Here is a 72,089-nt window from a genome sequence, read left to right as displayed (position 1 = left end):
TATGACCTAATCAGATAACACGTTCCTGTGCCGTAGTGTGACTGCGTCAGATATCGGTATCTGCATCATGGGGGTTTTCTGCCTCATGGGCTGACTGTTAGTTAACTTGTTAGTTTGTTTAACCAGAATAGGGTCAGGAATAGGGGGATCGATTCAGAACCTATAGGAATACATCACACAAGAAGATCTCGCGGATATATCAATCCCTGATCATCCACTGCGCGCCTACGCTTGAGAAGCGTTGGGGGGTATGGGAGGAGGACATGGGCACGCTCGAGGAGGAGGACTGGAGGGAGGCCGTAGCAGCCCCCCGGGGGCGGCCTTATCCAATTTAAGTACCTCCATGGGGTCTATTTTACTCGAGTATGATTGTGGCGGGCGGGTTTGATTGCCTCCCTGGGGTGCCTCCGGTGTGGCACGGAGGAGGGCACATTTTTGCACACCGTCTGGCGATGCCCATCACTCGATTGTTTTTGGAGGGGGGTATTCTCCTGTTTATCGGAGGTTCTGGGGTGGTTGCTTCCAAGCACACCACAGTTCGCCCTACTACATGTGATGGAAGGGATTAGGGCCAATGTGTACAAAATGCATCTCATGCTGCTGGGGCTCATATTGGCGAAACGTGATATAGCCAGGATGTGGAAAGATGCTCGGACTCCTTTATTGGCCGCCTGGAAAAATGGCCTTGATTTCTCTATGGGGCTCGAACAGCCGATCTTTGTTGCCCGGGAATGCCCGGTAAGCTCTATAAAATATGGAAGCAGTGGACAGCTTATAGGGGATTGTGGCGGGAGCCTCCAAATGAGGTGGATGATATTCCAGTGGAATGAGGGCTGGTACGGGTTTGCTGGGTGTGGTACGGGGGAGGTCGGGGGGTGGCTTGGGGTGTGTATGAAGACTGGGATTTTCTGTTGCACCTTCTTTTCTTTCTTTGCCTTTGCTGTGTTTCCCAGTCTGGTGGTTCATGGGTATGGACTGATCTCAGTGGACGTTGCACAACTCTGGGGAGGGGTAAAGGAGAAGGGGGTTAAGTTGAGGAGGGGGATTTAAATCCTATGAATATTTCGAGCCATCTATTGTGGTTGCATTGTTCTGATGTAAAGGAAGTCGGATGTTGTCTGGTATGTGCATAAATTGACACTGCCGTGACCTCTGGGGTTCAGAGCCCTGCAACTCTTGTACAATCTGAAAATAAAATATGTAAAAAAAAAAAAAACAATGACTAGAAGTAGTGGTCCATTCTCAAGAAGAACAAAGAAATCAATAGCAATTCTCTCCCTAGCATGATGTGGCATATCTGACATGTGCATAGTGTGCTTAATGACTTGAGATGAACGAAAGTTGCAGATATGACAAGTCTTTAATACTTTTTTACCCTTTCGCAAAGATACGGAAACCAGATCAGTCATGGAGAGCTCTTGTGGTGGCAACTATTCCTCGAAGTCCCTCATGGGCATTGATTACTTGTTATCGTAGACTCTCAGGAATAACCCTTTGTGTACCTCGCAGAGTGAGGCCTTCTTGAGGGTGCACAGACATAATATCGACTCCAAAATATCGTTTGGACAGAATATCGAGTTTAAAATATCGTTTGGACAAAATATCGACAGGACAGAATATAGACAGCCAAAATATCGTTTTTAAGGTAAGTGAAGTAATATCGACTGTAAATAATATAGAAAGTGAAAAATATGTAAGTATATAATATAGATAGTAAAAAAATTCGTTTTTATTTTTAGGGTTCAGGGTCAGTTTTGGGTTTTTGGGTAAAGGGGTATTTTTAGGGTTCAGGGTCAGTTTTCAGTTTTTGGGTAAAGGGGTATTTTTAGGGTTCAGGGTCAGTTTTCAGTTTTTGGGTAAAGGGGTATTTTTAGGGTTCAGGGTCAGTTTTCAGTTTTTGGGTAAAGGGGTATTTTTAGGGTTCAGGGTCAGTTTTGGGTTTTTGGGTAAAGGGGTATTTTTAGGGTTCAGGGTCAGTTTTCAGTTTTTGGGTAAAGGGGTATTTTTAGGGTTCAGGGTCAGTTTTCAGTTTTTGGGTAAAGGGGTATTTTTAGGGTTCAGGGTCAGTTTTCAGTTTTTGGGTAAAGGGGTATTTTTAGGGTTCAGGGTCAGTTGTGGGTTTTTGGGTAAAGGGGTATTTTTAGGGTTCAGGGTCAGTTTTCAGTTTTTGGGTATTATTTTATTATATTTTGTTACTATATATATATGTTTTAATAAATATGAAATAAAAAAATATTTATTTAACTTTCATTAATTATTTAATTATTATAAGTTAATTTAAGTAATTTTAAGTATATTTTAGTAATTAATTATTAATATTAATTTAATTTAACACTGTTTTTAGTAAATACGATATTTTTTACAACTATATTTTTGTAAACGATATTTTTAACTCGATATTTTTGTACTTACCTGTTTGTAGATAGAAACTCGATATTTTGTCTCTCGATATTTTGTCAACAATATTTTTGATGGTCGATATTCTGTCCCTCGATATTATTTCAGTGATCCCTTCTTGAGTCACTGAAAGCTCATCACTTACATGCTCTGGTTCCTTGATTGCTAAGCAATAATATCTTTTAATCTTGACATGTCATTATCTTGTCACATGGCATTGACAATTTGTTCTCAAGACATGGTAGCTGGTGTGCTTGATTGTACAATAACATTGATGTAGGCCTCTGCTGTCTTAGATAGATTACTAGGGCATTGTAATGGCACTCTTGAAAAATGATTAGCCAGATTCCGATCTTTCCCTGGACGATTAATAATTGTGTAGTTGTATTCTTGTAACTTCAAACACAAACTTTCAGTTCAAGGAGACATTTTGGATTTTGGTTTACCAAATATAGTCTACAGTGCTTGATGATCCATCACTACAGTGGAAGGCTTTCCGTACAAGAAAACATGGAAATATTCACAAGCCCAGATCACTGCCAAACTTTCTTTCTCAGGTTGCGAAAAGCATGTTCTGTTTGTGACAGACTCTTACTGGTGAATGCCACAATATGTTTATTTTATTTTATTTTGTTAAGTGCACAGTTAATTTAAAACCTTTGCACCAAGTGCAAATGGTTAAGAATAAGATCAAAAAGTAAGTTTTAAAAAGAGGCAATACAATACAGTGCTAAGATGTTGAGTGCTTGCAAGACCTCAATTAAAAACTTCAATTAAAACCATGTGATTTGTAAGGAAGAACATTTCAAGAGACTGATATAAAAAATAAGAATTATGCAACAAATGACATGTTAAGAAACTGCATAGATAGTGGTCTGAAAGTTGTATCTCCTTTCTGTGGAACTCAGTTACAGTCTCTTATGTTTTTTGTGACGACTGATGGTCGCTTTTACGTCTGTTGTGCTGGGCGATCATTCTGTAATGGTGCTGTCTGTGATGGTCTGGACACCTGCAGTACTTGAGATTATCTGGTCAAGTTTACCCATATATTTTGCAAGCCTGCAGCTGAGCTGCATGTCTTCACCGTTAAAGCAAGCTAAAATTGAAGGCCTGCTGTTGCGAAGGCTTTTCTGATTCCAAATGCATCATAGCATGCTTTTCCGGTTTTCCAGGTTGCATTTGCAGATACATTCTAGTGGATCAATGTCTCAGGAGCTGACACACAGAGCTAGCAAAGCCCAGTCATTTGTATGCGCTTTCATGCGAATGTGTCAGCAGGCAACCCATTCAGTATTTCATGACGGCTATTTTAAGTTGAGTTTTTAATGGCTATGCCTAAGTGTGGCTGGGGTGTTATATCTGTGTAAGACAACAGTGTAGGCCAAGCGTTCCCTCTTTTAGCAAAGAGTCCCTTGTCTACGGCGATGAGTGAGTCTTTACTCATTTGTTGATCTTGCTTTGCTTTGGTGGTAGGTGCTAAAGGAATCCCATTTGCCTGCTAGAGCTAGTGATGTCAGGGAGCTGTCAAGGTGTAAACGGGCTGAAGAGTGGGCCTTCCATTCATTTCTTTCCAGAGGAGGCAGCTAAATGTACCCAAAGGACCCTTTGGTTTATAACAAAGCTTGATAAAAGAGCCCACCCTTGTTGGTGAATGTTTGACTAGGCCAAGCTTGAGGCATAGCTGGGCAGGAGATGTATGCACTGGTAGAGAAAACAGTGATTGGAAGAGTCTACAAAAGACTTAGACCAGATAGGTGCCGCGTCTGCCCCTCAAAATTTCAGTCCATATACAATGGTGGGAATCAGTTTTGCCTCAATCATTTTCAGAAAATGTAGGTAGGTGGAAGATCCAGTGGAGACTTTGATGCACTTAAATACAGCTGTGAGGGAGATGAACATCTGTCATATCAGCTCTAAATGTGGTTTCTACATGCCTTTACTGTCCAGAAGCACACCCAAATATTTGCATTCCTGTTCATCCTCGATTTTGTCATTTCCCTAGTGCCACTGATTTGAGTGCCGCAGAGACTGTTTGAGCGACATTGTTTTTGACTTTTTCAAGTTGATGGTCATGGTGTTGGCAGCAGAATATTGTGCTATAGTATCTTTTTGATTTTTGTTTAGCTGAGTAGTGTGAGGTTGTCAGCATATATCAGACATGGTAGTTTGGCATTCCCTAGTTTTGGGGCGTAGGAGTTTACTTGTGCTAAACTAGTTAGTAAATCAGCTATAAAGAGAATAAACACTGTTGGGGCTAGCACGCACCCTTGTCACAGCCCTAGATAGGTTGGAATCTCTCCTGATAGGTTAGCACATCCCAGAGCTTAATCCTTACCCAAGTGTTATTGTGAAGAAGGATTATTGGTCTTAGCAGGTGGTTGGGTATATCCCAGCTGGCTCCATAATCTGCCTCTATCTACTCGGTCTAAAGCGGTCTTGCAGTCTATAAATGAAAGGTATAGAGGTTGCTTAGTGGTCCTCGGGTGGTCAAACAAAAGGAATATGGCCAGCAGGTTGGCAGAAGTTCCTGCTCCTTTGGAGAACCCTGTTTCATTAAATAGGATTAGGCTGTTATCTGACGACACAGGCTTCTAATTCCTCCAGGAGACAGACAGCAAAGTACTTCAATTCGACGTTCATGAGGGCTATAAGCTGATTGCTAGCTGGATCATTTGCCATACCCCCTTTGTAGATCTGTGCGATAACTGAGCCTTTCCATGAGTTGAGGATGGAGTTGGATATTGTTATGCTTTTATATGCTGCTTCCAAGTGAACTGCCCAGAACGATCTATCTTAATTAAAAGAGACACTGGTTTCCCATTTGAGCCTGGGGCCTCTTCTCCAGCTTTTCATTATCCGCTACTTTATTGTCGCTGCTTGGATTAGTAACAGGCGTGTTGTTACTGCTCTAGCTGGACTAGTTATGGCTGTCAAGTTGGTAAGTCTTATCTCTGGCTGGGTATACAGTTGAAGTGCTGGGCAAGGAACGGATACCAAGTCCCTTCAGAGAATTTGACTGAGGTTCTTGTTCGCATTAAGTAGTACAAGTTGTTCACCTGCTTCCAAAATCGTGGCGTGTCTCTTTTCCTTAAGATCGTACAGGAGCTTGTTTGAAAATTGGCAGAAGCTTCTCTTTCCAGATCCCACAGGTGTTGCCTGTATGCATACCTGAACTTGGTCAGGGATTCTCTCAATGTGTCATTCCTGAGGCCTCTTAGATGCAATCGTAGGATATGATTTAGTTTCCCTTCAAATTTCTTGTTTTTTTTGTTTACTGGTGGACGAAAGATGTTGCTGTCATTTCTGGGTTTGCCCCCTTGACGTGTGGTTGGCCACGAAATCTTCCACAAATTGCTCCCATGCCATATGGATTGTGCTTGCTCCATCTAACTGTGTTGTCCTCGTGCCTTTTGCCTCCTCAGATAGGTTGGTGATAGTACCTGATGACCAATTAAGTTTCTTACTGTTCATTATGTGGGTACTGCCTTGAATGCATCAATCGGTTTGAGGCAGTCCATGATCAGGGCAAGAAGTAATTCTTTATGTAAGTGGTCTCTTTTGCTTCTTGGTGATTTGGAAGCTGGAGACCCGGTGGAACAAGGGGTTCAAAAGCGTAGTACAGTCTATTAGCATGCTCGCCTTGTGATTGCGAAAGGAGAATGAGGCTGGCTGATTAGAGTGGAAACAGCCGTTGATAACTCGCAGTTCCATTGAATCTAGTTTGTTAATCAATGTTCTACCATGTTTATCCTGTTTGAAAATCCTGGGCAGGGATTTGCCAGAAGGTGTTCTGAGCAGCCTGACATCTTCACCCTCACCTGTACCCAGCAGGTTCTTATTAAAATCCCGGAGAGTATTATTTCAAAGGGAGGAGAACCAACTTGCAGCTCTGTAATTTCCTTAGGTGTTCTACTGCTGCCAGTTTTTGTTCCTTTTTTGGTAGAATGTACATATTCATAACCAGCTTGAGACTCTGAGGACCCCTGAGGATCACAGTTCTGGGTGAGTAGGACTGTGTGTAAGCTGTTCCAAACAGTAGGTCGTGCAACAGAATTTGGAGCTATTTTGGCCCATGTTTCCTGCAGCATTATTATTTGAAAAGAAAGTAAGTAATTTAGTGTCTCATGATCTACCAGTTTGTCAAGCAAGCCATTGATGTTCCAGAAACAGATGTGAAACTTCCCGATGAAGGCAGGTGGTGCTGGAGTTAATATGCTCATTCATAAACATCTGGTTGGTTGCATCAAAGTGCCTTGGACCCAACTCCTACTGTTGATGTGAAATGGACCCCTATTTCACCACGGCAGATGTGAGGCACCTTGTGGGGTCGCGGTCGGTGCGAATTTGCTTTGTGCACTTCTTAAGATTGAAATGGGAACATTGTTAGGAGAAGTAAGCACCTTGATAGCTGTTTGCGTGAGTAGTATATGCGGGTAGGCCACTTCTATATTTGATGAAACCTGGTTACCTCTGCTTTCTAAAAAATCTGTGATTCCCACAACCTGACTTGTGGCTGTGCTGGAAGTCCAGGTCACCTTAAATGGTTTCATTTATGTGACCTGGGATGGATGGAAGATCTCAACCGAAGCAATGTCAGCTGTAGACAAGTTCGCAGTACCCAGTATATGACTCAGTAGGCGAAGGATGTTGCAAAGGATGTTGCCTCAGTTGAGTACAACAAAGGGACCTCTTGATTTGTATACTGAATACATTAGGACAGTCCTATTGCCGTCAGTGCTGAGAGAGGGGTTGTTATGAGCTCAGTTGAAGCGCAGCCCATGACCTGAGGTGACTCAACATCAGTGGTGTAGGAGGAAGTCCTTGGTGCTTGTCTGGCCGATGTTGTTCTATCTTTTTTGTACGTTTCCTGAGACACTGAGTATGCAAGGCCAATTCGTCTGAGTGCAGTGCAGATCTTATTGTGCGTGTTATTTTTATGTGATCAGTTTCTGAAACTGAAACTGAACCTGCGCCCCCCTCTGCCTGTCGAAAAGTTTGCGGCTTGAAAGATGAGCCTAACCTTTCAAGTGTCAATGCTGGCCAGACTGATTGCTCTGAAGTTCTCTGAGGCTCCTGGTAGCTATGCAAGAGTGTCATCATTTTGGGATCCCGTCTGGGTTGTCTACTGGGGCTGAATGAGCCCGTGCTGGCCAGACTGATTGCTCTGGTGTTCTCTGAGGTTCCCGGTGGTAGTGCTACAGTGTCATTGTTTTGAGATCTTGTCTGGGTTACCCTTTGGGACAGCTCTGTGCCTTTGTCTGTGTCATTCTGAGGTAAAGTGGATCCCGGAAGATTGGTAGTACAGGGCTCTATGGGGTTGGCATTTTCTGGTCCTGTTTCTTGCCCCGATGTATTTCCCATGCTGTGTAGTTTGGAATTGTTGCTCCGGTTGCTGAAGAGGAATAAATGGTTTTCCCTAGTTTGATTTTGTCCCTCTATTTCCGCCCTTTGTAATGATTCTTATTTGTTTGCCCTTCTGACTGTTGACCCTGATCATGATGCGTGCCCTACTGGTGGCATTAGGGCCACTTTAAGGGCCAGAAGCTGAGCTGGTCTTGGAGTCGTGTAACAGCAGCACTTCCTCAGTGGTTCCTACCAATGGCTGTGTTGGTGTTGGTGGTAATGGGGCCTCATGAGTGAGTGTTGACTAACCCTGGGAGAGATTGTTGTGTATGTAGATACCAAGTGCGACGCAGGGTGTGAAGGACTGTTGATGCAGCCAATGGAGGACCGTTTGAAGTAGTTTGGGGGACAGGCGCAAGGACCGGCCTGCTCCAAGACTTCTGCCACCTTTTGATTATTAGATTATCGAGGTGTGCAACTTTTGCATCAATCCCTGACGTGAAGATGACCAGTGTGTTTAGCAGTTTAATCTGAGTGTCTATTTTCATGCACTGGTAGTTGAAGACTTCTACTGTTAGTTGCAGGGTACTTAGTAGGACACCTCATGCGTATTTGTGGGGGGTCCTGAAATTGTTGTTTGTGGCACTGTTGGCCCCTCAGTTGGACCCGTGAAGACTGCATCTGGGGACAGCAGAGTGGAATTTGAGCAGTTCAGCTGATCCTCATCGTACATGGCTATATTAGATTCCCACTCTGTGGAGGTGAGCGAGGAGGGGTTCTGTGGAGGCCTGGTCTCCGGTCTGGGCTCCGGGTGTTCCTAATATTGGTGAGGTTTAATATTGTCATATTTGTTGTTGATTTGTTTCCCGTCAGTGTGGCAGGGGGCAAATGCCTGTGGCTGCTGTTGGGGTGAGCTAGAAGATATTGGTTACTGTATGGTCAAGTGTCATACCTGAGTTCCAGTAGTTTCTATTAAAATGACCGAGTTATCATCATCGCCTTTGTCTCTACACTCGCACAGGCTGGGTAGGCTCTCATTTTTGTCAGCGCTCAGATGAACTTGTGCAGGAATGATGAGTACGGACCGGGATGTGTCGTCATTTTGGCTCAGGTCGCTGGGCGGTGCAAAATGGTTTCACCGGGCCCACAAAGTTTTCCAGGTGCTTTGGGTGGATTCCTTTGCCCTGGTGCTGATGTTGGAGCTAGCAGATTGACTGGCGTTGGCTGCAGAGCCAGTAGCTATCTCAACTCCAAGGGTTTTTGGGCACCTGAGGTGGCTCCATTCAGCATGGCCTGTGAAGAGTCTGTGCCATGTGGGACGTACTGTGATACACCTTGAGAGAGACCATGGGCTGCTAATTGGTTAAGTTGGTTCGAAAGGGTAAGACAGGCCTGGGATGTCTGAGTTCGAGGCAAAAATAGCAGCTGCTTGATTTTTAAGGAAAAAGAATTTGGTGTGGGTTTTAGATTGGCATTATTTCATTGAGATTTCCTCATGGATAGATGCGGCTTTTGTTGAGCAAGACTTAGCTGGGTCCGCAAAAGTTGTGGTGCTGCCTGCTACTGTGGTTGACCCAGAGAATGGTGACGTAGTGAGGGCCACTGCAATTGACTCTACAGGGCCAGAACCTTTGATCAGAGCCACTTTCATTTTTGAGCTTATTGTAGGGGGGCCACTTGTCTTACCAAATCGCATGTTAGGATTGCGATGGGGAAAGAGTTACAACTAGTTAAAGCTAAATTGCTCAGGGGGCAAAAAGAGCCATTGTGGATCAAAAGATGGAGCGGAGTTGGAGCAAAGAGGGTGGTCTGCTGCAGCTTCCTGCAGTAGAGTGCAACTTCTGAGAGGTTGTGGAAGGGTTGAAAAAGGGCTACCTAGGCTCTCATGAGGATGGGGATGTAATGCTGTCCCTGATTTGGTGTTCTATTGCTTTGATCCTCCCAAAACAAGGGGAGGGGCATCCTTATCCGAGCACTAGGGGCAGGAGCACTACCCTAGCAACACCTGGCCTAGCTGGTCCATTTCCACAATCAGGGGGCTCAACCTAATGAGGTGAAACTAATCTCTGACCGTGCTCCTCTGAGTTCCCTGTTCTCCTTGAGCCTGCAATTGCCTGGCTGGGCTGGCCAAACTCCGATGTAAAGCAGCTCGTAAAGCCCCCATAAAAGCCCCCTGCTGAGCTCCCCGCCTAAAGCTCTGGCAGAGCTAAGAGCAGGAGAGACGGGAGGGTGAAGTAAGCAGTAACAAGTGCAGCCGGCACTGAGAGTGTAGAAAGCCCAAGGGTGGCTCCAGCTTCCAAAGGCCTGAGCTGACCGAGCCTGAGTCGGCCATCTAATCCCGGCGGGGGTAGGGACGAAGGACACACTCGGTCTGCTCTACCTCGCTCAGCCTCGCTTGCCACGTCCTCGCTGTCTTGGCTCTGGCTGCTTTAGACTATTAAGTCAAATAGGAAATTCCTGTTAGGCTTCTGTATAAGAACTCAATCATACCCCACACTTTTGTTTCAATCTCATTCCATACTTGACATTCACTCCCGATGACATCAAGGTTCAACACCACACCTATTTGTTTTTTTATGTAAAAAATAATTATTCTCTTTTGTTCCTTTGAACATCTGTCAGATCTCATCTGAGAACCAGTAGTTAGATTATATGTTAAAACCCTGATAGTACACAACCAAAGCCTTAATAATTAAAACACATTAAAACATTTAAGAATCCACCATTATGTACTCCTTTCTAGCAGAAGGGAGGAGCTCTATTCTATAGTACAAGGCAACTCAGTACACAAATGTATAGATATATACAAAGGGAGTACAGTAGACAGTCAAATGTGTCTTTACAATCACCAATCTTTCTAGACCGTATTTCGGGTCACAGAGTATCATCAGATCATTAATATCTACTGTGTCCTTCAATGTCTTCCAGATTTGGTGTTAAAATATGTATAGATGTGTTTCGGTGGGTACCCTGTGTTCAAGGTCAGTTTCTTCAGGATAAACACATTTCTCCCATAGTCTAATAAGAAACAGATTCACCTGTATAAAGAAACATAGAAACGAATAAAAACCTAATATATTCCTACATCCACCAACCACTAGGGAGTCTAATAGTTCAATATGGTGCCCTGTCCCTTTGGGTAAATGGGGCTCCTCGCTGCTTTCTTTGAACTAACATGTAAAACCCTGGTGTTTACTGACCACACTTTAAAGAAGGGGGAACCACCGATAATACTGTGGATGAAATGGATCCCTTTAAAACCTATGGATTTATCGAGGACCAGAATAATAGAATTATTAATACAAGGACAAAAAGCGGCAATAGATTCACGATGATATCAGGTAATAGTGAAAAATGGGGTACGCTTTTGAACGTGAAGAAAACGTTAATAAGAACAGAACTACATGCTGTTTTTTAAATATAATATTTAAAATCAGGCATCATCCTGATTGGCTTACAAATAAGGAATGAACTGGGATTCTTCATAGAAAATAAAACATTCGTAGAGACTTGGCTAATAGGGGCAGTAGAGACTGGATGCTCCTCATATTAGAAACAGCACACAAGATAATTGTGATTGAGAAGAAAGCAATAGAAAAACTAGATGCTAGTCTCAAGGAAATACCACACTAGATGAGGCAAATAAAAAAATAGAGGAGATCAATCAAACTGTAGAGGGCACTAGAGAGTACCTTACACATAAGAAAATGATAAAACTCGAAAAGGACATTAATAAGTTCAGTTATGAATTGATGCACGCCTTCCTAAAAGAGAATTATTAGCAAGCGAGGATGGAGCAGGGGTGGGACAGACTAGCTAAACACAGACCCATTCACTCAAGAGGAGGCAAAAAACAGGTTACCTTTTCCGATACCTCAGGCTCGAGCAGCAAAGAAGAGAAGTCCAGCAGAGAAGAAAGTACCAGTATTGGAACAAATACTGAATATGTGTTTTTTTTTTGTTGTTGCAGAAACCAAGAAGAGGTCAGAGGTACAACCCGAATCGAGGAGGGGTCAATTTATATGGAACCAACCCCCACAAGAATACATAGACATGAGAAACCAAAGATATTGGCGATCAACAAAGCACAATTGATAACTGCATCAAGGAAGGTGCTGAACAGGGTTGAAAAAGAAATTAAAAAGAGGTTTTTGCTTTGTCCCCACCACTTCTGTCAATAAATTTGAATTGGAATGAGATTTGAATTCATTCCTTAGAAAAATCAGGCATAAGAGATTTTTTGAGGAACCCCCCCACCCAGACAATCCATGAATGTATCAAAATTAAAACCCAAGTCCACATTTACACTATTGATATCCCAAGCAGGTAAGAATGTTGAAGTATTCGAGAAGATGGTGGAGAATGGGGTACAAACGATCCTGGAAGAATCACAATTTTTATTCCAATAACTTGATCAAATGTCATTGAGCAACAATTGAGTCTCCAAAAGGCGACTTAAATGTAACTATAAAGCCCACCAATAAGGAGGAGGGGGGTAGTAGTGTTTGATACAGTGGACTAGGAGTGTTGTGCCATAAAACTTTTATCTGTGGTAGATTTGAAAGTTCCCAATAGTAGACTAGGGAACCTGAAGAGAGAATGGCTGCCACTATTAATGGAAGCAAGAGATAACAAATGGATATGTGATGAGGAATTTAAATTCCTCAACAATACTGACCCTAAAACACCTGCTTTTTTTAGGACTCCCTAAACTCCATAAAAATACAAGAAGATCCACTCCTAAAACCCATAGTGAGCTGTCTGGGATCACTACTAGAACCATTAAGTAAACATGCTGCCTGCTTTCTGAGGCCCTCTAGTCAGTAGATTAGCTTGTTACTCTGTGCATATCATTTCCGTGCTAGAAAATAAGAGTTTTAATAAGGAAACACAATGCCTGGTGGCACTAGACATCGAGGCGTTGTACACAAATATTCCCTAGGACGCCCCAATAGAAGTTGTTAGCAGAGGACTAGAGGATGTAGACCTAGGGGAAGCTAATACAGAGTTTGTTCTGAAATGTGTGACAGTGGTCCTTAAGAATAATGTCTTCCTCTTTGGGGACCAGTTGTTTCTCCAGTGTAAGGGCACACGCATGGGAGCCACATGTGCTCCTCATCTGGCTTGTCTCTACCTTGGAGAATTTGAAAAGAAACATATCTATAATGAGATGGCCCCCTTTTATGAAAACATTGGAGAGTGGTACTGTTTCATCGATGATATATTTTTTATATTGGAGGAACCAGAGGATAAACTAGAAGAGTTTTTAACCTGGCTCAACCTGAGAGATCAGAATTTAAAATTTACATCGCATCAGAATAAATATAGAGTTGACTTTTCGGACATCTCCATAAAAGAAAATATGGGCAGATTGGAGATGGAACTATACAGTAAACCAACAGATAAAAACATCCATCTCCACTACTCAAGTTTTCACCCCAAGTCCCAGAGAGATAATATCCATTTTGGAAAATGTCTCCATTTACGGACGAAATGATCCACATTAGAAGTATCATGCAGATGCTTTAAAACATAAGTTACTGGACAGAGGTACCCTAAGAAACTTATTACCCACTCATTCAATTGGGCCAGATTTTACAACAGAGACGCAATGTGTGACAGAACCAACAAAAAGAAAGAGATGACCAAAATAGTGTTTGTGAGTCGCTTCTTGAAGATCAGTAACTGAGTAAAAAATGTCATCAACAGGAATGGGGTATTCTAAATGATGAAGCAAATGTATAATTGGAGAAGGCATTATTTGCTTTTAAACGTAATAAGAACCTCAGGAATAACTTAGGTGAAACCTACAGGGATGACAAATAAAGTTACAAAGTCCACTCAAGACAATAGAACAGCTGGAGGGAACGATAAGTGTGATAATTGCAGTATTTGTGAACAATGCCTAGTTTGATAAGAAATAGAACATAATGGAATAAGAGTAAAAACAAGCACTCTCAACCACTGCTGAAGTGAAAATGTGGTATACTTTCTTAGATGCCCTTGTGGGTTAGGGTATGTAGGAGAAACAAGCAGAGAATTAAGAACTAGAATACAAGAACATAAGTCTGCCATTAGAACTTCTAAAATGAATGCCCCACTGGCAGATCATCTTTCAAAAAAAGGGCACAGACACTTGGATTTTAAGTTGTTCATTCTAGATAATATAACTAAAAAAAGGGAAGGAGGCAGTCTAGATGAGAACCGCAAACTGAGAGAATAATGTTATATTTCAAGGCTGAATGCAGTAAGAAATGGATTGAATATGAGAAAAGAACTGGAGAAATGTATCAAATGAATAGATTATTCGTAAAACCTAGGAGACACACAGTTCAGAATATTTGAATGTGGTTGGCACCCTATGAGTTCATGTAGGAATAGATACCCTTGTGGGTCAAACTCCCTGAACAGGGCAATCTAGCATGTTATTATCGAACAAATAGTGTTTATGTGCTCTAGAAAACCTCAAAGGATAGGATACCCATATCCCAATGATAATCTGTTAAACCCAATGATAACATATTATAGAGATGACTAAATACATAGATACATATATATATAGCGGCTCTTAACAAAAATGAAATCAACTTCAAATTTACTTGTGAAATTAGTTTCACTAGGGTCAACTTTCTAGATGTACAGGTTTGTGTGTGTGAGAATAAGCTGTGTACCTCATTATATAGAAAGCCAACAGCTTGCAATGCAGTCCTCCATCGAACTGTAGTCATCTGACAAAAATAGTGAAAAGTATACCATATGGTGAAATGTTTCGGATAAAAAGAAACACCACAAGTGAAACAGATTACCATTGGTCTGTCAGTGAATGCATGAAAAGATTCAGAGTGAAACGATATATCAGAGGCACATTACAGAGTGCCAGAGAAAGAGTAGACAAGAAAAGTAGGAGGGAACTACTGCAGGAGGAACAAAGCAAGGGAGCGAAAGGAACATCAAGCTCTTTTAGGATAATTACCAACTTTTCGAACAAGGCCAACACAGTGAGGAATATTCTACAGAAACACTGAGGAATTTTAAAATCCGATCCCACTATAGGCAAGGACATCCCTAGTTTCCCATTAATGCATTCAGGAAATCTAGATCCATCAGGGATACCCTAGTGAGCAGTCACCTACCGCGTGGCCGGGCAGAAATGTCATTGCCACCAGTGAGAGGGTTTAACCCTTGCCAGAAATGTAAAGTCTGCATCAACAGTAGGACAGTCCTTACCTATGAACTTCCTGATCATCGATAACCTAAGAGGATCGGGAAGTTCATGAACTGTAATACCACACATACAGTATATTGTCTGGTATTTCCTTGCCAACTGAGGTACGTGGGAAGTACTATACACCCTGCAAAGATGCAGATATTAGAACACATGAGTGCAATAGCTAATAACGATAGCTGTTACCCAGTTGCAAGGCACTTTGAGTTGTACCATAACAGCAACACAAATTTACTGAAATTTTTCTGCTTAGACCATATACCACAACGAGGTACCTGTTGGGGATCGAGAACTAAAACTCAGATGACTCAAATCTAGATATATTATTGACATGCAAACAAAAATATCAAAAGGGTTAAACAGTAGCGAAGAACTAGGAATTGAGTTAGATTGTACACAAAAGTATTGTAAAATCTGTATAGAAAAAACTAGTATTAGGATTAAGTGATATTGGGAACTCATGTTTGCAGAGTGAATTAGAAGGAAGACATGCACTAAGGACACACAAACAAGGTATTCCCATTTAGGGCATGCAACAGGTAGACAACAATACATGATGATAAATAAATTTCTGCTCAAGGTGTGCTAAAATGGGGGGAACACAGGCCCATACAGGGCGGCATAATGATATAACCAGCATGAGGTAATGGCATGTGGACCTATACAAGGCGTAATCACAGTATCATAGATAGGAATATAGGAACTCAAATATGGCCATGGGGATGTCGAGGAACTCCGCTGTATTATTATTTCTTGGCCAAGAACAATTTGGGTGTGGAACTAAATTGAATTGCCACACTCCACCATGATCAAGGTTATAAAATATGGATTAACTGTGTAATCAAATATAATATTTATATAAGTATCAACTCTCATAATGTAAATAATTAGTTTTCACACGATCAGAAAATAGAGTATGTGGTATCCTGGTTTGGATGCCATGTGCCTTTCTCAATAACCTGTCTTGCTGCTCAGCCTATGTGTATGAATGGTGGAATGTTGGGGTGTGTGAGGTAATATAGAATGTGGGGGATGCCTGGTGCATGGATGACAGTTGGAAGAGAGGGCTGAGCAGCAAGAGAGCTGCTCCTGGTGGGGCTTTAATGATTATATGATTCAAGCTGATTATTCTTCAATAAAACGTCTTAAATCATCACAACTCGGCTACAGTCCATCATATTACAGAGTAGCATAATGTGTTTTAAGTAAGTAAATTGGAATGCATTGTATTGTTGTATCACTGTGATTACTGTAGAAAGATGTGTAATTATGCTGAGACTAATGTGCCAGTTATATCCGAAATGTTTAGTAATGGTGTCCAAAACCACTAGTCATTTGACACTGTCTGCAAGTCTGTCTTTTCTTTTGGTATGCAGCTAAATGGAAATTGATGTACAAACGAAAGCGATAACTGCGTTTCACCGACATTGATAAAGGCAGATTTCTGATACGCATCTGAGCGTACTTCAAAACCAATAAAATATTGGTAAACGTACCCCCCCCATTAGTGCTGATCTTTGTCTAACTTTATTTACGAACGAAGGCACACAGAACAGCAGGTTTGACCTTTCAATTAAGACTGCAGCAAGCACAGCTTATGGTCTCCAGAAACATCAGGCCTAATGCGTGTTGGGCTTCCTAGCCCTTTATTACTGGGCCACATGATGAAGAACGAATCTGTTGCTAGGCACTAATTACCTCATTTAAATAAGTCCGCCCTCAAGTGGGCCTCCTGTGAGTCTCGGTGCCTTCTGGTAAGTGTAGTCCTGTAACACAATCTCTCCCTCCATTGGGTTTGATGCTTTTGACATGCCAATAAACAAAGTTCAATGCCCTCCAGTGGGATCACTCATGCCACATTCAGGCAGCTCGCTGCAGTATCTTCTGTCACCTGTTTCTTCAGCTTGTGACTATGTAGTAAGTAATAAATCGCTGCTGCTACCTTCTTGTGGAAACAGGTGAGAACTTCACAGCTTGTGGTCTCGTTGGCCACTGAGAACAATAGGCATTCCCCAGCCGATCTGCTAAAATGCTTAGAGGACGTTAAGGGATGGATGACCAACTCCTCCCTAAAACTAAACGGAGGAAAGACGGAGCTCATGCTCCTGGGCCCAACCTCTCCTGTGCCTTTCACCTCCTTGTGGCCCAGTGCTCTGGGCCCCCCTCCCATCCCCAAGGAAAGTGTTAAAAGCCTGGGAGTGTGGCTGGACAACAAACTCTCTTTCTCCACCCAGGCCACAAAACTGTCCGCCACATGTTTTGGCCTACTTAGAATCTTGAGGAAGGTTCTCCCGCTACTTCCCCTAGAGGCCAAAAAGGTGGCTGTACAAGGTCTCATCCAGTCTCGCCTGGACTCGAACAATGCCCTATACGTGGGGGCACCTGAGATGACCCTCCGAAAACTGCAGGTTGTGCAAAACTGTGCAGCACGTTCCCTGCTGAAAATTCCGCGCACCCAGTCGGCCAGACCTGCTCTAAAAAGTCTCCACTGGTTGCCAGTGAGGCAGAGAGTGGCCTTCAAGGCGCTCTGCCTGGCGCACCGCGCCTTCTGGAAAACGGGCCCATCCATTAACAACGACCTTGTCATCCCATACCACCCGAACAGGAACCTCCGGTCGACGGAGGCATTCCTAGCCGTTGTTCCCAGAGTGAAGCGAGCCAGGTCTGGGGGTAGGCTGTTCTCTCTGAATACCGCCAGGCTCTGGAATGCTCTCCCCCTCTCACTCCGGTCCAACCCAGACCACCTCTTGTTCCGTAAAAACTTAAAGACACTGCTGTTTGCCAAATCCTGTGTACCTTAGCTCCTTTCCGTCATTTCTCTGTTCAACTCAGCGCTTGGACGCCTACGGGCAGCAACCGCGCTTAACAAATATTTTTACAATTACAATTACAATTTGTAGAGATAGGACAAATCGTACATCTCGCCAGCTGACCAGACTCCAACTGGCAAGTCTGGAATACTAGTTGGCTGATGTCAGGCATTGGAACAATTATAACATTCTTGAAGGACAGGGAAGGGGCAACATAGACGAAGGGCTAAATAGAGTTGTCACTAATACAAGATCATATTTACAACAGACTACAATCCCAGTTACAGCAGATAGATCCGCTCTATCTCACGGTGGAGCAGTCTTCACTGCTGGATGGGCTGCTTACATTTTCAACAAACTTTATACTCAAACGAAGATGCACACAACTGCAGGTTCGACCTTTTAATTAAGACTGCAGCAAGCACAACCTATGGTCACCAGAAACATCAGGCCAAATGTATGTGAACCTCTAAACTATCCACAATAATACAGGGGGAAGTTTGTAAACCCTCAGGGCCTCATTTATAAAAAGTGACGCATCGCTGCGTGAAAACAGCGATGCGCCACTTTTCATTGCGCCCTCCTTGCGACATGATGGATGTGTCATATTTACAATATGACGCATCATGTCGCAAGGAGTTACAGATACATCAGAATTTCTGACGAATCTGTAGGTGCAAAAATGACGCATTGCTGGAGTGTGTCACAAAAGTGACGCAACTTCAGCAATGGGCCATTTAACATGAGCAAGTCCCATTTCAATGTGCCTGTGTCGGTCTTACGCCCGCTGTCAGGCAGGCGTAAGATAATGACGCATTTGCGTCCTAGAAGTGATGCAGTGAAATCTCATAGATTTTACTGCGTCATGTCTACGAGGCTTACTTGCCTCAAAAAGCCCACCCTGCATACATTATACCTGGCGCAGGTATAATGTGGCCCAGAGGTATATAAAATGATGCATCTACCTGGATGCGTCACTTTGTAAATATGACGCAAAATGGCGCATTTTTTACCCCGCTGTTGCGTCACAAAAAGTGACACACCAGTGGGGCAAAAGTGACGCAAGCGCTCATAAATAAGCCCCTCAGTGTTCTAGGAGAGAAACAACAACAGCCCAAAGTAGTACCAATAGGCATGAGAAAATTACTTTGTTTTCAGAGACACTCCCAGGACCGGGAATTTACTATTATTATTACATAGACACTGGAGAAAACGGAGAGTCATTAAAGGAATATAAAACATTTAAAATTTTTAAAAAAGAATACAAATAAAGCCCTTTGGTAAATAAATAAAAACGTGAACATATAAGTAGCAAATTAAGAGAATTTGTATGCTTTTAAATTTTGAAAACAAACTAACTTGAGTTGGAGATACCTGTAACCAAATGAAACCAGGCTTGTGTTCATAACCTTTACCCCAGGAAATAAAAGTATTTTGTGTTGAGGCGTCCTGGTGGTAATGATCTCAATACCAGGCTGAGAGGAGGACGACAGGCGCTTCCCGATAACTGAAAGGTACAAGCACAAATGAGGGGGCTCTGAAATAGCTTGTAAACAACAAAAAACCGTTTTCAAATTAGTTTTATATAAATGAATAACTGATAGGGAGGTAATAAATAGCTTCCCTGTGTCATTAAGGTTTTTATACTGATAAAGGTTGGAAGAGGAGGGCGACAGCCGCGTCAGAGTATTGGCAGGTGAATGGGGGGCTCTGAAATAATTTGGGGAAATAGGGAGAAATTACCTTATATAACTAAACAATTGATAGAGGGTTAAATATATTTTGTCCTTCTGTCATTTAGGTTTTTAAATTTCCAAAAAGAAGAGCCTCGCTTCCAGATAAGATTAAAGAAACACAGGACTCAAATAAAAAGGAAAATTATTATTTGAATTATGTCATATATGAAGTATTTGCTCTGTTTCCGCATTACGGATAACTGAAAGGTTTGAAAATTGATGAGGAAGATATATGGACAATAGCTAAAAAAGATATAAATGAACTAGTTCGAATCTTCAATTTCAAACATCCCGCTGTGGCCACTCTTTATTGGGACCACTTGCGAGTATAGGAAAGCGTGACTAGCTTGCATGTGTAGCACCAAGATTGAAACGTGAGTGCTTCCCTTTTTTTATTAGAATTTATATTGAAATGTGAGGTCTAATAGCCTTTGGGAGACTCTATCTGTTTTATTGTGTCCCCAAGAGTTTTTTGACTATCAGTACTCTCATTCTTTGATGAAGGAATGTGTGATTAGTGAAGTGGATATAAGTAAAATGTCATGAATGAATGATTGTGGCCACAGATGTGTAAATTATATGAAAACCCCGATACATGAAGGTGGGAACACCTATTAAAGCATAGTGGGACATTAGGATGAATGGAAGAGGTGTGGTGCAGCTGCCAGGGCGGCTGACTCCGGAACAACGGGGCACAGGGTTCGATCCCCGGCGGCAGGTTAGCCCAGCACCATAGCTCGCTTAATCTTCCCGATGGCCCACAGCGCCTTGACATTTTAGGGGTAATTGTTTGCGCTTTACAAATACCGGTATTTTCATTTCCATTTTAGAATGTAGTAGAAGAAAAATATTTGAAGTTATGGAATAGAATGCGATTTCTGAGCTATAAGGTTGAAATTAGTTATCACAATAAAACTGAACGTGGAGAAGAGAGATTTATTTTCCTTTAAATCAATGTATTTTTGGATGTCTTTATATAGGCGAATCTGTCTTATTAGACTATGGGACAAATGTTTTATCCTGAAGAAGGAGTCATTGAACATGTTGATGCATATTTTGACACCACATCCGGAAGAAATTGACGAACGTGATATATATTAATGATTTGATGATACTCTATGACAAGAACAATGATCTATAAAGATTGGTGATTGTAAAGACATATGTGACTTTCTACTGTACTCTCCTTGTCTATGTCTAAATGTTTGTGTAATGAGTTGTACTGTACTGTAGAATAGAGCTCAACCCTTCTGCTGGAAAGGAGTACATAATGATGTATTTTTAAATGTTTTAATGTATTTTAATTACTGTGGCATTGGTATTGTACTACCAGGGTTTTAACATATAATCTAACTACTGGTTCTGAGATATATGATACAAGAAAAAAGAAATAAAAGAGAATAATTCATGTATATATATAAAAAAGAATAGGTGTGGTGTTGAACCTTGATGTCATCGGGGTGAATTTTGAAGTATGGAATGAGATTGAAACAAAAATGTGGGGTATACTCGAGTTCTGATACAGAAGCCCAATGGGAATTTCAAACTTGACTTAATTGTCTAATACAGTGCCCTGTCCCTTTGGGTAAGTGGGGACTCTCATGGCTTTCTTTGACTGCTTTCAGTCTGCTGGGAACGCACTCTCACTTGACTCATGGGCATTTGTCTGACTGCTGTGCAAGTATTGCTCTAAACCCGACAGGGCTAGCGTCAACTACAACCTCTATATGTAGTTTGGGATCAAAGTAGGCCATTTCAGGGGCACGCTCAATGGCTTCATTGATGCGTTGGAAGCTCTTCTCACACTGTTGTGACCAATGAAAAGATACTTTTATTTGTTAGTACTCATAATGGTGCACTGACTGTAGCAAAGACTCGTATGTATCTTGAACAGTATCTGGCCAGTCCAAGAAAGGATCATAGCATAGAAATGTCTTGAGGGGATTTACAATAGACAAATCATGCACTTTTGCTGAATCAGGTTTCCTACCCTAACAGAAGAAACATGGCCAAAGAATTGTACGTTTTTCTTGTGGAATTCACATTTGTCGGCATTCAGAGTTAAGCCTGCATTGGTCAGTGAACAACATACTTGCATTAGAGCTTTGTAACATTCTTTCTGTGTGGCTCCGAAAACTAATATGTCATCACTATAGTTAAATGTATTTAATAAAGCTGTATGATACGTCAAATGACATCTTGGAAGAGGATTGCAGCAGAGGGTACACCAAAACTCAATCTCACATAGCAAAACAAACCAATATGCATAGAAAAGGTTGTAGTGTACCTGGATTTTTCTTCAAACTCCAATTGGTGATATCCTTTATTTAGGTCGAGTCAAGAGAAGAACTCTGCGCCATTCAGTTGTGTTATCATATCTGTAATGTGCAAACTGGGATGTCTTTCTCTCTCAATTGCCTTTTTGGCCTGACGCATGTCAGCGCATATGCGTACAGCTCCTTTACTGTCTCTTTTGAGCACTATTACAATGGGAGAAGCCCATGGTGTCGGACCAGTGGAGCGTTCAATGATGTCATGTTTAAGTAATAAATTAAAATCCTCTTCAACAGCATCTTTCAAGTGAAAAATGTGCCTGTGTCTTTGAGCAATTGGGCACACATCCTCATTTATGTGTAACTTTTCTTTCATTGTTTTGAGTTTTCCTAGCACATGAAATAACGAAGGAAACTGACTTACAATTTCATGATGTACATTCATATTGTAGTTCACTGATATCAGTCCCATATCAGTCGCATTATTAAAACTCAGCAAACAGGTCCTTGAAGCTATTCCTTGAAGTGCGTGATTAGGTGCTTGTATCACAGTTTTCTTGTATTTCATCGTAGCTACAAAGGATCCTTGACTCTTTAAGGGCGTTGAAGCAGCCCATGGGAATACTTTTGTCTTTGACTTAGTAAGTTGTGGTAACGGAGATAGTTCTTGGTACTTCTCCTCAGGCATGATATATCGATGCACCTCTTTCAATTATGAATGGTATTGAACACCAGTTTCTTTTTAGAGTTATCTTCGGTCAATGTTTGAATTTGTTTGGTGCTTCTTCATGTCGATTTATCTTCACTTTGAGTTTTTTCTCACATTTGAGCAGTCCCACATGTGCATGCCTTTCTGAGGAAAACATAGACATTGCACAATTATCATTGTCACAACCACCTGAAATTTAGAATGGGGCACTCTTTGTCAATGATTTAGACGATGATCGACTTCTTTTGGTGCTGATTTTCCTCAGTTGGTGTGACTGCTGGGCCTTGTGGGAGCATGTCAATCATTGCTGAGGTAGTTATCGGTTGCCCATTTTGTCTTCTTGCTGTGCTAAACGTACTTTTCTCTGCTACTTTTCTCTACAGGTTGTCAAGAAATAGTTTACTTTACCACAGCCGAGGCACATTCGTCCAATGGCTGGACATTTACTTTCCTGTGGAAATGTCAATCCACACCTGTAACACATTCTCTTTTTCTGTGGAGACATCACCTTGTGTCCGTCAGCCTTGTATTTTGGCTTACTTTTCATACTCATGACTGATGCACTTTGGGCTCCTCCAACCTCCATGTCAGTCGGGTGACGATCAGCACACTCTTCAGCATGAGCACCCTTTAGGATTTGTTCTAAGTTCAATTTAATTTAGCATTCGTCATCAAAAGAAATCTGACAGACATCCATTGATTACTCTGAGGTGAGTAGCTTTCTCTGTGTTAAATTAATTGAATGTACTATGCTTCACGAGAACATCCAGTCTCTACACAAACTCATCAATGGTCTTACCTGTTCTCTGGCGCTCTTGACTGAATAGGTATCTTTCATAATCCACATTTGGCACTGGATTAAGCTTGACATTCAAGGCGGTTTTGATTTGTTGTATGTCACTTCACCTTCTTGTAGTATCTTTTTCATGGCTTCTTCCACTCTTTCACCAGTCATGTTCCCCAGATACTTTATAAACGTTTTATCATCTATTTGATGTATTACATCAATAAAACCTTCAAAAGTCTCTATCTATGCCATCCATCTATTTCCAGTAGTTGTCTCTCAGGTGCTTCTGGTTGAAGTTGATCTGTCAGAGCTTCTCTAGCACCTTGTGACATGCTGGCTTTGGGTTCAGCCTTAACTAATTTTGAAGTCTGTGTCTCACCCTGGCTCTCCATTGGAGCTCTCTATTTTGTGGCAGTCTAAGGAGTTGTTCTGGGCCCCTGTGCAACAGCTTTGGCGATAGTGTGGCTTCTTTGATGTAGCAGCTCCACAAGTACCACCCCTGGTCTACTTCTGGGGTCACTCCACAGCACGTCCTTGAGACCATGAGTCTTCACTGGTCTTAGTAAGTAGATGAACCTTATATATACTACTCCATTAAAGCAAAAAACGATTTTTGGTTGGTTTTGTGCTTAAATGCTTCTTTACAACCACCTGGTTAATCTCTGCTTCATAGCACATTAATTTCAATTTAATTTGTTCTGAAGTATAGCTGTGTGCTGCTTTTGTAACCTATTTGTATCTGCCTTTAGCATTCTTTACTCCGTATAGCATATAGCATTAGCTTGTGTATTGACACAGTACCTTTTATTTGTCTCTGTTTAATTCAGTTCCTTTCAATGTAGACTTTCAATGTCGTTTTATACAGGCTGGCATTGCACTGAGACTCCTCCTGCACCAGTGTCGATTTTACACTTTGCCTGTAGCACACATGGCACACACTAGCAATTTGCTGGACCATGGCAAATTATCGGGAAGAGCGCTTTCAGTGTATGGGCTTTCGGTGCCCTATCTCATTGCCAATTGTAGTGCCCTGACAGCCTAGGCACTCACCAATAACTATGCCATACACGAAGTTTAATTTTACAAGTCAGAACTCAACATTCTAAGCCTGCCTTCAACTCATCCCTCCAACGCTTACATCACATGCTTACTGTATACAGTGGGAATCAAAAGAGTTCCAGCGTCTTTTATCACATGACACTTCCTTTTCTAATGTCTGCAGGCCCATGAGTGTACTGAAAAGTGGCTCTGGAGGTCCAATATTTATTTCTAGTGTCAGCCGTTGAAGTGGGGGTATTCCCTGTACTGACCCCCACATCTGGGTATGGAAAGTTCTTCCCTTCCCCTGTCAAGGCTCCAAGCACCCTGTGATGAATAAAGACTCGCATTGGGTTCTTTTGTGTGTGTGCTAGAGGCAAAGCCCTTTGAAATGAAAGTGAGGCTGGATATAGCTCTGCCATCAACCATCCAAGTAGGATGGCTGATCCTACCTACACTAAGTCCCCTTTGTCTCACTGTCTGGCAGGAATACACAAACCCTAAAGGCAGAATAATTCATAGCCACATGACCCAGGATAGTGGCAGAAGACATAAATGGTTATGAAAAGAAAACGGCAACTTTCTAAAAGTGTCATTATTAGAATTGTGACTGAAATTGTGATGTATTCCTATAGGTTCTGAACCGATCCCCCTATTCCTGACCCTATTCTGGTTAAACTAACTAACATGTTAACTAGTAGTCAGCCCATGAGGCAAGAAAAACCCCCATGATGCAGATACCGTTATCTGACGCAGTCACACTACGGCACAGGAACGTGTTATCTGATTAGGTCATAACGCTTGAGATCTAATTAGACAAGCGATATTCCTCCAGCCCCTGATAAGGCATACGGAGTTCTCATAACAAATCAAACCTATGACAACCTGGAAAAACCGTGCGGCCATTGTTTTGATTTCACAGAGAACTTCAGCAAAAGAATGTGCTAACGAGCAAGTCGTATGACATCCTTATTGACGTATCTATGTCCATCCTTACGTCAATCTCGGCACCTTAAAGGTATAAATATTACCGATCTTGCCCTATGCAAACACACGCGTGGTGACGAGACGGAGCAGCCATACTTGCCGAAGCCCAGAGCAGAGCAGACCCCGCTGGCAGCAGCCCCGCCTTTCTGACGCGCTGAGAGAAGCTGCTTTCTCCTGCCGAGAGACCCAGCACCGGCGCATCCGGGTAGCCCTCGCAGGCAGCCTGGAATATCGAGACCAGAGAAAGAGATACCATTCCTCATTCATCCTAACTTCCAGGTACAGAACTGAATAACCCCTCGCAGAGAATTCTTTAGTTATTCACTTGGCAAAAACCAACTTAACTTAAACTGTAACTTTCTATTCCCGCCCACGTATTAGACTTAGGTCAGGTACACGGGGTAGGCGTATTTAGAAACACCAGTTGAGTACGTTTAGTCAAATGTATATGTGTATGTAATATATTTTATTCATTTTAAAACATCATATGGCTTAGAAACCATATCAATGTTTTTACAGTATTATTTTATACTTCTGCTTCTAATGTATGCACTTTACTTAACTATAAGTATTGCAATAATATCGATCCATTTCTCATGTATGAGAAAAGAGACTGATCAATAAATAACACCTTTTTATTGAACACGCCCGTCTCTTCCTTTTCTCTACAATCTGATGAGACTAAGAATGCACGTACTGACTGAGTAAAATAATTTGCCTTTTGTTCACACGACTCTCGAGATTTACTCTTGATTAGGGGAGAGCAAAGTTGTCATGTTCTATGGTTGTCAGAAACTAAATCCCTTCTTGTCTAATCAGGGAAGTTAAGTCCTACCTGAACATTCGAGAAAGTTTCTAGTGAACTCTGAGCTAAGCTGGCAAACCCAAAACTTTAAGTCTAGTATCGACAGTAGTAGACCTAGTTAACGTCTGGTCTAGGCCTTTACTGCTGTAGGTATTATTCCAATGCGCAGAGCCTATTGGGATGATAGGAGCTACACTACATGGCGCCCAACGCGTTTGGAAAGGGCGATAAAACTAACTTAAGACATTTAGAGTAACTCAGTCATGCTTTCTCACTCAGACCCCTTTTCCCATTATACTCCAAAGACGTCTGGAGTGGGTGAAAGGTTATATCCTCCAAAACCTCGCAGGAGGGAACTCCTATGTATGGTTCTTGGTATAGTCAACGTTGAAGGATACACTGTTCCAAAATATTGTGCATCTAATCTCTGTTTCCATAAGAAACCTGATCTGCAAACAAAAGAAATAACCTTCAGGACAGTAAAATGTCAGACAATGAAGACGAAAGAGAGGCAGTTAGATTAGCAACTGAACTCGCAGCAGCGGATGCTACTATGCAAGACGCAGACCCGGATATAATACTCATCCCGGTCATTAAAAGGAGATCTATAACCCTAAAACTTATAGAAAATGGACTGACACCTAGAGGTGGCACAGTCATATTCGTAATTGAGGCACACGAATATCGGCAGACAGAGGAATACTATTCATGGATACATTTTCCAGCAGCAAATGCTGTAACAAAGTACTTCCACTATTACAAGATAGAGGAACCTCCTGAAATGTACACTCCTTTCGAGGAGGTGGAAGTACCACTTAAATTTCAAGAGCATTTGCTCTTATTTAATGGCGCCCTAAAACATAACAATCACATCACCAGGCTCGGTCCTTTAGGTAGACCAGGAGCAACGTGGCCGGTCCTAGCCGGATACACACCACATCCAGACATCGACAAGATGCCTGCACCACAGCTGTTAACACAGCTAAAACAATTAATAAAAATTCATAGACAATTAGTACAGTATGTGATGCGGACTTCAACAATTCAGCCAGCGATTAAACTTCCACAGCTGACCCCTCACCAGGGGAACACAAACAAAATTACACCACAGAACATCCAGTCCTGCCTAGGTAAAGTACCGACTAAACGGGAACAAATACCATTCTGGTTGGCACAAAAAATTACCCAAATAGAGGCGGTGTTTCCTGACACCACCCCGCTAGAAAAACACAGGATTCTGACTATCTGTCTTCCAATGGGAATCGCACCACACATTGAGGACTGTGACACTTGGGGTACAGTCTTTGCTTCTATCTACACAAAAACGCACGGTGTTCCATCCATTTCGGTGATACCAGATGTGCTAAAACAAATTCAAGACGAATATGGTCCTGAACCCGCTTTAACTCTTGGTATGAAATTACTAAAAGACTTCAAGCAGGTCTCGGCTATATTATTAGCCAACATAAAGGGAGAAGCAGCAAACGTAGCGATCCGCCAGAGGTTAAAAGAAACAGATATAGCAGACCAACCAGCTGAAATTGCCAGAATCATAGAAAAATCCTATGAGGAACTAGGTAGAGATAGTTTAGGTGGAATACCAGTAAAACCGCAACTGACTGAAAGTCCAGAAAAAATATTTTTTAATAATAATTCACCAAAAAAGAACTGGGATGGAAACAAACAATCTAATCCTAAAGAAAAGAAATTCCAGTCCAGAGGAAGGTCTCCTAGGCGAAGAGAAAAATCTCCAAACCTGAGACAAAGGTCACCCCAGAGTGACCCTTCTGGGAAAAGATATACCCTTAGAAATAGGGATAATATAAAAAAGCCTGATAGATATCAAGACATTGATACACGTCCCTCTCAATCTTTTCAGACTTCCTCGCTGAAATCGGAAAGAAGAGGACGATCAGAACAAAGAGAAGAGCACGCCAAGTCCAAAGACAAGGAACCTGCTCAGCTAAAAAAGAAATTACAATTTCCAGAAAAGAAGTTAGCCAGTATCAAGGTAGTTAACAATGCCGAGAATACTGAGGACACAACTGAAAAACGGAGAATGGGCTCAGACAATGCTAGACAGCGCAGCAGAAGTTAGCTTAGCTCACAAAGTCCTTATGAATCATCTGGAGACAGTGGACACGAATGAATATCTTCAAGTGGAAACTGCAGACACCAGGGTTAGCAAACCTCACAAGATATACGAAATAACATTACGTATAGAGGGAGATAAGACTAGGAAAATAAGGGGACTATTTTGGGATAATCTCTCCGAGGGCTATGACATCCTTCTAGCTGAAAAAGACTGGCCACCAGAGTTTGTTAGGGAGTGCCCTCATGGCGAAGAAATAATTATGCCTGCCTTCTCGAATCATATCCCGATTCATAAAAAATATACACTTGCTAGAAAATGGGCAGTGGCTCTAGCTCCTGCTTTATATAAAAATCACGTGGGATGGGATGAGGACTCCCCTCCTCACAAAATCCAGTTAAAATCACAACCTGCTGCACAAAGGCAGTACCCAATTAAGCAAGAAGCTAAAAAACAGGTAAATGAAATACTAGATCAGCTAGAATACCAGGGGGTGATTGAAACTTGCACCTCACAAATGAACAACCCTTTGTTTCCGGTCTCCAAACCAGACAATTCATATCGTCTAGTTTTGGATTACCGACACCTTAACACATGTTGCAAAACTTTTGCAGTGCAAAACTCACATAGTGCTGCACTAATGAATAACATAGTGCGCAAAAAATACAAAATAACCTTAGACATCTCTAATGGATTCTTTTGTCAAAACATAGCACCAGAGAGCAGATATTTAACTGCATTCTCAATAAATGGCACTCAAAAACAATTCTGTCGGTTAGCCCAGGGGTACAAGAACAGCCCGGGGGTATTCTCAGCGAGAGTAACAGAATTACTACAAATATATGATGATGAAGCATTATCTTATGTCGACGACATTTACTTAACAGATGATGACTTGGAGACTCACTTGAAGAGAGTGAACACCATAATACTTGGGTTCGCAGCAGAGGGTTACAAATTCAACTTTAAAAAATCCAGAATTGCCCATCTGAAAGTCCTGTTCTTAGGATATGAATTATCAAGTGAAGGCAAAAGCCTGGCTGACAATTTCCTAGAGAAATGTGCCGTAATCCAAGCTCCTAGAACACTAAAAAACCTACAGTCAATTCTAGGTTTCCATAAATTTCGGAAGTACATACATTGCAAATTACGCAGAAAGGGTCAAACCCCTTTATGATCTGATAAAACCAGATTTTAAAAGATCCAATTGGACTCAAATACACACAGAAATTCTGAGATCCTTACAAACAGACATGCTAATTAAAACAAAATTAGAAACACGTGATAACACACGCAATCTTGTGATTCGAGTCATCCCAGGAAGATGCGGATTCACATACCTGACCTCTAACGAGGGAGAAAAGGTACCAATTGCATTCAAAACACACTTGTACACAGAGGCTGAACAGATGTTCAGTAATACAGAAAAAATTGTTCATGCAGTTCAAACCGCAATAGCTAGAGAAAAAGACATAGCTGACGGTAGACATATCACAGTCAGAACAGCAGAATCAGCCTTTGAGGCATTAACAACACCGTGTAATTTACCAACAACAACATTGAATCCGGAATGGATACAATGGGTGAATTCAATCACAACGGACAAAGTATACTACTACTTTGATCCAGAACTAGAAGAATTAAAAAATCTAGAATATGAAAAAACATATCCTCTGCCAATCGACATTCTGCCTTTATGACATTACGCCTGTGTAATTTATACAGACGGACATGCTAAACCCCCCGTTTGGGGAGAACAAGCATACAACCCCACATGTGGGATTACAAAAGAAGTGTGGCGCGGAGGTAAACTAAAACCTCTATTAACAAAAACACACTCAGTAGAAACTAATTCAGAACAACAGACTGAAATAATAGCATTGAAAATGGTGCTAGATAATGCGGATCGCGAATTCCCGACACTTATAGTGTCAGATTCATATTACTGCGTCAAATCATATAACAAGGATTTGCAGACATGGATTCAAAACGGTTACAAAGATGACACAGATGCACCAATAAAGCAGAAACTGCTCTGGGAACAAATAGCTCTTTTACAAAAAGAACTACCGAAGACTCACGTGACACACTCACTGAGTCACCAGCGTGATGGCGTTCACGTTGCAGGGAATTCATTGGCTGAAACAGCCGCAGCGGCAGCCACTAAATCGGCTCCCGTAGTTCGAAAAAAGCGTACATTAAAATACATTGACGTTGAAACAGTGCTGGCGGTGAAAACGTCATCAAAAGGCGACTGCTCAGCGTTACCGATCAACTATCCACTCAATTATACATACATAATCGATGCAAACTCCGTCCCTTTTGCTCGAATCCCTGGAGTGGGGGATAGAGTGATTCCAAACATGGACAGGAGAAACTTGTTAATCGCAGACGCACATATGGGCGAGGGTCTCAGACTCCTCAAACTAAAAGATTCTCTGGAAGAATTACAATCAAGGTATTGGTGGCCAGGCATGAGCCTGCATCACACCATGTTTGTAAAAAAACTGCCCAAACTGCAACAGAAATCGCAGTGGGTAGAGAACCAGTTTAATACCTTGTCGTTTTACTCCAGAAAAAATCAGAAGTAAAAAGGAAGGGTTGCGATTAACATATACAGGCTAGTTTCCACTTATAATGTAGATCACCAGCACTCGGCTGACGTCTGGACTGTTATACAAAGATTTGCGAGTCTAAATGGCATATACGCTAAGAGCATGCTACGTTTGACCATTGTTTTCACTCTAGCACTCCAGCCTGAGGGGAAACATGGCCAAATGAGTATAGCCCAGCGGGAATCTTCTCACTTCCTTCCTGAGGGTACGGGATGGTGTAAAGAAAAAACCAAGGCATAAAGCAATCTATAATGGAAAGGATATTAGGTTCGGGAGCTGGGTGGGTCAAACATCTAATAAGTGTCCAACGTAGTCTAAATAACTTGCCAAGAAATTCTCTGAAGGGATTCAGTCCGTACGAATTATTATTCGGAACTAGGATGATTATCTCTGACCTTGACAGTCAGACTTCAGTGGTGAAAGAAAAAAGCTTTGATATCAAAGACCGTTTGGCTATTTTGCAGGACTTAAACAAAACAAGAAAAGACCTGAGCAACATAAAGTTGAAACAACAGCCAACAACCACTGAAGAACCACCACCTGTCCCAGCAAGACCTGTCTGGATTCCAAAAGTCGGGGATCTAGTCAGAGAAAAGATCGCGGTAAAGAAGGAATTTGGGCCTTCTTACAGAAAAGCAGTTCCTGTCTTGTCTGTCAACGGGACAAGATCAGTTGTACTACCGCCACTTGCTGGTAAAAAGGAGAACCGAGTTGTATCCATCGACCTGGTAAAACCACAATCATGTGGCCGATAACAAATAGTAGGCCAAGTGGACTCCCAATAAGTAGCAGAACACCAAGGTTTGCTACCAGTACAGAGGTCCTATCAAAGAGGCTCATCACATTCGAAACGCCTACGGAAGAACAACAAGGACTATGCAACAATGCAATAAAACTCAGACCTCTGAAAACCCAAATAAAAACATTTAGCAGAGACACACCAATCTATAGTGAAGTACCAAGTGAAAATGCAAGAAACAGAAATCCTGAAGCAATTGGAACAATTGACAGAACTGCATCCGGCTACTTCATAAACTTCGATGATTCCTCTGAAGACTTCAGTGAATCAAAGACACAGCCATCATCAAAAACCTTTAAAGATAAAGCTAAAGAACTTTTGAAACAACTGAAAGAAACATATCTGATTTCTCCATGGATTGAATTTTGGGTGGGTTTTGGTGCATTTATCCTCATACTTTGGCTCATTGAGGGAAAATACTTTGGCTCATTGAGGGAAAATATGCTAAAACGGGGAAATATGCTAAAACGGACACAGCAAGTCAGAAAATCAACTTGATCCTCAAACCACAAACATATTCACACGTCGAGAAAAGAGAACTTTCTTCAGCCAACTTCACAGCCAATCCTATACCGGGTGGGGTAGCATGGGACAACACTGACTATGAAATTTATGGTCCGGTCGAGATCCTGACATATCCACACCAAATTAAGATCTCCTTGCGTGACTTTGTGAAACCAAACTCATTTGCTGATGATTGGGACTTCGAAAGCATTAATAATATGATGTCTGACTTAGTAATGTCTGCTAAATTTACCAAACATGATTATTTGCAGGGTTCTACAAATTATGATAGTATGTACTGTTATAACCACTATGGTAACCATTTTATTCATAGATCTGCACAACCTAGAAATGTTTTAAATTATAATCAATGGGAACATTGTGCAACCCCTCCAAAAGGAAGCTCAAGAACCTTCTATGACAAATATTCATACTTTTCAGGTTTTAACACAAGTAATGCTGAAACATTTTATTTTAAATTGTCAAACAAGACAGGGACCAAGACCATGATAACCAACACAAAATTGATTTATTCAGACTCATTCTTTGAAAAAATGAATACTTTTGGATTTGATTATTGGGACAAAAATGTTGAATTGAAAAGTGTTTGGGGTACAAAAGATTGGCAAGTACAGGGTATAGAAGCTTTGTTTAGAGCCTGCATGATCCCAGAACAAATGATATTTTTAAATGACACTGTTCAACAAACCACCTGTCTTGGCCTAGCCATAATCAAAGATCTAAATAAACCGTCTATTCCAAAGCCAACAATGTTTAGCAATAACACTTCTACAGATGAAGAGATAGACGTAAACCATATATTAAACCAAAACAGAACACATCCTGATTGGAAACAGTGGTTGATCTGGCCCACAGATACTAATAACTGTCAAGACAGATTCCTGAACAAAACACAGGGGTTCAAAATGACCAGGCCAGACCCTAGATATCCCCAAAGACATCACCCAGGGATAATAACCACCTACAGTGTGGGCAAATTATGCCTTCAATGGCTACAAACTTCCACACTGCCTGAAATTAAGCAACACCTAACTTTACTTACTGATGGTGCTGACTTGCGTGATTTCATTATGGGACCACGCAAACAGCGTCAAAAACGTTTCATAGCAGCCTCTGTATATGCAGCATACAATGAGGCCTGGAAGGTTACTCAAATTGAAACAGCAGAGAGAATACGGGAAATTGACCGTATTAATTTGGAAAAATCACTTTCTGTAGTGGACAATGGGTTAATGACTCTGTCCTCCAGAATTTTTTCTTTGGACAGCATTGTATCTTCAGCAATCGATATATTATCGCAAGACTTACTGTTGCTACAACACGGTCAGTCACAATTGCGTTCTATTGTACAGCTTGGCTGGACATTACAAAATCTGCGTTCAGGCTATGTGCCTTGGCGTTTAATCAACACAACGTCACTATTCCAAATCTTTAACCTTACTGATAGACAAATCAGTATGGCGCAAAAGGGTGCTGATTATACAATCTTGAGCATTGAAAAACTAGAAAGATTACCAGTGACAATGTCAGAACGACCTGTCAGTGAATGGATAATACATGGGATAATAAATATTCCAATCTCAACCTTCAGGTTTCAATACTGCCAAAAATATATACAGGCTGGCATGTACGAGAAATTGGGAAAGGGGTACCTTAAAACAACATGGAACCTGCCCTATTCACATGCATGTGTCAGTAATAAAGGACAGAAAGTGTTTCTTAGTGGCAACAATTGTGCGATGTCACTAAGTGGCACACTTCTGTGTAACGGAATTAGTTTGCACGGAGCCTGTGAAAGGAATTCATACAACCTTTCATGTCACCAGCAAGGCGCACCTGCAACTGAGATAGAACCATTCTTTCAAAGACTCTATAATGGGAGTTACATTCTAATTGTAGACCGCAGATGTTGTAGTCTTATGCCCGGGACTCCTTATCTAGTAACTACGACTGCGAAGGTCAAGTGCTGTGGACGCTCATTGTTCCCCAGCTCCTTTCCAGACAGGAAGGCAAGGGCATGGCCCAATTTGAAAATTACTTCTATTCGAATAGATACTTTAAGCAGAATGAAAACAGTGCTTCTTCAGACGCCTACAAGGCTCACGTCATCAAAAGAAACGTATGATCTACAAGTCGCAAGGACGACTGCAGAGATACATACATTATTATCAACTAATTCCCCCATACATTTCGCGGAAATCCTTAATGAAATCTTAAATATTTCTGATACCAATGGGGTCTCCAAGGTATTTAAGACAGTATTTTCGATGGCATTAACACCATTCAAAGCCATACTGGGTATTTTTCCAGATTTCGTCCATTCGATTTTTGGCGGACTTCCCCTGATCTTGGGACTAATTGCAGGAATCCTATTCTTAGTCCTTATTTTTCGTTATGGCAACCCATGTCACAGACCAAACTCTCGCGACAATGGAAGAAACAATCCTAGCCATTGGATACCGGGACCAGATAACAAAAATCCTGGGACTCTCCCGGCTTAGAGACCTGAACATGACTTGGTTTCTATCATTTCGACCAATGTGGCAAAGATGTGTTTTACCTGTACTAAGGTGTCTGCTATGCGGAGAAGAATGCGTGTTAGACACCTGTCTGACGCTACAATCGGATACGCCAATGGATGCAGAAACATTGTTGAGCCCGATCAAGGTTCATGCTTTGTGCTGCCCTCAAAGGCTGCCAATCCTGATGACGGCATTCGTGGAAGCTTCACCACTACGACTGAGGGGTAGTGAAGTTCAAGATGAAAGCAGCATCGATCAGGTACGACCTTCTGTCAGCAATGCGAATCAGAATGTCAATGGAGACAATCATGCGCATGAATGCATGATTACACCTATTTCCGAGTTAGTGGAACTTTCCCAGGAAGCTGTTGACAGTTTTTTCGAAAGCCTAAATGATATGATGTTCTCACCCGAACAGAAATAGAGACTTTTGAGCAAGCTCCCACTCGGCGTTCCCTGAATTCGGCCTTTAACTTTAAAAATAAAGTCACATGAACAAATTTTCCCTCCAGTTCACGGACAGCAATTTTTTAGCAGCCCCAAATTAAATTTTACAATTTTTCGGGACACTATCTTCTGCTTAAAGTAAGAAACTATTCCTAGAGAACTAAGATTTCTATTTTTAGATACTTTATAGACTTTAGCTGCCCGCTGGTATGTTCACATATATTTTATTCTGTGATGGAATGGTCTCGAAACTTTTTTCTGTATTAAGAAACCATTTCATGTGTAATTTCTCATATACCAAATAGCAATAATGTATACGAATGCGTTATTACTTTAGCATTATTATACAGCTTGAGTGCATACAATATATATGACTGCAATTTTTCCGTATATTTGAAAAATTTCAAAATGCATTTATGTGTTTTGGGGTGGTAAGGTATACACTATACTCTATAGTATGTTGTACTATGTTATACTATGCATAGATTAGTAAATATGACCATAGTTAGCGTGGAGTGGGTGTGATGTATTCCTATAGGTTCTGAACCGATCCCCCTATTCCTGACCCTATTCTGGTTAAACTAACTAACATGTTAACTAGTAGTCAGCCCATGAGGCAAGAAAAACCCCCATGATGCAGATACCGTTATCTGACGCAGTCACACTACGGCACAGGAACGTGTTATCTGATTAGGTCATAACGCTTGAGATCTAATTAGACAAGCGATATTCCTCCAGCCCCTGATAAGGCATACGGAGTTCTCATAACAAATCAAACCTATGACAACCTGGAAAAACTGTGCGGCCATTGTTTTGATTTCACAGAGAACTTCAGCAAAAGAATGTGCTAACGAGCAAGTCGTATGACATCCTTATTGACGTATCTATGTCCATCCTTACGTCAATCTCGGCACCTTAAAGGTATAAATATTACCGATCTTGCCCTATGCAAACACACGCGTGGTGACGAGACGGAGCAGCCATACTTGCCGAAGGCCAGAGCAGAGCAGACCCCGCTGGCAGCAGCCCCGCCTTTCTGACGCGCTGAGAGAAGCTGCTTTCTCCTGCCGAGAGACCCAGCACCGGCGCTTCCGGGTAGCCCTCGCAGGCAGCCTGGAATATCGAGACCAGAGAAAGAGATACCATTCCTCATTCATCCTAACTTCCAGGTACAGAACTGAATAACCCCTCGCAGAGAATTCTTTAGTTATTCACTTGGCAAAAACCAACTTAACTTAAACTGTAACTTTCTATTCCCGCCCACGTATTAGACTTAGGTCAGGTACACGGGGTAGGCGTATTTAGAAACACCAGTTGAGTACGTTTAGTCAAATGTATGTGTATGTAATATATTTTATTCATTTTAAAACATCATATGGCTTAGAAACCATATCAATGTTTTTACAGTATTATTTTATACTTCTGCTTCTAATGTATGCACTTTACTTAACTATAAGTATTGCAATAATATCGATCCATTTCTCATGTATGAGAAAAGAGACTGATCAATAAATAACACCTTTTTATTGAACACGCCCGTCTCTTCCTTTTCTCTACAATCTGATGAGACTAAGAATGCACGTACTGACTGAGTAAAATAATTTGCCTTTTGTTCACACGACTCTCGAGATTTACTCTTGATTAGGGGAGAGCAAAGTTGTCATGTTCTATGGTTGTCAGAAACTAAATCCCTTCTTGTCTAATCAGGGAAGTTAAGTCCTACCTGAACATTCGAGAAAGTTTCTAGTGAACTCTGAGCTAAGCTGGCAAACCCAAAACTTTAAGTCTAGTATCGACAGTAGTAGACCTAGTTAACGTCTGGTCTAGGCCTTTACTCCTGTAGGTATTATTCCAATGCGCAGAGCCTATTGGGATGATAGGAGCTACACTACAAAATCCTACTTTACGATTATAGAGGATTTTGAATTACAATTTATTTGAGTCTAAACTGTACATCTGCTCCCAATCAAATGTTCTCACTTATTAAATGCAATAAGATAACCCAATTTTGGCCAATGGGAGAGATAGGCCTTACAGTAGTGAAAAAAGGACTTTAGTAGTTTTTCACCACCAGGACATGTCAAACTTAAACCCAAATAGTCTACTTTTTAAATATAAGGCGCTCTGCCTTATTAACTTTCAGGACCGACTTACATGTATTAAAAGGGAAGGTTTAGGCCTGGCAAAACCTTTATTTTGCTAAACAATAGAGATATGCTGTTCCCCCAGTCAGACAACGAGATACAGGGATAGGTGAAGGGAAGTCCTCCTTGTCGGAACTAGAGTCCTCACACCTAGCATTGTCAGGGCACGTATGCTGGACCCCGTTAACAAACCCTCGAATCCCCATTTGTTGTTAGTAAAAGCTTTATTTTGCCAGGTCAAAATAGCAGTTAAAAACGTCACTACAGGCTACAGTAGCAGACCTGAGACATGTATTAATGGGCTAGTGGGGGCACAATGAGTGCTGCAGGCCCACTAGTAATTTTGCAGTCCCTGGGTACATGTAGTACCATTTACTAGGGACAAGTAAACTAAATGTGCCAATTAGAGGAGTGTGTAACAGATTTATGCAGCACACAAACAGTAATAAGGAGTCAAATGTAGTAAAATATTTGACACCACAGTGACGAAAATCCAATCAGTAGAAACAGAGATATGCAATTTTAAGGGAAGTATAGCATCTAAAACATCACTTGCAGTTATCTGGTCATGTGAGGCTGGGTGAAAGTCACACGTTCAGGCCTAGTTTAGTCTCAAAGAAAAAGTTATCTTCAAAAGTCTAGTATGAAGGGTCTAGTTTGTGGTAGAGTGGGCTGGGAGGAGCAGGAACAGCATTGTGGATGGTCGTGACTGAGGGGCATCACAAACGGTTGTCGCTGTAGTGCGAAGATCCTGTCGGGCATTGTGGACTGTTGTTGCTGGAGATTCGCGTGGCGGTCACAGCGTGCTGCTGATGCTGTAGCACAAAGTGCAGACCTCGCATTGCTTGCTTTCACTTACAATCAATGTAGCGCGAGGAGTCGGGTTCACTGGAGATACCAGCGTGTCGGCAGTCATCGCAGGTGGTCATCATGGCATGATGGGCCCACTCAAGGCTGCAAAGTGCCCAGAACTTCTTCAAAGGAGAGTTCAACTGATGCTACACTAAAGGTCCAGGACTTGAGGGGCACCTCTTGGGTATTAAGAACTCACTCCAGCAGAGGCCAGCAGAGCTCAGGCAGGTCCAGTGTAGCAGGTCAGGTGGGTAGATGCAGGAAGTCCTCTTGAGCTTGTTATGTCCCTGTAGGTCAGACAGGTCAGTTAGATGATCTTCAGAGTCACTTCATTCTGGGAGGAAGAGTGCAGGACAAGTTGTATTTATCAGCATACAAGGCAGGCCTCAAGTAGGAAGGCAGTCTTGTTCTGTAGTATCCACAGATTTATGAGCATACATAGTAAATTGTGGACTGTATGCACAATGATGCAAAGGAGCAAAGTTTTCTGGGATATGATGTACTGTCTGGCCACACCCTTTTCCCTGCTCAAACTGATTTTCATGACCTCCTCTACCATTTATCATACATTCCTAATGTTCCTTTTTGTAAAAAATTGTATTCTGGCCCATTGATTATACTTCATTTGGCCCGGCCGGGGATTATGGCCCGAGCCGGAGAATACGCCCGAGCCGAAGAGTACGGCCCAAGTGTAGAGTGTACAGCCTGAATGCGGACGAGAAAGGACAAGTGGTTAATGACCTCTGTGAATACCAAAAGTCATTGCTGCAACAGGGGCTACTTAGGCGGCGAGGAGGCGAGGCTCCTTGCGGTAAGACAGGCAGTGGCAGTGTCTGTCGACCCCGCTCCTTTGCCAGATTAAAAACGGTAACAGATTGCACTATTACTCTGTTAGAGTTGTGGAATATAAAAACGCTAATGCTAGCGACTGATATTTTAAAACTGTATTTTAACTGATTTGATTTGCAAAATCTAACTTTTAGGAATTGTGTTATATTTGATTGGAAATTGTGACACATTATTATTTGGATCATACGCTAACCCTTAGCGCTAATAGGGGCTCCATAATAGTGATTGCTCAGTTGCTCTGTGTTGCAGCCTGCCCGCCCCGTTCCGACTCGGTGTCCATTGCCGTTGAGCGGAGGGCGGGGCAGGTACGAGCCTGAGGCACACACTTCCTGGTACACGCCCTAGACTTGAGCGGTTAGCGCTCTAGCCTTGCTGCAACAGGGGCTACTTAGCCACTCGTCGGCACAGGCGCGCAGCGGTTGCGCGCAGGGGGGCGCCCTCTGACGCGCCGAAGACAAGCCAAAGACCTGCCCGTCTGCGCCCGTCCGCGCCAGAACGGGCTAAGGGCTATGGCGGGTCTTGATGTTTCTCGACAGTCCCCTACTGCAAAGATAATCAACTATACTTCCAAGGTATTGCGCCAGCTTAATGCTCCCCCTCTTCCTGATGCTGCCTGCATGGTCCATTTGGAGGTCGAGGGCCCCTTCTCATGTCGTTTTTGCTACACCCAATTTACTTGTGATCAGACACTGACCCATGACACTTTGCGGCGCGGTTTCAGGACATTCTCACCATCATTAACCACAGAGACCACCCTGTCAGGCAGGAAAAATCTGTTATGCAACATCAGGTCCCTCTCCAAACATACTGCGGAGGTCTGGGACATGATTGCTTCTAATCTACCTGAGCTGTGTTTTCTCACAGAAACTTGGCTCAAACCTCACTGTACCCCTGCCATTACTCTCGCTATTCCGGACAATTATAAAATCCTGAGACTGGACCGCCCGGTGAAAACTGGCGGGGGTATTGCTGTGGTGTATAGAGAGGATCTGAGAGCCACAATTTTGGAGGAACTCAGCTCCCCTGATATGGAAATCCTTATCTTCAAAATACAATCAGCTTCGAAAGAGAGCTACAAAGGTGCCCTGGTCTATAGGCCACCAGGTCCATATAAACAATTTAGTAATAATTTAGTGGAATTACTTGCCCCTTATATTGCTGATAACGATGAGTTTACATTAGTTGGGGACTTTAATGTCCACTGTGAGAAAATGGATTGTGGTGATGCCCAGTCACTAATAACAGACTTATCTAGTCTAGGTTTATTGATGAAAAACAGTGGCCCTACTCACCAGGCTGGCCACACTTTAGACCTAGTCTTCTCCAATGTTCAGGCGACATTATGTCCACCTGCTACTCAGGTCAGCTGGACTGATCATTTTATTGTTGAATTTACCACACCTCGTCGAGAACCTAGTTTAGCATATTCCAGCAACCTGCCGTGCACTCGCAGACAGTGGCACAAAGTTAATATGTCCACTTTTTCAGAAAATTTTACCTCTCCCGTCTTTCGGCCTTCGGATGATATTGAGGTTGCTCTCAAGAAATTCGGAGACGAAATAAAGACAACTATTGATAAAATTGCCCCTTTAAAGTGTTTTAAACCTAGGCCAGTACAAAAGCATGCAGTCTGGTTCTCTGCCCATTTACGAACTCTTAAACAAGGAGCCAGAAAACTGGAGAAAAAGTGGCGAACTTCCCATCTCCTTGAAGATAGAGAAAGATATTGGGCTAGCCTATCTTCGTATCACAAAGCAATAAGGGGTGCACGGAAAGCACACATTGCTACCCAAATACAGGAGGCTGGGAACTCACCTAGAGTCCTCTTTCAGATAGTGCAGACGTTGGCTAAACCGTCAGCATGTGAAGCCCCGGATATAGCATCTCAAAAACTGTGTAACGAAGTTTCCTGTTTTTTTACCAACAAAATTGACAAAATCTACGATAAGATCTTATGCACCAATCAATCCCGACCCCTCAAGGAGACACTTCACTCAGATTCCATGAATCCTATCGGGGACATGCAATCCCTGGACAGCTTTCCCCCTATTTTATGTTTAGAAACCTCTGCCCTTTTAAAACGAGTTAAGAGTGGAAGCCCAGAGGATGTTATTCCTGCTAAACTCATGCCTATTTTGGAAGAACATTTAAGCCCCCTGGTTACAGAACTAGTTAATCTATCACTCACTTTAGGCACAGTCCCCAAGGAATGGAAGCGAGCACTCGTCAGACCAACCAGGAAAAATACCACCATACCTTGGTCGGACTTGAGTAATCTAAGGCCCATCTCCCTGCTACCTTTCCTGGGGAAAGTTATAGAAAAGCATGTTAACAAACACTTGTCCAGCCATATTGAACAAGTGCAAGCCCTTGATGAATCCCAATCAGGATTCCGCCCCAGATATAGCACCGAATCCACCTTGCTGTCTGTCACCGATGACCTCCACGCCTACCAGGACAAGGGTTTCTCTGTCATACTTGTATTGTTAGATCTATCGGCAGCGTTCGACACCGTGTCACATTCCATCCTGACTCAACGGTTGTCGAACGCTGGCCTAAAGAACAAAGCCCTAGATTGGCTAAGGAGTTTCCTAACAGATCGCACCCAGACAGTCACCATGGGGGCATTTCGCTCAGCGGAAACCGGGATCTCTAAGGGGGTGCCACAGGGCTCATGCCTGAGCCCGACGCTCTTCAATATCTATGTGGCACCCCTGGCAGGAGTGCTGCGTAGACACGGGTTTGTTCCCGTGTCTTACGCAGATGACACACAGCTCCTGTTTCCCTTTAGAACTCTTTCCGCTGAGGTTAGGAACTCCTTTTCGTCTGGCATGGAGGAAGTGGCCAATTGGATGTCCAACAACTACCTCCAATGTAACGTCAGCAAGACGGAGATCATGCTATTTGGGGAAGCTAAGATGCTTTGGACTCCTGATTGGTGGCCAACAGAGCTGGGAGCAGTCCCTGAACCCAAACAGGTCGTGAAGAATCTTGGAATTCGACTTGATCACGACCTGTCCTTAAAACAACATGTCACCTACATTTCAGGGATATGCTTCCACACCATTGGCTTACTCAGGAAAATTTTTCCACTCTTACCCAACTCTACAAGAAAGATCCTGGTTCAGGCACTTATCCTGAGCCGGATTGATTACTGTAATGGGTTGCTACTTTCAGTCAATGAAGGGCTATTGGATAAATTGCAGGTTGTGCAGAACACGGCGGCTCGCCTGGTTCTGAATGCCCCCCCAAGAACTGCATCCAAACCCCTCCTGGAGCAACTACATTGGCTTAATGTTAGACAAAGGGCTAAATTCAAGATATGCTGCCTAATCCACAAATGCTTGAACGGACTAGGACCCGCCTACCTGGAAAGGAAATTTAGACCATATGTCCCTTTACGGTCCCTTAGATCAAGCAACAACTTCCTTCTTGTGGTGCCGCATATCAAAAAAGTTAGACATGGAGGAAGAGCCCTGTCAACTATGGGCCCCAAGATGTGGAACAAGCTTCCGCTGGCCTTAAGGCTATGCAAAGAGCATTTAACCTTCCGAAAACAACTAAAAACTATTCTGTTTAAAAACGAAATCTAATTCCATTCCACTGTGTAGTTACTAATTTTATTGGGCATGAAGCGCAGAGATACTCCTTACGGAGTGATTCTAGCGCTATATAAACTAATAAATAAATAAAATAAATAAATAAAGTTAGACTTTTGTCTCAGATTGCCTTTGTGAATCGGGCCCCAAGAGTGGTAGGTGAAAGCTTTGCCACTCTTTCAAGTCAGAGATAGCCCATCCTAGTAAAGTGTGCCGAGTCCTCAGGCCAACAAAAATTAATTCGGCAAAACAGAGTCTGAGGTCTAACACTATAGCATTGGACTTCCTGATTAGAGGGGCTTCTACAGTAGCTAAGTGTCTGCTCGTTAGACATCAGTTGCTAAAATGCCTCCAGTGCCCTGCCTCATACCGTTAGGTGGACAGACAGATGCTGCCAAGGTATATGCTCCATTCCACCTTGAAGGGGAGTGCTCCAGCTATGCGAGGCTGCCCAATATTTAAAAACTCCAGTGCCCCAGCTTACACATGAATGCAGGCACGTGTGGTATCACTGCACCTGACCTAGCCCTTCCTTGAGCGAAATACCAATAAGAAAACATACATTTAATAATACAATAATGCCCTAATTTATCATGGATCTCTAACAAGGGGACTGGAAAACAAGCAGTTTCACTAAGAGGAGGAATGTCTTTCTGGGGGAGGGGCGATGGCATAGACATGGAATAGAGACGTCTATTTGCTTATTTCTGAAGGGATCGTGGTCTGCCTCATATTGTGTTGACTTTAAAGGAGAGGAAACGTTCAAGGGCGATAACGGAGCTCTGTACAGATTATGGGGCTCAAGAGATTTCCTTAGGTGAGACAGGTCTTCCTGGAAAGCGGTAATCCACAGGAGTTGCCGGGCCTTAGTTACACTTTAGTGTATTAGCTTTAGTTTTATTAACAGCAGTGAGCAAGGGTTTCTCTTCATAGGAAAATATTGTAAACAAGGTGAGCACATTATCAATTTTCCCGCATGATTAACACAAATCTACCAGCTAAAAAGCTATTATTTTTACAGACAATTTTGTAAAGCTCATTAATTTTTTCAGTTTGTCGGGGTTTATCACCGTACCTGGGGACATTATTTCTCTATACCAGTAATTCACTTATGTAGTAGATGTAGTCTAGTGGCTTGTGTTAGACTTGGCATCTTTGGCGTGGTTTCCCCTGACTTTTTGCCTCTACCTCCTGTATTTTGATCCTGTGCTGGATTTCGTTTTTGCTGGCTTAGATGCTTTGGGCACTTTGCCACTGCTGATCAGTGTCAAAGTGCAAGTGCTCACTGTGTACATTGTTGTTACAATTGGTTCTCCCTGATTGGCATATTTGATGAATTGGTAAATCCCTAGTAAAGTGCACTGAAGTGTGCCAGAGCCTGTAAATAAAATGCTACTAGCGGGCCTGCAGCACTGATTGTTCCACCTACATGAGTAGCTCAGAAAAGGTAACTCAGACCTGCCACTGCAGTGTCTGTGCACATTTGTTAACTGCCATGTTGACTTGGCAAGTGCACCCACTTGCCAGGCCCTAACCTTCCCTTTTCGTACATGTAAGGCACCCCCATGGTAGGCCCAAGGTACCCCTCTGTGCAGGGTGCAGAGTATGTAAAAGGTAGGACATGTACTGGTGTGTGTGACATGTCCTGATAGTAAAATACTGCCAATTTTTTTTTTCACTATTGAAAGGCTATCTTTCCCCATAGGATAGAATGGGAAATGCTTTGTAACATCTTACAAGTATAATTTCCCATTGGGACAAGATTGAGAAATAAAGTTTAGGCTCTGTGAACTCAGAATTTAATAACACATATTTTAGTAAAGATGGTTTTTAAATTGTGTGTTTGAAAATGCCACTTTTAGAAAGTAGTATTAGAAAACAATGGTCCAAGGACTAATATTTTACAAAAGTCACAATTTAGTCAACAATTCATACTTCAAGAAGTGGAAAAATCTCACAACGCAACAGCCAACAAACAATAAACAGTGGTGATTTATTCATTTTCTACCACTGTTATGAGATATAAATCAACTTTTGCAATACATGTAGGTCATACTGGTTGCCCCAAGGGGAGCGTGCAAAAATAGAAAGATATAGTAGTGCTTAGTGATAAGAAAAAGATAGAATTGCAAAGATTGTGACATAAAAACACATTTTTTATTTAATACAATAGGATCAATAATTATCCCTATACTCAGACCTGGCCATAAATCAATTCATGTATGAGTTTAGATCATTATGAAACCTATAAACCTGATGATTTAGAAGCACAAAGGAATAGCAATATATAGGTCCAGGTCAATTATCAGAGGAGCGTCGACGTTTCGACTCGACTTCTGGCCTCGCGGTGAATTAAGCCTGGGCCGTGCGAGGCTTCATCAGGACTAGGACGGGCAACCATATATCGTTGGATGACCCCTGACGTTGACAGTGATTCTACTCTGATTTTCTCAATGTAATTTTCAATTAATGTAAGGTCCTCCTTAGTGGTTGAGTGCCCACGGGATGAATCACTCTTAGAATTTTCAATATGTGGTCAAAACCTGTATATTTGGGTGTTGTATATTCTATTTTTCATTTTAAAAAAAACGATACTTCACGATTTCCGTGTATGGCACCGCTAACTTCAATGAGAAGTGGTAGAGGCAATAGGTTCTCTGTGACTCTTCAAGAAAAGAATTAAAATTCCGTGCCCCCGTATTGGAGCGCTAGCGCCATCGTTCCTTATTATAAGAGATTTCAATGGTTGTTTATGATTCTTCTCGAAAATAATTTAATGTAGTGTCTCCGCCATGGAACGCTAGTACGTTCGTTATATGTCTGCCGCTCTAACCATTTGAGCCACAATTCTCCACTTCTCCAGGAGAATTGCCCCTTTGCTGTGTGCTCTTGATGGAGAGGGTTAATGAATAATATTTTGTTCAGCCTTGTGAAGTCAAACTTCCATAATGTTTAATAAAACTAATATGTTTGCTGCATGTTATTAAACCAACCTAGAATAAAAATTGCACACACCAACATGAGGGTTTAACATTATGTGCTCTATGTTGCAACAAGTATGTTTTAAAAATAATTAACTAACCTTGTTTGTTTGTCTATTGTCTTATTAATTGCGGCTGTTCAATTAATTGCATGTGCTTATTCTGTGTATGCTTTTGTCTACGTGGTGTCATTCATTCTTTTACAGGTGCATAGAGAATCCTGTTGGATTAAATGAAGAATGGTAGATTTAAATGCTGCTTTATTTGTTTGCTTCTGCTAGGTAATATAGACTAATGAGTTAATTAATTAGCAAAGGTGGGTGGGTAACAGAACAAATTTCATTTCTTGCATTAATTTATGTTTTATATTTGTTTATATAATAGTTTTACAAATGAAGCTTAGAGATGGCTGCAGAAAAATAGTACACTTTTAAAAAGTGACGCAAGAAAAAGGTTGCGCAGAAAACTGACGCTTTCTGAAAAGAGGCCTGTTGATGAAAATGCCACAAGAGAAAATAATTCTGAAAAAGATGCGAAGCCTATGAACTTTTATTTTGAAAGGTTTTGAAAAGGACTGCCAAAAGTTACTCTGTGGAGAGGTTTACGTTAACGTGCCACGGAAGCTCAGAACGGACAGGCTCAAGGTTGGAAGGAAGAGACGTGACAGATTTTGTATTGCTTGTACTTCTTTTGCTACAAAATGTAGCAGCCTGAGGAAGTACTGCCAAGACTCTGTGCATGAACAATGAACTAGTGGATAAGCCCGGACATGAGGAAAAAAGATGTCACAATTTACTGTGGCATGAGGTGGCTCAGCCAATGGAGAGCTAGAATTCGTCTGCTGGAATGTGAAAATAGTTAGATTAAGCATTAGTTTTAGGGTATAAAAATTAGCTCAAAGAACAGACATTTGGCTTGCGCTCGAGATTCCTGAGGGACGTGTTATGCTGATGGACAACAATACGTAAGGAAAGCAGTTTTATTAATTACTTTATTTCTAGGTGATGAGGGTAGAGACAGAGAGATAATTAGGGTTTGGAAATGCTTATTTTTACTTATTTCTGCTAATGAATAATATTTCTTGATTTATGCTCTCTTTATTAAATGCTGAACAAATCTCTCTTTATGACATTTTCTAATGCTTGTTTAATAAAATTCCAAAACCTGAGTTTTTCTAGATATGTTTAAATAAACTTTCTAAATTACAAGCTGGTCTTGTTTATTGTGGGTAGTTTAAACAACATATATAGATCTTATCGCCTCATGATTCAGTCGCTCTGTTGTTGATATGGGCCTAGTAATGTATAGTATGTTTAATGATAGTAGGTAGAGTCTTTTATGCAAAATTTTGGTGGGAGCGCTGGATCAATTTCCTGGTAGCAATCGGACGGTTATATGTTGTTTTTGACATACACGTTACATGCATGACACATATATGTTGGTATATTCATAGGATCAATGTTTAACATATGTTGAGTTAGTGATGTTGTCAGATTGTTTAATGTAGTTGAGAGGGTTTTTTCCAGCAGTGTGAAAAATCCCAGGTTAGCCATGGCAAGTTTAGTGTAGCGCTGTAATTAGGACGCAGGTTACACAGGTTCATTTGATCTGCTTCAAAAGGTGATATCGCCGCATATCATCGTGTTGTGGACGTACAACACAAGTTTAGGGTTCTAGGTGTGTTGAGTAAAATTGTATGTATGATAGTGAGGATTGTCTATGAAATCGAAGCTTTGAATATAGGGACAATGAGCCCGTTCTAAAACTCTCTGTGGAAAGAGTAATAGAATGTATCTAAACTTGTGTGAAGGGTAAAAGATTATTTTATTTCCTACGGTTAGAGTCCTAAGGGGAAAGTTAAGCATCAATTTTACTAGCAAAAGAGATTTTCTTCTAACGGCTAGAGTCCTAAGGAAGAAAATAAGTGTGCATGAGAAGGGATTTTCTTTATATGAATGTATGTGTAAATGTGGTAGAAAATATCTTGAGGAAATAGCGTTGTCTATTCCAAATGAATGTAAATCTGCATGTCTGAAATTACTGTACTTTTTAGAGAAGCAGGCAAATGGTTTTGTTTTGTGTAGTTACTAATTGTCTTAAAAATAATTGGAAAGTGTTTTGGAGCCTTTAGGGTAAAGTCCGTGCTATTTAAAAGCATTGTAAAGTGTTCTGCGCTATTTAAATACATTTTAAAGTATTGCGCGTTATTTAAATCCATTCAAAAGTGTCCCGATCGAAAATTGTAAGGGAGGGGCTGTTTTGAGAGAGAGAGAGCGTGTGGGGAGAGCCTGGAGCCGCAGCGGCTGTGTGCGTCATAGCCGCCGTGCTCTGATTGGCTGAGGCGTCTGGAACATTAGGGCAAAGCAGCGCTCTAATTGGCTGAAAGGTCTGTAGCATCACAGTAAAGCCATGCTGTGATTGGCTAATAAGCGTTTCATTTAGTTATAAGTGGTAGCGCAGAAATTGGCTGATGTACGCTATCACTATATGTCAAAATTATAGATTTACATTTTAAATTGTCCCCACTTTAAATATACCGATAAATTGTTCTCCGTAGTTTAAAACAATATGGAAAGCCTTCCGATTGAATTCTGAAGGGAGGGGCCGTTTACCGAGTGAGGAGCCTAAGGGGAGAGCTGCCAGCTGCAGTGGCTGTCTACGTCACAGCCGCCGCGCTCTCATTGGTCAGGGTGCCGCAGCGTCATAGCAGAGCTGCGCTGTGATTCGTTGTGGCTCCCGTAGTGTCACAGCAAGATCGTGCTGTGAATGGCTTGGTGTGCGTGTTGCAACTGACTGCCGAGTTGTTTGTTTGCATTATGAGTGTCTCGGCTTTGATTTGAACTGTCTTGCTGCGGTCACGCTGTAGGTTTTGAAGCGAGTGTTGCATGGCTGATGTGTGTTGGTATTGTGGTGGGCAGCCGGTGGGTGTTGTGGCACTGGTGTGGTTAGTTGGATGGACATTGGCTGATTGGCTGGAGTGTCGCACACGGTGAGGGGGGTCGTGTTGGAGCCTTGCTGTTGCACTGGTTGAAAGTGAACATTGCTTTCGGCCAGGTGTGGAGAGAGGCTCGTGCTGAGATACGGGCTGTGCCACTAGTGGAAGGTGGACATCGCGTGCAGGGAGTGTGAGGGAGAGCTTTTGCTGAGGCGTCTTCTGTTCTATAGTTAGAAAGTGTGGATCGGGTGGAAAGCGTGATATCAGGAACTTCTCAAGGCATTGTGTGAATGTATTTCTCTTGTACACAGTTTACATGGTACATGGTATTTAAATTAACACTGACACAACGAAGAAAAAGTTTCTTTTCCTTAAAAAATGCGTGTTACAGCTGACTTGTGTTGCAGCAGCCAGCAAGTGTTGTGACATAAATGGAATTAGTGATTTATGGGGTTTAAATAAGTTCAAGGGAAACTAATTTGATGCTGGTTGACAGAGGGGAAAAACGGAGGATCTTGCAGCAGTGTGTTTAAATAAAAATGTTACAAATCTTTCTCCACAAGTGGTAGTGCACGAATGTGTGCAAACAAGCATCCCTAAATACTTAATCATTTTTAAATGTTTCTGCTTTTGTTAAAATAAGGTATTTTTATTGTTGCCTTTTGCCAAATATATTTTTCTGTTTCAAATAAAAATTGAATGCACAGGTAAATTAGGAGTTGTATTATTTTGAGCAAGGTATAACATTTTATTTCACCTGTCCTTGATAATTAATTAATAAATTGATCAGCAAACGCTGTAAGGCCAATTAAGAGAGTACATTTTCTTATTGTAATTATATTTAACTATTTTTAGCATGGATAATTATTATCTAAAGAAAGATAAAAAGTTTTCCTGGTACCAGAAAATGAAAAATGTGGTTGCTACATGTGAGAGCAAATTAATAATTCCTAAATTAGCGAATGTAAATAATAAACCTGTCAGAGAAAAATGAATTGATTGGTGTAGAAATGATGTTGTAAATACCGATCAGGATAGAAATTCAAGCAGACCCCTAGAACAAATTAAAATAACGCCAAGAGTCCCGGTTCAGATTAATAGAGTCCCAGCTCAGACTTGTTCTCAATGTGACGCAGCAGAAAAATATGATAAAATGCCTAGAAATTCTGGAATTAATATTCCTGATTATGTGAATTCATCAAATGATTTAAAACAGTCAACAAAATATATGGAAGCAGTGACAGTCCCTGTGTTTGGAAAAGATGAAATTAGTTCCACAGTCTTAACGGTCCCATTAAATTCTGAAATAAAAGATTTTACTGAAAAACTTTATTCTAAAGTATCTGAAAGTCAGGCAGTTATGATTCCAACTAAGCTAGAGAGAGTAATGACTACAGCCTTAAATAGTGAGAGCTCTGATGTTGACCTGATTTATTTGACACAGCCTGATGAGTCAAAATTTAAAATTGATTTAGAAGAATTAATAATTGGTACAATGAGTACAGACATGTTGAAAACATATCAAGATGATGAATTGTTGTTTCTCTGCAAAGAAGTTACTTGGAAAACAAAAAATAAATATGATGTTGTTGAAGAAATGGCTTTTGATTTTGAAATTGATTTGAGTAAGCAAAGTCTGTTTCATAAAAATTACAGAATGAATTTTACTGAAAAGAACATTGAAAGCCTGAACAAATCAGGTAGAATTGCTCATATAAAAGAAATAATTTGGACTTTGAGAAAATGGGGTGATCTGAATAAATGGAAAACAAAATGGTCAAAGAAAAAGGAGATTGAGATAAATGAGCTGAATGAACAGCTACAAATACAGCGACTAGGGTTGATTGAGCAAAATGAGATACCTTCACCATTGCTAAATTATGTTAATAAGCAGACAGACAAAACAGATACAGGATTAAATAAAGAACAGGAAAACAGTCCACAAGGAATAAATGTACTTCCAGTATCTTGGAATGAATCTGATGGTCTTTTAAGTGAAAACATCCAAGTAATAGATGAAATTGATCCACAGATTAAAACAAACTTGACAAATGATCATGAATGTCAGGATGTATTAGAATTTTACAAAAAGCCCAGACAAGACATTAAGGATGTCCCTTTATTAGAATCTGACTACGTATTATTTGTGAAGGGAGTATGTCTGAAAACAGATGATGATATATTGAGTGCAGCTTACTCAGTGTGTACGATTACAGAAGTGATTGAAGGATCTTGTCTCAAAGGAGTTAGTTCAGCTCAAGTAGCGGAATCGATTGCTTTGATTCGTGCATGTGAGATGAGTGAAAAACTAAGAATTACTATAATAACTGATAGTGAATTTGGATATAACATAATGCATGATTATGAACAATTATGGTCACAAAAAGATTTTTTAAAGTCTATAGAATCACCTATAAGAAATGCTATTTTGATTAAAAGGTTATTAGACGGAATTGAACTTCTTGACCAATTGGCGGTAGTGAAGTGTGTTGAAAATGAAGAAAAAATTGATTATATCTCAAAAGGCAATGCGTACGCAGGTACCAGTGCTAAGTTATGTGCTCAAGAGAGGGTTGCAATGAATCGGGAAAAATTCAATGAACATGTTTCTAGCATCCTCATATTAATCTTTGTAATTCAGACATGGCAAGAATTAAAACAATTACAAGACAGAGCAGATGATGAGGAGAAAATTGGATGGCTGAGACAGGGCTGTGAACAAAGAGAAGGAGATAAGATTTGGATTCACAAAGATGACAGATTGGTCATGCCAAACAGTATCATTTCAGATATGGCTCGAATGTATCATGGGGAGGGTCATGTAGATCGAGATGACATAATGAAAATGTTCAGGAAGACATGGTACAATCCAAAGTTCGGATTAATTGTGGAGTCACTTTTTCAAAGATGTTTGACATGTCAGAAAAACAAACCAGATCAAAAGAGAATTGAGAATTTGGAAACAATAGGCCAGGAGGGTGGTCCTTTTATAAGAATACAGGTAGATTTCATTGAAATGCCCCAACAAAACAAATTGAAATTTGTACTGGTTATCATTTGTTTATTTTCAAATTGGATAGAAGCTTTTCCAACAAGAAAGAATGACAAAATTACTGTGGCAAAATTGCTTTTGCACGAGATTATTCCGCGTTTTGGCTTTCCGGTGACTGTAGAAACTAACAATGGAACACGGATTGAAAAAGAATTAATGCAGATGATTTGTGAAGCATTGGGTATTGAACAAAGTTTGCATTGTGCATACAGACCAAAAGCATCAGAAATGGTTGAACAAATTGATAACAGTATCAAGGTTAAGCTTACAAAATTATGTGAGACAACAGGTATGAAGTGGACAGAAGCCTTGCCACTTGTGTTGAGTGCTGTAAGAAGCATACCTGATAAGTCAGATTGGAGTCCTCGAGAAACATTAATGGGAAAGATCATGAGACAAGAATTTGTTCCAGCAAACAAGTTACTAAGTATAAATGACAGTGTTATCTTAGACTTTTGTAAGAACTTGTCAGATGTGGTAACTACTGTATTCAATGAAGAGGGAACTGAAGTGATCATAAAGAAAAGAGAACAAGGACATGATTTGATCCCAGGTGATTGGGTCAAAACAAAAGTGTTTAGAAGAAGAAATTGTCTGGTACCCAAGTGGCAGAAAGCAAGACAGGTGATTTTAATCACAACAAATGCAGTTAAATGCAAAGGCCTAAAGAGGTGGGTCCATGCAAGTCACGTTATTGGTGTACCATCTACTGATAATCCTGATGAGGATAATGATACAACTGCTGATTCTGATTCTGAAGAAGAACATGAAAGAAATCCAGATCCTGAAGATCGACAGGAAGGTCGACATCTGGAGAGTTTAATTGGAAAGCAAGCCTTGAGTGAAAAAGACTTGAAAATTATGACAGTAGACTCAGAAAATGGTGAAGATCTGCCAGAAAAAGGAGCAGAAAAAGAGTCTAAGTCAGAAGAAAAAGAAGATTCTAAAGATGAGAATACTGAAATTTTGCTAGATCAAATAGCAGAAGTTAATGAAGAATCTGATCAAGAGATTCAAGAATTTCAAGAACAAATTCAGGAGGGTATCGAAAATCAGATTGAAGACTCTGAAAGTAGGAACAAGAGTTTTGAATCTGGGAAGTTGAAGGTAATTGAAGATGAAGAAGAAGACGAATTACCAAGTACCAGCTGTAAGGATGATGTTCCAAACAGAGAAGTAAAACTGCTGATTAGAGAAGATCCTGAATCAAAGAAGAAAACTGGAATAATGAAATTATTCAGTAGAAAAAGAAAAGCAGTTGAAGACACAGAATATGAAACTAGTGACAATGATGATTATGTAAATAAGCACAAAAGGAGAACTTGGAAAACTGAGAGAAATGAAAATATGATATACAGATTAATAAATAGCAAAGTTAATAGAAAAAATAGGTGTTAAAAGTCTAAATTGCAAGTTGGAGAATAAAATTGAAAACCAGGTACATGAGATTACAAGTCAAAGTAAAAGAAGAGCTAAATGAAAAGTTTCAAATAAGGGAAGAATTGAAGTACTGGAAAGAAAATAGAAGTGATACCTGTAGTGGAGGTAAATAGCAGCGGTCAAGAAGAGTTGGTTGAAGTACTTACCTGTTAAAAATTTAGGGTTTTTGTTTTTGGCATAAGGCCGAAGGAATTGTGTTAGGTGACATAAGGTCGAAGAAATTGTGTTTAGCTGGAGAAAAACTCTTTGTGACGCAAGGTCGAAGAAAAGCTGTTAGAGGGTTACTAATAAAAAAAAAATATTTAAATAGGGGGGTGTGTATTATTTTTGAATATTTTTGATTTTTTGTGAGATTTAAAAAAAAAAATAAATGCCTGTTGCTATTAATAATAATTCGAATTGCTCGGGTTACTTATAATATGTTGCCTCTTACCTATGGCATTACGTGCAGTGTTGTAGTTAGCTTGTTTTACCAAACAGGTCGATAACACACTGTATGAATGTTTGTTTTGTTGGTGCAAGTCAAAATGTAGATACCTAAAAATTCATTGGGGATTGGGAATATAAAGGTAGAAAGGATCCAATGTAGAACTCAATATGGGAGTTAGAGAAAAATAGATGAAATTAGAGTTTAAATACTAATCCTGAGTAAGCTTGAAACATGTTCAATATAAAATTTTGTGAAATTTGTGGGTGGTGTTTGGTGATTTTAAAATCACCAGATGAGGGAGTTGATGGAGCGGGTTAATGAATAATATTTTGTTCAGCCTTGTGAAGTCAAACTTCCATAATGTTTAATAAAACTAATATGTTTGCTGCATGTTATTAAACCAACCTAGAATAAAAATTGCACACACCAACATAAGGGTTTAACATTATGTGCTCTATGTTGCAGCAAGTATGTTTTAAAAATAATTAAATAACCTTGTTTGTTTGTCTATTGTCTTATTAATTGCGGCTGTTCAATTAATTGCATGTGCTTATTCTGTGTATGCTTTTGTCTACGTGGTGTCATTCATTCTTTTACAGGTGCATAGAGAATCCTGTTGGATTAAATGAAGAATGGTAGATATAAATGCTGCTTTATTTGTTTGCTTCTGCTAGGTAATATAGACTAATGAGTTAATTAATTAGCAAAGGTGGGTGGGTAACAGAACGAATTTCATTTCTTGCATTAATTTATGTTTTATATTTGTTTATATAATAGTTTTACAAATGAAGCTTAGAGATGGCTGCAGAAAAATAGTACACTATTAAAAAGTGACGCAAGAAAAAGGTGGCACAGAAAACTGACGCTTTCTGAAAAGAGACCTGTTGATGAAAATGCCACAAGAGAAAATAATTCTGAAAAAGATGAGAAGCCTATGAACTTTTATTTTGAAAGGTTTTGAAAAGGACTGCCAAAAGTGACTCTGCGGAGAGGTTTGTTAACGTGCCACGGAAGCTCAGAACGGACAGGCTCAAGGTTGGAAGGAAGAGACGTGACAGATTTTGTAATGCTTGAACTTCTTTTGCTACAAAATGTAGCAGCCTGAGGAAGTACTGCCAAGACTCTGTGCATGAACAATGAACTAGTGGATAAGCCCGGACATGAGGAAAAAAGATGTCACAATTTACTGTGGCATGAGGTGGCTCAGCCAATGGAGAGCTAGAATTTGTCTGCTGGAATGTGAAAATAGTTAGATTAAGCTTTAGTTTTAGGGTATAAAAATTAGCTCAAAGAACAGACATTTGGCTTGCGCTCGAGATTCCTGAGGGACGTGTTATGCTGATGTACAACAATACGTAAGGAAAGCAGTTTTGTTAATTACTTTATTTCTAGGTGATGAGGGTAGAGACAGAGAGATAGTTAGGGTTTGGAAATGCTTATTTTTACTTATTTATGCTAATGAATAATATTTCTTGATTTATGCTCTCTTTATTAAATGCTGAATAAATCTCTCTTTATGACATTTTCGAATGCTTGTTTAATAAAATTCCAAAACTTGAGTTTTTCTAGATATGTTTAAATAAACTTTCTAAATGACAAGCTGGTCTTGTTTATTGTGGGTAGTTTAAACAACATATATAGATCTTATCGCCTCATGATTCAGTCGCTCTGTTGTTGATATGGGCCTAGTAATGTATAGTATGTTTAATGGTAGTAGGTAGAGTCTTTTATGCAAAGTTTTGGTAGGAGCGCTGGATCACTCTCTGGTGTTGTCCTGCAGTGGCTGTTTCTGCCAAGAAAAGGAGAAGGACTTTTCTGTGTGCTGTGTCCTCCTGCTTGAGGAAGACCTCCAAGGGCTTGAGTAGAGCCTACCTCTTGTTCTAAAGTCTTAGGTACACAAAGATTTCACCCCCAGTGAACCCTGAACTTCCTTGCTGGGAGTTCTGACTTGCCAAGAGGTGCCTGTGACTGTGTTGGGTATCTGGAGGTTGTTCCTGCTTGTGGGAGCTGGAAAAGCAACACAACTACAAGAAAATTGACGCCTTGCTCTTCTTGCAGCTGTTTTCCTGTCGCAGCACTGCTGTGCGAGACGAATCTCCATGCATCGCCACACTGCTGTTGAAACCGACGCAGAACCTGTCGCTGCTGCAAGAACCGACACATCAAGGGATTACGGCTAAAGACACCGACGCAGTGTTGCTCAAAGCCACCGCATCGATCACCGACACATCCCAGATTTCCTCGCATCATACCCGTGGGGCAAGTTTTCCAGATGCATCACCCGCAGATCAGAACCGTCTCGGAATCGACGCATCACTTCCCTCTACAGACCAGATTGGACGCATCACTTCTGCGTGCAGCAGAGCTGTTGCATCGCCTCCCCATGGTCTCAGTAACTGACGCATTTCTTTGCTTTTCGGGCGCTTCCCTTCTCTGCGGCTGTTTGGCCTTGTGAATTTTATTGCAACTACAGGTACTTGAGTAAAATCACGCATCTATAGTTTTTTACAGGCCAAGTTGTTTGAAACCTTTTTAAAGTCATATTCTTATTACGTGGATGTTCGATTTTTTTCGTTTAAGTCTTGCTGAGTTTAGATAAAGATACTTTTTTTTTTCTAAAACTGGTGTGGTGTCCATTTGTGGTGTTATCACTGTATTACTGTGTGTGTTGTGTCCCAATCCTTTACACATTGCCTTTGGGATAAGTCTGTTTGCTCGTGCCAAGCTACCCAGGGGGTGACCAGGGGTTATCTAAAGTGTGTATCTCCCTTACCCTGACTAGAAGCAAGGGTCCCTATTTGGACAAAGGTACCTACCTATGCCAACTAGACACCCCCCTTTCCAACAGCTTGTTTCTTACCTTCCATCATGGATACGTGGGCTTTTACCCAAGCTTTAAAAGTTTGTTGAAAATTGTGCATTACGGGCAAGTCACTTTTTTCCTCCTGTGAAATAAACTGTTACAACAGTAGGGCTTCTAAATGCAATTGTTGAACAGTCACTGTTCTGGATTATACATCACCTTCACTTGGACGCCTTACACATCAAAGCATCATAATAGATGCATGGAAAAAATCTGTCAGAAGGCATTCGACCTCTAAAGCCAATACAAGAAGAAAGTATTAAATAAAGTAAGTGATGACCTGGCAAGGCAGGTTTGCGAATATTGTAATCAGTGTCCTTTTGAATAAAGCAGCAGCTTTTAAAATATGCTGCACTCTTTGAACTCCTCAATAAATTAGAACAGGTTGCTAAGCAGATGGCGTGGAAACCATTTGCTTTGTGGTCAGAAGGCTGTCAAGTTTCCTGTTTACCATATGTAAGTGGATGACGTCACCATTGGATGCCACACGCAGATTGAAAGTGTGGTCCTTGCTCAGCTGCATCTAAACATCTTATCTTTAGGGTCGTGGTAAACAGATGTGGCCCCACTGTGCGCTCTCGTGGTCTGTTTGACATTTATGCAGATGTTGTTAAGCCATGCAGCGGTGTCTACTCTGCATACATAAATATCAGGGTGATTCAGAATAGAATTGCCTTCTAGGTCCACAGAACTTCCAAGCATAATGGCAATTTGCTACCTCTGATCCCACTCTCTCAGTGGGTTCTCCGCTTTCTTTGAAACAGCACTTAATTTTTGGAAACACAAAAGTGCAGAGGGTCAGAATGTTTTTTTCATATGAGAGCACTACCGAATGCAAGTGCTGTCGAATCCCTAGGCTAGCTTGTCTTGCTGTCACCTCATGACTCCTCTTTCTTCCACTACCCTGCTTTTCGTGTCTCATTATCTCTCTAGCAGGTTATGTTCCATCCTTTTTGCTATATGCCAATTCCTCTCTTTTCTGCCTTTTTGTGTGTATATAGCGCGAACTAGACCCATTACATTAGTACCAGTTGCGATATAGACGGACACATTCACTTTTTTTTTTAGGTACGGGGAAATAAAGTGATTTTTCCACAATCACATGATGTTGAGCGTCCCTACCAAGGCTCGATCCCAGTTCCTCAGGTTCGAGGTCGGCCACTCAAGCCGTTAGGCCACATCCTCTCCCCTTTCTCTGCTTTAAGTCTGGTACTGAAAGGTAAGTCTGGGGGGCATATTATCAAGGGGGTTTATCTCCGCTTTTTTGGCTTTAAAAGCCAAGAAAGCGGAGATAAAATGATCTCCCTATTACCTGGCTGTCGCTAACACCAGTTAGCGACAGGTAGTAGGAGATAGCGACCATCTTGGGCCCCACTTTGCATGTCAGTGATATTTATCACTAATGACATGCAAAGTGGGCGTGCCAAGATGTTAGCGACTGGAAACAGTCGCTAACATCGCTATCTCCTAATACCAACTCATAGAGATATTCGCGCTAAGCGCGAATATCTCCGAAAGCTAACACCTGCCCTGAGCAGTTCTTAGCCATGTTATCCAATGGGAGGTGGATAACATGGCTAGGAGCATTATCTCGGTAATGCATGAATATCGCTGACTTTTCAGCGATATTCATGCATTGCGGCCGATTTTTATCGCATTTGCGATAAACCGTGGTAATACCAAGGTTTATTTGCGATAAAAATCGCCGCAGCTCAGCGGTACATCTTTGTCTCTAACCAAGCAATAGCGATATTTATCGCTATTGCTTGGTAATATGCCCCTGGGTTCTTTAAAATGACTGCCGGTGCACAACTACCTGCAACTGTAGCTACAAATTAAGCGGGTCTTTCAAGGAGCGTTTACTTCACATATTCTGAGATAGTATTTGTCCCAAAGACAAGACCAATTGGCTTTGTCAAAGCTTGTTTTTTGGGGGGCATTTGATTTTAGTGGATTCTGGTTACATCTTGGAACTTTGTATTAGTGTCTAATGGTGTATGGGGTGCTCTGCTAATAGCGGTATTTTGTAATCAAACATTAAACAATCCCTTGTATCTTTCGCAGGGCACCTGAAGCTCAGTGCCCATATCCAAATATGCCTCAATTGTATCTATCAAAAAGCATTTGAAGATGGTACACCAAAATTTCCACCAGAGAGGAGCGGGTAAGAATTGGATTACATTTAGGAGCGAGTAGCTGCGTACTTTTAAATGAAATTTCCATGAAAAGTTCCCCAAATTATGTGAAATGATGCTTCCTGAGTGTAACGTTTTTCGAGATGCCAGCAGAAGACAGGTTCAAGCAGAAAATATCGTTACATGACGTTTTCGGCACAAACCAGTCCACTTCAGTCAACAATTATGCCTAATAGCTTAATGAAATTTTGAAAACTTCGTGAATGTTTCATAAATGCGAAATTTGGAAATCTCAAGAATTTCATCAGAGTAATTAAAATTTCACCCAGATCTAAACTGCATTTTCATTTTTAGAATATACACTTTATTTGTCTGATTATTATTATTATTTAAATGTAAAAGTGCAACAGTAGTTATAGTCAGAGGTCTGGGGTCAGAAGTCTCAAAACTTAACATTTTCAAATTGACAAATGTTTGCTAAAGTAATTAGTTGGGAAAAATGTTATGAATTTTCTGTTACGTTCATGCGAAGGAATTTAATTGTACATAGAGTACAATTGGGCACGTCCAATGTATTTGCAATAGTGCAATGACACGTTTAACTTTGTTTTATTGAAAGAGAAAATACTTTTTCCTGCAGAGAAGCCTTTGCCATTATACGCCTCCGATTCGGGGGCATTTTTCTCTCATTCCCACTCTGGAAATTGATTTACTCCTACTGTTGGAGTAAATCTCATATTGTTGCCAAGGATTAAACGTACCCGATTGTGGCTAGGCGCAAAGGTACCCGGGCTTCCCTCCTCAGGAGCACCCACCCTTGGGTGAAAGATTCACACAATATTACACTATAGTGGGCTGATATTACACATGACGTATTACCTGTAAGAGTATAAGTTTACGTTCTTTTCTTGCAAAAGTACATTTACACTCATTAGCCATGACATATGTGTATGTAAGACAACTTACACATGCAAATGGAGTTGTAATTCGGCACCCCAGGATTTCCTTTGGATAAATACATATAAAATTAGGGCAGGCGAGGCTATGTATGTATTTTTATAGGAGGATAAACGGACTGCCAAAGCCACTCTAATCTCTTACCTGGATACCTCCAGCACACATATGATAACATATTGGTTAAACAGCTGTCCGTGGGAGAAAATAGAGAAACACATCTGTGAAATTGTGGTTTGAATAAACATTAAAAAAATGACATACAAATAAAAAAAGTATTTTAGTAAATCGAAATGTTTCAGCGTATCCAACTAATGCAGGCCTTGGCTCATTTCCAAAGCATAAATACAATCCAGAAGCAGGGTAATGTTGTTATGCCCACGCGGTCCATTGATGAGCCTCAATAATTAGGATGTATTCGTTTGTAAATGTATTTTCTGCGACATTTGCCAGATTTGCGTCCAATATTTTCACACAAGCACTACAAATCGGTATTGAGCTCATGCTGCAGCAGTCAGAGTGGGCCTGGTGGGGTTCAGGCTGCGGTGGTACTCTTGTGGACACACTGAGTCTGGAATGAATGTTGTGCATATGATCACTTCAGCATGAGTCTTAAGTGGACCACAAGATTGTTACAGTGTGTTACAGGTGCTGTAACTAGACGTGCTTTATGATTGCTGCAGGGCAGTAATTGGCGCGCATGCCATGAAAAAACCAAGCCAACAAACCCAGACTGTCCCTTAGAGACCAGGAGACAGAATCTCAAAAATCTTTGAAAAAAGGGTCTAAAAAAGGTCAGTAAAAATGTGACTGGGGATAGCTCTTCTCCAGATCAACGCTGACTGCTGTGGTTCGAAATGAACTCACATAAGCGTGCTGAGGTGGCACCTGTATCAGCACCGTGCACGTCACTTCCGGTGCGGGGGACGCCACCTATCAGTGCACAGAGGTACTGCTTGAAAACATTTCCGGACCCAGCCTGATGCCTGGGGATAATTCTTAGGTAAGGAATCTGCAGCTAGAAAGAGTCTCTACCAGTTACAGCTCGAGCAGGCCACGCCCCTGGCCTCGCCCCCTGCTCATTGTGGGCTATTCACATCGTCACATAGCGCGTTCGCGCAGCTGGGTGCTGCAGTTTGTAAGCCCTTCACCACTGTGTTTATTTCCTTGTAAGCGGGCTCTGCCGCCACTGTTTGAGAGGTGCCTGACTCCCTGCCTCAAGTGTGGGGGCCATATTGGAAAGGGTTGTTACCCTCTTTTTTAATCGTTTTATGTTTTGTACTTCCTCCCTTTTGGTTTAGTTCCATCTTTTTTTACTAGTGAGCAAGCCACGCCTCTGGCCTCGCCCCCTGTTTATAGTGGGTTATATACATTGACGCATAGAGCGGCAGCACCACTGGTGCGCCAAAGGCAAGCCCATCTGCGCACAGACCGCGAACAGCGCCAGCCACCTTGCTAGTTTTGGGCGAGAGGCCCCCACCCACTGGATACCCTACTCGCGGGATGCACTCCTGGCCTCAAGCTGTTCAGTTGAGTCTTTAGGTTGTACATGTAATGATCCCACCTCCTTCTTAGCAGCTCCTAACTCTACTTGCTCTTGCTGTGGGGCCTTTCCCATTGAACTAGGGTGTGTGTTACGGTCAGTTTAAATAAACTACCTCAGTTGCCACTCACCAGCCTCGCTCCATTGTGCCTGGTGTGCTTATCAACGCTAGATCACTTGTGAAGCACAGTGTAGAATTTACTCTTTTCCTTGAGACCCACAATCCTTTTATTATCATTATTAGGAGACCTGGGCTGATTCCTCTTCTAGCCCTGACATTCTAGAAACTATCCCTGTCTGCTTTCGCATTTTTAGACTGGACCGCATGGGAAAACGGGGCGGCAGCATCATGATCATTTATAAAACTGAGCTTGGGGTCCGATGCTCCCCTCTGTCATCCCCGTTGTGTGAAGCAGTCTCTTTCTGCACTGTATTGTCTAACACAAAGACCTTTTAAGGCAGGGTTATCTATCGCCCACCAGGTCCACGTTCTTGCCCAGGAGATCAGCAGTTTATTGAAGGCTGATATCTTCCTTAGTGACCACAAGGTCCTTGACGATTTTAACTTTGACCTTGATGTTCAATCTGATAATGACACTGTAGCCTTACTTCTGGCTATGTCTTCTCTTGGACCAACTGGTGGATAGTCCCATGCACTAAGTCGGCTACATCTTAGATAGCATTTTTTCAAATAACATGAGAACGCTTCCTCTTCTCTGATCCGATTGCAGGGCTATCTTCTTTGACATCAAACTCAGACAAACAGTGCAAGGACCTCTAGCTAGTCCGTCTTGGATTTCCTCACGTGCATGGCACAAGATCCAATTGCCAGCACTTTCTCAACTGTTAGAAAACACTCTACCTGGGCCATCGAAAGATGTTGAGACATTATACACACTAGTTAGACTCCGCTATCAATTTCATGGGACCTGTGAAATGGACAAGATTGAGAGAGATCATATATCGGCCCCATGGTTTTCTGATAACCTAAGGGCCCTAAAACAGGCCTGCAGGTGGCAGGAGAAAAGATGGAGAGATGACTATTGCGATTCAAAAAAGGCCAAATATAACATCTGCTTATCTAAATATAAGATGTTAATTCATGAGGAAAAATGTACTTACTTTACCAACAAGATTGAGACAGCAGCAAAATATTCAAAACAATTGTTTGCTACAGTTGAAAAACTTACCACTAACACATAGTCCATGGCAAAATATTGCAGTCAATCTTTCTGTAATACTGTGGCGGAGGCTTTCTGCCCCAAAGTTGAAGATGTTGACAAAAAATGTTCTTTTCTTAGATCAGTATCTTCTTCTGTCATGCAATTTTCCAAACATCCTGATATGGACACCTCGCTTAGCCATTTTATCCCACCATTCAGAGCTGAGGTTAAGAAACTGATTAAAACTTCAAATCTGGTTCGCCGTGTGACCCCTGCTCTCCTAAGGTTGCCACGCTCGCGGCCAAGATTATTGAGCCTAAACTGGCAGATATCTTTTAGGTGATGTGCCACTCAGGATTATTTCCTTCAGCCTGGAAGAAAGCTTCAGTTTTGCTTTAATTAAAAAAACCTTTGCTTGATCCACGAGACTCAAGCAGCTATCACTCCTTCTCCTGTCTTCCACTACCTTACAAGACCATTGAAAAGGTCCTGAATAAACACTTAGTTGAGTATATTCATACCAACAATCTCCTGGATGTCACTCAATTCGGTTTTCATCCTGGGCACAGTACAGGGATTGCCCCTAGTAAAGCTACTGATGTCGCTTGATCCAGGGGGGAAGAGCTGCCCTGATTCTACTTGATTTGTCACCAACCTTTGATACCGTGAATCACAGGTTGCTGATTGAGTGCTTTGGCTGGTTTGGGGTGACCAGAACAGGCTGGGAGTTGTTCAACTATTTTCTCAATGGCCTTGTGTGGCATCTGGGACTTGCCAGTGTATGATGTCATGATGTCATGGTGTCATGGTTACCTCTGGTATATTCTTTTCAGGATATGAAAGAAGAAGGACTCAACAACCTCAACATCTCCTACTTTCTACTTTAACTCTGGGTCAAAATCCCCAGAGTTAAAGTAGAAAGTAGAATATGTTGAGGTTGTTGAGTCCTTCTTCTTTCCAGTTGCTGACTACGCCAGTGTAAGATCCTCTTGCAGCTGGAAGGATGACCCTGGACACAAGGATGTGGTGAATATATTTAGGTTTGGTCCAGGAAGAAGAAAGACCCATCCAGGCCACAGCCAGTCAGGTTAACAGCTCACCAACATTTCAAATAAAACATTCCAAACAGGACACTGAGAAAAGAATGTACCAGAGGTAACCATGACACCATGACATCATGACATCATACACTGGCAAGTCCTTATTTTGTTTCCAGCGTCTTTTCTCTATTACAACGGGGGGAGGTGTGTGGCATCTGGGAATTGCTAGTGTATGATGTCATGATGTCATGGTGTAATGGTTACCTCTGGTACATTCTTTTCTCAGTGTCCTGTTTGGAATGTTTTATTTGAAATGTTGGTGAGCTGTTAACCTGACTAGCTGAGACCTGGATGGGTCTTTCTTCTTCCTGGACCAAACCTAAATATATTCACCACATCCTTGTGTCCAGCGTCATCCTTCCAGCTGCAAGAGGATCTTACACCGTGTGCAATCAGTATGACTTGGTGACTTAATTTCTCCCTCTTACTCTCTTCCTTGCTGGGTCACCCAGGGGTCCTCATTTAGCCTGACACTCTTTAACATATATGTCACCCCCTTGCCGGAATTGATACGATTGTTTGGCTTTGCCTTAACTTCTTATGCTGATGACCGAAAACATCGTTTACCACACATGCGAGACAATGCATGCAATTACAACGCAGTCGTTACAGCGACCGCGTTATTACATCGCGGTCGTTACAACGACTGCGTTGTTACAGCGCATACCATTACAACGCAAGTTGGAACAACGTTTTGCGTAAGGGGGAGAAGGTGTTGGATTTAAAACCCAACACCGTCCCTACTGTTGCACAGACTGGAGTTGGAATAGTAAATTATACTATTTCAACATCCAGGGCCCCCTACAGCAAGTTGTTGTTCCGACTTGCATTGTAAAGGCATGCGACGTAACAACTCGGTCGTTGTAACAACGGCATTGTAATGGCATGCATTGTAAACGCATACGGACTAACATGCCATATTCGCTGACGACATGCCTATTGACGTCTCATTGGCTACGGAGGGCACAGGTGTCGCTGCTAGATTCTATGACTGTATGAAGGCAGTTAGTCTGTGGATGGCTATGAACTACCTCAAACTCAACTATGGTAAGACAGAGGTATTGCTGTTTGGGGCACAGCCGTCCTTTTGGTCCCCTGAATGGTGGTGGTCTGAACTAGGTTCACTTCCTTCTCCTGTCAGATCTTCGAAGAATCTGGGAGTTCTCCTACATTATAAACTGCCTTATGTTGATCAGGTCAATGCAGTAACCTCTGCCATCTTTTTTACTCTTAAGATGATTAAGAAGATCCTTCCCTTTATTCCGGCTCAGCTGCAGAAAGCGGTGGTCACTTCGCTGGTTACGAGGTGAAGATGTGTGGGCCTCTCTCATCACCTGTGATCCCAGTGCCGGGCCCCAGAAAGCCAACGTATGAATAGCTCAATGGTGATCCTCTATATTTGCTGTAGGGCAGGGGACTTCGGTGGTGTGAGTTTGGAGAGGTTCCATGGCGCATTCTGTTCTGCTGTTTCCTCCTCAGCTGGGGGGGGCAATGGTCCAACCCGCTACTCCTGTATGGGGATGCTTGGTGGTGTTTGTCCATCCAATCCCATACATCTTTGGGGTCGGTAAAGAAGAGGGAATAGCCATCTGAGAGGATTTAGAGATGGGCTGGAAATAACACTGGAATACAGAGCACTCAACTGTCTGAGCCTTCGTTTGACATCCAGGAAGGAGGACCGCTGCCATTGCACTGCTTGTGTGTAGTCTGGGAATTACTTGATGACCTTGTCCTCGAGCTTTAAGGGTCGGGACACTCTGGCAGCCCTCAAGTTGGCATCTTAATCCTTGAAGTGTACAGGTTTGGCCAGCATGGGGTGCGGGGTGTTCTCGGAGGAGGGAGCTTAGCCAGCACTCAGTGGGCCCTTTCAAAGGAGATGAAGGGGGTAAGGTCCATAGTGGGAACAAATGACTTAAACCAGGTTTCCAAAAATGTTAATGGATCGCAACCTTCCACCCCCTCCAGCAGACCCAAGATTCGTATGTTGCTCCTATGTTACCGTCCCGCAGTGTCCTGCGCCCTCCCCTTGAGGAGGCGCACTCGGTCTTGCAGGTGCTGAATCACTCACTAGTTATCTATAGCCAACGAGTGCAGTGAGGCCAGTGTCTTTTCCCCGCCAGTGACTCTATTTGCTAGTTTGCGTTGGTCGTCACGCAAGAAACGTAGCTCCATGACCAGGGAGCCGAGTTTGGTCTCCATAGATAGTCGGGAACTCGCTATGCTAGCGAGTACCTTGCCAAGTGTATCTTATCAGGTGCCAGGGGTGGAATGCGTCACCCTGGATTGGGGTGTCCGGAATGGGGTATGGGGGGGTCAAGTGTCCCCTGTGCCTGCAGGGGTGCTGTTGATTGCAGTATACCCATTTTGGCGCGTTATGGGGCAGAGTCAGGATAGAGTTAATCGGGGGAGCTGCAGTTGTGGTGTAGTGAATGTGTATCTAGGTGGTGGTGTGATGAGCCTCAGAGGTCTCTGGGTTGCAAGAAAGCAGATGTCAGCATCTCGCTTGGAGTCACCTAATAGGAGGGAGCTCACGTGTGGCAAATCCAAGCTCCCTCTCAATGTGGCGCAGTTGTCATGGGGTGTTTGCACTATGCCCTTCCGTAGGCCACTATATGGTCGTTGGGCAGGAGCCGAAGCGAGGCACTGCCCATGAGCAGCTAATGGTAGATGCTCACCACTAGGGATGTTAGTGCACTCAGGGCCTGATTCACAGAACTAACTTAAGACAAAATCCTAAACTTACTACCATTTTGGTATTCACAGAAGGCACTTACTCATTTTGGTATTCACAGAAGGCACTTACTCATTTCGGTATTCACAGAAGTTAGGAGTCCTAACTTTAGGACTCCTAAATGCCTTCTGTGAATACCGAAAGCGAAAGTCTTAAAGTTAGGATTTTTCTCAGTTTAGGAGTCCTAAACTTAGGACTCCTAACTTTAGGACTCCTAAATGCCTTCTGTGAATACCGAAAGTCTTAAAGTTAGGATTTTTCTCAGTTTAGGAGTCCTAAAGTTAGGAGTCCTAACTTTACTACTCCTAAACTGAGAAAAATCCTAACTTTAAGACTTTCGGTATTCTCAGAAGGCATTTAGGAGTCCTAAAGTCCCGCCCCAGATGCTCTTCAGGGTGCTGAGTGTAAAGAACGGGGGGGGAGATACTGCGTGCACAGTATCTTCTCCAGCAGTTTGTACGATGGATGAGGGAGGCTGTGACCCTCTGTCTGTATCGTGTCCCCAGGAGCTGTAGGTCATCACAGTCACTCAATCCGGCACTGTCACCACACTCCGGCTGAGTGCCAAGATGGTCTGTGAAGGGGCAGACTGAGTGCAGCAGCCCAGCGCAAAAGGGGGCGTTAAATGGTGAGAGCCCTCCACCAGTGAGTAGTTTCTACCAGGTGCAGAGAGGGTGCCTGGGTGTGGTTGGTGCACCTCCGCCAAACCAGATCGTCTCCTCCCTCTGGCCAAGGGACCCCCCTCCCTTGTTCCTCGGGGTCTCGATCCCTCTGCCTGTGGTCACTAGCCCCTCGTGGAGTCTGCCTCAGGCAGTTTGAATATGAAGATGGGGGAAGGAGATAAAGGCTACACAGTACCGCCCCTTCCCCACTGCAGATCATTCCCTAACAAGTCAAACTCTGCGTGTGGGAGGCCACGTCTCACCATCTGTCCTAACCCCAAGGGGTCACAGGCCATTGTAGCCACTCAATTCTCCTGCCGTTGCCCTGCCAGTGTCACAGAGAAGCTCTGTCGAAGGTCTGACTGGTGTTCCTAGCTCTGTGTAGCAACCTCCCTTATTGTTTTCATGTGTGCTACACAGTACACCTGAAAACAGTAAAAACGGGGTTAAATTAAACATTTCTCCTCGTTGCGCCGGGGTAAGTCCAGGTTTTTCGTGGTCTTAATTTTGGCGCTGCCTCCTATTTACGCCTCCCTTGTAGTTAGGGGGCAGCATCAGAATCAATGGGTATTGCGGTGGAACGCTCACAGCAACACCCATTGCCCTCCCCTTTCCCACTAAGCATAGTGTGAAAAAGGCCCTTATTTAGAAGGCAGCATTAGACCACATTAAGCGAAGCCCCTATCGCCACCGGAACGTCGTATAAAGTGACGTTCCCGTGGCGATGGGGGCTTGTAAATATGCCCCATAGAGTCCATCCATGCCGCTACTTTGGGTAGGCATTCACGAAGGGAGGAGGCCACGTTGTTGCTGTTCTGCAACAGGGTGATGGCAATTTGTGTGTCATCTGCATATGAAATAATAGAAAACTCCTGTTGCTCAATGACCTCCGCCAAAGAGCGGACATGAACATCAAAGAGAGTCGGGCTGAGTGAAGAGCCCTGTGGGACTCCCTGCTGCAGAGGGCGCACCGTGGACTTAAAAGGTTTCAGAGATACCTGAAATGTGCATCCTGAGAGGGATGAGGACAGCCAGTGCAACACATTGCTGCTGATTCCACAATGCCAAAGCCTCTTCCGCAGAATATTGTGTGAAATCGTATCGTAGGCATCACCAAAGTCCGACATCAAGATGGCCGCTGTGTCCCCCTCATTCATAATCCGACGAGCTGATTCAGAAGCCAGTAGGGTGGATTTGGTGCTATGTAATGAGGGGCAGCCAGATTGGGTCCCATGCAGTAGATTATTAACTTCGACCGATCTGGACAACTGCCCATACATGTGCTTCCCAGTGATTTTTGAGAATAGGGCTAGCAATAATATGAACTCACGGTTTTCCTATTTGGAGGGATTGAGTAGTAGTATTTTCAAAAGATGTATCACCATAGCTTGCTGGGGAACACATCTGGAATTCAGGGACAGATTAATGAATTCTCATAGGACCGGATGGATGGAGTCAGGAGAAATGAGGTCAGCTGGAAACCCCCATTTAACAGTGGAGCAAAGAGAAGTGAGTTCCTCAATTGGATAGGGCAGATGCGATTAAGCTTAACACCTTCGCCTATCGGGTCAAACTATGTCTCCAGTTGTGGATGGTTTCTAGCTTCTGACGAAAAAGAGAAGACGGCCATGGCGTCACAACTCTCAACCGAAGGACATGAGGAGGGTGCAACAGCCAGGAATTCTTGGAGGCAGAGATTTCCATAGAATAGTACTTTTGACGTGACTGGTTAATGTGCACATGATAGGTTTTCAAGCATATCTTATAGCTGTCTGTGTTACATTGATCATAGGATTTACGACAGAGATGTTTAAGCTTCTTGCATTACATAATAAAAAGAACCAGGAGTTCAGTGGAAAACAATGCAGCTGATGGTTTACTTCTGTGGACGACTAGTTTTGTGATGGGAGCAATCTGATCTAATGCACCCCTGAGCCAATCATTAAAATGACTGCTGGCTTTGTCGACATAGCTATCGGAGGTCGGATAGTTGATGCCGTGGGCCTGGTAGAGCCTCTCGGGTGTCACTTTTGACCATCACCGTGCCCATATAGGGGAGGGGCTACAGAATTCCCTAATGCCTGCGACAAGAAATAGATTGTTTGTTGCAGGCTGAGTGCAGGTGTCAAATAGGTACACCAACTTTAATGGATGTGCCATGCTGATATCATAAGCAAGTGGAGAAGTGTGGCTCAGGGGTTAGAGGCATCAGACCCGGAAGCTGAGATCGGTCCTGGACCAGGGTTCCGTTCCCCGCCTCGCCGGGTCTTGGGCTCAAAAATTCCATGGACTCGATAATTCTCGTTCCGGTGCCTACTCGACTCACGGGTTCACACTCTGCGACTCTGGGCAATAGCTTGCTTAATCTCCACTACGGCCCCTCGCGGCGGGATGCCTGGCTTTCACCTTGTGGATACCCTGCTGGGGCTATCTCACAGGGGAATACCAGGACGGGTTCCCAAGGCAAGCGCCTTGATGCCTACGGGTGATACGTGCGCTATATAAATCGCAATACATACATACATACATACATGCTAAACGAAATGAAAACAAACACTTGTTGTAGGAGAGATCACGTGAAAACATCTCTCTTTGTCAAGTCTAACCAAACCATCTTCCAATGCTGTGCCCTCTTAAGCTCTCTCTACCTAACCCCCTGACCATGCACCGGTCCATACCCGGCTCTGCCCTCGAACATTCAGAAGCTGTATACGAAGGAATTAGCAAACATAAGTTTTACCTGTGGCATGGTGGAAGCGGGGGTGGGGTGGGCTCTGTGTTCAACAGGAGATGTAAGTCAGGGCGCAAAAAGATTCCGAAGAGGTCAATAGAGTGCTTTCCCTTTCTTGAGAAGTAAAGTTGCAGCAGATGTCCTGGGCCCTTTGTTATCCTCTCCATCAGGCATATTATCAAGCACGGCGTTAAAATTATCCGCGCTTTAGCGGCAGAAAACTGCAGCTAAAGCGGCGATAATGGGCTTGATAATATGCCCTTCAGAATTGCAATAGAAGCCCATGTTGACACCAGAACATGGGCTTCTATTGGAATTCTCAAGGGCATATTATCAAGCCCATTATCGCCGCTTTAGCGGCAGTTTTCTGCCGCTAAAGTGCTGATAAATTTAAAGCCGTTTCTTGATAATATGCCCCCATCATTTGTTAAGAAATGAGGGAAATACAAAGGTACTTACAAGTGGGTTTAACTTTCAGAGACGACATTGAGGGGCATATTTGCAACAGGCATCGATAATTATCGCTGACCTTGTATACCGCATTTTTTTCTTTCACTGGAATATTTCGCCAGGCTAGCGTTGTATTAACAATGCTTAGGGCCCTGGCGATGTATATTCCAGCGATATTTCTCTTTTCCATGGAACATAGCTGGTTTTCCAGCGATGTTCCATGTAAAACAGCGATATGCTTGATGATATGACCCTGTGGTGGTATCACATGAATCCACCTCCCATGTTAGGTATGCCTTAGTCAGGAATTTAACAGACATTAAATTCCTGTGTTAAGGCATACTTAGCGCGATTAAAATAATCGCTTCCCCTCGTTGTAAATATCGCAAAGCTGCATTCGCGATATTTACCCATGTTGTTTCCACAAACACGCCTACTTTGTATCTCATTAGCGATGCGAAGTTAGGCATGCTGGAAACGGGAGCAAAATCAGCAAAACAGGTGCTAGCGTGTCCTTGCTGATATCGCGGTAAACTTATCGCCGCTTTTCGCCTGTAAACGGACGCTAAAGCGGTGATACGTTTATCGCCTACGCTTGATAATATGCCCCTATGAATGGTGTTGCGCATGATAGGTGTTAATCCCGACAAAACTGCTCTCCAATGAACGCTGACTTCGACAGAAGGCTGAGAATATAAGTTAAAGACACATACTTTACTCCATAGGGACTAGCAGCCCGGCCCATAGCAAACAAGAGGGGGCGCTCAATCACCCAGTATAGTGCCTCTGTACCTTCATAGTCACTTACAGTGGCACGCCTGATGTGTGCTTTCCAAACAACCACTTTTTAAACAACAAAACAGATGCCAATACCAGATATTGTTCAATCACTTTAAATTTGACCTATCTGAAAAAACAAAAAGGTCCGTTTTGTAGTTTACGTCACTAGTTTATTTTTTAATTTCAACACTAGTGGAAAAGAACTTTTTTCTGTAACTTCATTTGTAACTATTTCTTTTGGTGTGTATACAAAAAAGACTAATACATTAACGTATATACAAATAATTAAAAATATACAAGAGACAGTTTCCATCAATTTTAAACACATTCAAGCTTGCACATTGGCCAGAACCATTCATCCATCTACATTCATCCAACACAAACAGTACAAATCCTAACGGTCTAATGTCAAAACAAGCAAAGATGTATAAACAGTTTAGATATACATATATACAATTTTCACATTTTAAAGTATTTTTTTCCTTTTTTTTTTTTTTTACAATAATGTTCAACCCTATTTTATTTGGACCTATTTAAAGGAATAGTTCTAATTTCTGACAAAATAATCACACAACCGGTCGACGCGTTTCGAACTCCTCAGTGCGGAGTTCCCCTCAGGACCAACAATCTACAATGACAAACAAATGAGATTTAACACTTATGTCCTTCAGATTTCATTCTTAATAGTGCAGATGACCCACCCAAGAGTTGCTCCGCTCATACCCAATTGTGGTGAATAAAACACTCCCAAGATAGAGGTTTGTTTAACACGATGGACAGCTGTGAATATAGAGACATAACATACATTTATCACAAGTTCCTGGCGTCCTAACTACAAGGCTGAAAACAATCCAGAGAGACAGAAGGGCTTACCTTAAATCAAAGTAATTGAGACATTGTCTGGGGAAGGAACGACATACATGTAAGTATTCAAAATTAGAAATCCCTTTAACCTAGAATGCAAGTCTAGTCTTCTTGTGCTCACCGTTTTTATAGAAGTTTAGAAATCTTCGTCAATTTCTCTGCGCTCGTGTGACTCAATCGCCAACGCCCTGCGGGAACAAAAAGGCCACGTTCCGAGGTTACTAATGTTGTGGACAACTAGTTTGCCCTTAGACTCATAACTTAACACCAGCAGAAATGCCAATTCTCAGGAAGGGACTATCATATGTCCCAGTTCGCCCCACGGACTTCACAAAAATGAAAATAGAAGCCATGGAATTCTGCAGAAAAATTAGGCTAAAAACATTCTTTGCGGACTCAACCCTCCAAACAGCCACAGAGGTAACTGGCCTCGGAAATAAATCTTCATTCATTCCACCAGGTTCAAAAATCCCGAAGGAGGAGATTGTGTTTGAAAAAACATTATTATCAGGAATATCAGCCTTGGAAAATAAAAAACATTATGTCTCTTATAACATATCTAAAAAAGAGAAGGACGCCATTTTCTCATTAAAAAATGACCATTCACTGGTGATCAAGGAGGCGGACAAGGGCGGCGCAATAGTCCTTTGGGATATAAATAAATACAAGGATCTGGTGAAACGCCAACTGAGTGACCCCAGGTGTTACAGGTTGATTAACA

The sequence above is a fragment of the Lissotriton helveticus genome, chromosome 2_2, assembly GCF_964261635.1.
Source record: "Lissotriton helveticus chromosome 2_2, aLisHel1.1, whole genome shotgun sequence".
Lineage (NCBI taxonomy): Eukaryota > Metazoa > Chordata > Amphibia > Caudata > Salamandridae > Lissotriton > Lissotriton helveticus.
Note: the sequence above shows the minus strand (reverse complement) of the source record.